Here is a 72,089-nt window from a genome sequence, read left to right as displayed (position 1 = left end):
AGCAAAAAAACAAAATCAAGATGTTGAAGAGAAGGGGTGGAACCTTTTTTAGCCTGTAGAAGGTTCCGACCGATCGAAACCTTCGATTCAAAGACATCTCCTGCAAAACAAAAAAAGTAGAGTTAAAGACAGGTGTAGAGAAGGAGAGGGAAATTAGAGAATGTGGCGGCGATTGTGAATCTGAAGTACCTGAAATGGAAGTGGATGAAGAAGAAGTGAAAAGCAGTGAGAGGAAGAGGAGAAGAAGCATTGTGAAGTTGCAGAAGGATCGATCGGAAAGCATAATTCCGGCGAGAGAGAGAAGGTCGTTCTTCTTCTCCGGCGGCAAGGCGAGACAGGCTGTTGAATTGAATTTCTCCTTAGAAAATGTTTTTGTATTTTGTACCTTGTATATATATTTTTTAATTCCCACGTCCGAAGTGAATAAATAAATAATGAAAACGAAATTAGCATAATTATTTGTTTTTTTCAAAAAATGATAAATAAAAAAATAATGTATTTATTACAAACATATTTCGGCAAAGACATGCGTAGTGTGATGTGATGGATGGAGTACAGCTAAACGCGGAAACTGGGTTACCGAATCGAACCGGTTCGGTTCAGGTTGGTTACCCACCTTTTAAAAATAAAATAAAATAATAATTAAAAGAAACTGTTAAAGTTAATGATATTAGATATTGATCTATAATATTTGAAAGTTAAAACCAAGGTATTAAATTTCATTGTTTGTCAAAGGCATATATTCCGTCCAAAGTGATTACAAAGTAGCTCAAGTAGTTTTTTTTAATGCATCATCCTCCTCGAACCTTTAGATGAGTAAGATGTGGATGATTATGTGTTTTTGGCGATTCCTCCCAAAGTAAAAATTTTTATTTGGAAGGCATGGCTCAATACTCTTCCCACATGTGAGATTCTTGCAAGTCGTCATATTTTATCGATGGGACATGTCTTTTTTGCCATCAGATTCTGAATCTAATATCCATGCATTGTGGATGTGTAAGGAAAGTTGAAAAATTTAGTATTCTTAACCCACCCAGTTTGCTACTTTTTGATATTTATCACATTGGCTATGTTTCTCTTTTCTGTAGGGCAATCAAACTTCTCAACACTCATGATCTTATTGAAGAATCTCAAAATGAGAATTTATAGATCGCTCCTATGAAACCCAGATTTCCATTTTTCCTACTTAAGTAGGTAATTAAGGGATTAACTAGGAGAAAGTTAAATCCTATGTTGAAGAAAAAGGAAATTTCTAAGTGTTGAATAGATTTTCCTTGAGTAGCTTTGAGTTAAGCTTAAATTCCTGAAAATTGACTAAGTGTTGGACTAGGCATTGCTATGTGAGTAGCTTTGAGTTAAGCTTAAATCCCTAAAAATTGACTAAGTGTTGGACTAGGCATTGTTATGCATTGGCCACAAGATCTTGGAAAAAGTACTTAGGCAAAGGGAAAATTTGAAAATTTGGCTAAGTATAGAATGCTGTGTGTGATGCGTTGGAAGGAGGGAAAATTTGGAAATTTGGCTAAGTATAGAAAGTTGTGTTGATGCGTTGGGAGGGAACTACAATGTGTTGGAAGAAGTTGTGTTGATGTGTTGGAAGGGACCAATGCGTTGGAAGAAGTTGTGTTGATGCGTTGGAAGCGACCAATGCATTGGAAGAAGTTGTGTTGATGCATTGAAAGGGTTGTTGGTGATGGCATGCAGTTGAAGGAAGGAAAATGGAAGTGATGTGTTGAACATCCAAGAGTTTGTGGACGCATATGAAGGATGAACTCATGGAGGATGTCATACAAACATGTGGCTTGTTAGGAAGAATTCTTAAGTCTTAAGTAAAAGAGGTGGCAGCATAAGAAGACATACAAAGTTAAGGGCCATGCGTTGGTGAAAGAGAAAGAAGACACATTGGATTGTGTTTATGCAAGATTGCGTTGATGGTGTAAGGAAGAGACACTTGGTCATGCGGCCAAGTAGGAGGTGTCGGCCATGGAGCAATCTTGGACGCCTATAAATAGGACCAAAGACTTCATTCTTCAGATCACAACTCAAAATACATAAAGAAGAGTGAGAGAGTTGAGGAAACCTTGCGTTGAGAGCAAAATCCATGCGTTGGACATAGAAGCTCAAAGAGGACGAATTAGACAATGAAGTTTGGAAAGCAACATCAACTTGGAACGAGGAGTTCTCCCAGAATACTCATGCATTTAATGTGATTCTAAAGCCATCCGAAAGTTAAAGGAGTCTAGTTTTCATGGTGGGGCTTTCGAAGAAGAAGCTCCAAGGAATCGGGCTGGAGAATGAGGAAAAGACAGAAGGGTCGAGCTGTCGGGTAAGTTGGGCCAGTCTTGATGTTTTGATGATTACAGCCAAACCACGAGAAGTTCTGAGCTAAGATTTTAGGATAATATTTCTGAGACATTTTAGAGCATATTTGTAGAAGGAAATATCTCTAGATAAAGCCTATAACTATGAGTAATCTGAGCTTTAAGTTGAATCTGGATTTTAAGGTTCAAAAGGGAGTCTGAGGTGACAAAGGAACTTCTAGAAAGGAAGGTTCCTAAACGATCAAAGTGATTGACTAAAATGTTTTCAATGTTTTAAGAAACCATGTGCTAAACAAAGATCTTTCAGATAAAGACATGTTTTCTAAGTTTTATTAAAGAAAGTTATTTTATGATTAGTTTTACTTAAAACTCGATATCGAAGGACATTTGAGAAGGTATCCGAGTAGCTCGATACTGAAGGACATCGTTAAGAAGGTATCTGAGCAAAAGTACCCAAATGTGGGGTAGTTCTTCTGATAAAAATCAATTTTCTGGTCACTCACTAGGCTTTATAGCTCATGCTTTCCAAATGATTTTCCTTTTCCCAGGTAGCGAAAGGTGAGGAGTTCCAGGGTGCTGCTAAGGTCAATGTCTGCCACGTGCCACAGTTACATTTTCCGAGGATTTTACAGTTGTTGTTGTAAACTTGTAATTAAATCTTGGATTTGTATAAACGTTACATTATTGTAAAATAAAATGGGCCTATTTAATCAGTTGATTGTTCAATTTGTACATTGGTATCAGAGTTATTTCCGCAAGAGTTATTAGACAGTGAGTGTCAACAAGGCGAGAAGGGGTGTCCTATACAAAGAGTTTGTATAAGACCAGACCATAAGACGATTAGTCTCTTTATATAACGTTGTTGATAATTGAGACTTACATCTTATTAAAACGACCATAGGTTACATGACCTTAATTCTGAGTGTTTGGGGAACTCCTGCCTATGAGGGCGGTCCTTTGATTAGTATGGGTGAGAGTGGCCAGATTTCGAACTCAACAAGCCTACCTTTTGAGGATTTGTCTGATTAGGGAGCTGGAAACTCAGTTACACAAGATGAAATTCACTCCTTCTCCGAAGCAGGAGCAAGTAGATAAATTTCTCCCTTCAGGGCTGATTCAGGCTCTTGAACATAGTGGTCACACCCTCTTTTTGGAAGAGAAGACTCAGTCATAGTAGAACTATGACTTATTGTTCATTAGAGGAATCAATGGTACTTAAGCAGTTAGAGTAACTATAGGAGTAAAATGGTAAATTGGCCCAGTTGTACTTACGAACAATTTGTGAAGGGTTATCGCGTTGTTGATTGGTTAATATGGACACAGAAATATATCTGTAGTGAGAAGAGTGCAGCTGTCGATCTTTAGTAGTGTGTCCGGCAGTTAACAGATGGTGGATCTCGTGACTAAAGAGTTTAGTTAGTTATTCACGTACCGTTGGAGTTTCAAGCTACAGGTCCATAAGGTCTCCTTAGTAGCTCAATGGATTCAAGTTGAGAATAAGATTTTGGGGTTAGTTTGAAGTGTTTAAATTAACAAGAGAAAATTCAATTATATGTGATATAATTGGTGTGATGTATGAAATATATTATTTTGAAGAATTAATGTAAATATGATTTACATTAAGATCGAATGAGAATGGATAAGAGGCTCGTGGGATTGACGTGAGGGGGTGGGGATGGCTATATTTCTGGGAGCGAACTCCAGGCGAATATGAAGCGCATGGATACAAGTTATGCCTTGGAATGAAAGACAATTCTGAATTAGCTTTGTCTACGAACTATAAAATAGAAAAAGAACTATGGTTTATATGTTTTATGTGATGAATTATTAAAACTATAGGTTATAAATATAATATGATAAGTTGGTTATCATATTTATTTATAATATATTAATTATATCATAATTAATTTTTTTCTCTAATAACCGATTGATTGGAAGGTTATTAGAAGTTTTATGGTAATCGTAAGATAAAAGGAAAATTGTTTTCCTAAATTTAGAAGTTGCTTCATTCAAAAAGAACTCACGGAGACAAGCTATCAAGTAAAAGTGTTTTACTAAACGATAGCATTAAGAGACTACATGATCATCGTAAAATGACTCTGCACAACAAAATATATCAAAGTTTACCGTTACTCCAATTGACAAGATGGTGAACTTCTGCATGCACATGTCAAGTCGGTTATAAAAATTTTCTTTCATAAAATGAAATAAAGTATTTACGGTCTGCACAAAAAATTACTATATCAGTCAAAATACAAACTTGGTTTAATCAATTCCTTAAAAAATTGCTTCGATAGTTGCTTAAAGGAATTCTCTCGAACCTCGTTATCTGTATTCTCATTGGTGATCCAACCCATCATTTCTGTAAAGATAGTAAATGGAACATCATGTGCTATGTTGTACCTGATAATCGCTCTGAATAGTGATTTAGGCACACTCGGGAGAGGATACTTAACCTTTTGACTTTCATATGGAAGTTGTACCCTAGTTTCATCATCTTTTGTTATTTTCTTCTTTAGTTGAGCTGGAGGAGTATATTTATCAACACATTTCCTCTTAGGACTAGTTCTTCGAGACCTACATAAACAGATAACAAAAAATTACTCATCAAGAAATATAAAAAATATATATAATTTTAAATAAAGAATATAAACAAAGATTACCGATCAATAAATTACTCACTAATATAACTTCTTATGTGGTCGTAACAATATTAGAAGTGTTGGCTTCTAGGATGTCAGACGTGTCGGCCTCTGTATGTGGCATGGTGAGTAAGTCAAATGTGTCAGCCTCTGGATGTGGGATGTCAGTGGGTGAGGTAGACACGTCAGGCTGTGTATGTGGAACGTTAGCCTCTATAGGTTGGATGTCAGTGGGTGATTCTATGATATCAGGCTCTAGAGGGGCAATGGGAGTAGGTGTAATAGTGGTATTTGAAGGCTCTAGAGGGGGCACGGGAGTATAAGAGGTAGTCGCATCAGTAGTATTGGGATCAATAGGTGGGATGAGCGACATCGTGGCATCGTCACCTGTATATGGGATGGGTGACCTTGTCGTTTCCTTAATCACCATGGAACTCTTCAATTAGTAAACATAAAATGATGAGTTCACGAACACGTAAAAACTAAATATAAAGATACGATAGTAAATGTAAACCTTGCACATAAACTACAATAGTGACTGGATGGTTGAAAAATGTGCTTTCATGTCTGTCATGTTTTTCTCGATCTTGGATACACGACTATCTAAAATAGATATATGATCATCCAACCTCGATAGTGAGCTGTCAATGCTCTGCAAGTACAAATAAATAGAATCGTTGGGATGGGCTCCCTCCCTGCGGCCAACACACTTATGACACTCCTCATCCATAGATCGCTCTCTATGGGAATCCGTAAGATGGACATCATATAGGTTTAACTCATCCTCATCGTACGTCCCCCACCACATCATGGAACATATCATCACTAGGTGTGTATGTCCCTCCATCCACCCTTCCACATTCAGCATCCTCATGTTCATCATTGTTACCTCCACGATGATCATCATCGTTGATTTCAGAACTACCTCCACTACTCGACCTACTACTGCTTTCAACACTATCATCATTGGCACCTAGATCGAATATAGGTCATCTATCCACTAGGGTATCCCGAAACTCCCTCTCAACATCGGTCATGACAAGACCCTCTTTGACCTTTATCTGCATTAACATCTCAATAAAATGGTTAGTGTCAATTTAACAACCAAATAAACATATTATGCATAGAGTACACTTACATTGTTAGACTCGAATATGTTTCTCTCGAGTACTTTGAAGGACACTAAATGGAAGCATGACCATCGTAATATACGAGGCAAAGCCACCTTGCTCCTTTGCTTAACAATGTTCCCAGCTATCGATGCAACTAGGATCTCGTACGTCCATACCCAAATAAGATTTAACATATATTAAGAACAATAGTAATGTTAAATCAAACAACACGATTATTATGTTAAGAAAATTTACCTGGAACCTTCTGGAAATCCACGCAAAAAGTACTTCACGACATAATTTTTATTTCCTTTCACCTTCGTCATATATAAACTAATCTTATCATTCAATGCAATCTTTAGGGCATCGAATGTCCTCTCCCAAATAATGGTACCCCAGTCTAGACTATTGTAATACTCTATGTTTTGAACGTCCTTAAATCATCTTTCTGCTTGTTCTTTCCCATCATTGCAACCTCCATGTAGTACACTAAGGTGATCTTCACAGCATCCTCATCATCTTCGAACCAACTACTTGTATCTTTCCTCTAATAGACTGATATGTAATGTATCCTTTGTCACTCAATTACCAAAATACTTGATTGCAAGTTCATATGAGGACTTCTCATTCTGATCAACTCGCGTGGGGGATCACCACAAACCAATCATCCTTAAAAAACGTGACGACCTTTCCGCCAACAGAGAATCTCATTGAGTCAGCTCTAGTGCTCTTCACTTCTCTCAACAACATATGGTGGATAATTTGGTTGTTGAACACCATGTCAATGTCTACAAATCGCCCAAAAATTGTTCTCTTGAACATCTCTAACTATCATGGGGTAAGCTTCTCCTTCACGATTTTGTTCGCATTAGCAATGTGGGCCAAGCTTGTTACTTGACCGGAAAATCGGTCGACTACAGGTATTCTAAAACGTGTTGACATCTTAAATCACTCCTGCATGAAATAAAGATTCAAACAATAATTTCTTCAAAAAAATTGTAAACACTACATTCTGTTTCAATCTCGCTAGAACCACGCTCGCCAGACATTGTCTCGTTAGTGTCGCTCTCTTTGGTCTCTTTTTACTTGTCTTCAACCTTAGAACACATTGAGAACAAAAAAAAAACAAACAAAAAAACTATAGGTTCACAGTATTTCTCAACCCTACAACGACCCACCCTTTCTGGTGTCGCTCTCTTTAGTATCGTTTTCGCCAATTTCACTCACTTATCTCGCTCACATTCTCTCTTTTTACTCATCGTCAACCTCAGAACATATCGAAAACCAAAAAAATCATAGGTTCACAGTATTTCTAAATCCCAGAATAACCCATCCTTTTCCTATTATCGATTAGTTTCAGACATAATCGGCACGGATTGAAATCACTTACCGATCAGATTCGATTTTTTCGTGGCATTGGAAGATTTTGTAAGCCCAAATGATCGATTTCAGACATAGCAAGACCGTCTGGAGCTTATGAGCGATACGAAGCCATTACCTTTGAAGCGTTTTTAGTTTTGGTTGGTTTTCAGTAAAAGGGTAAGAAGACAAAGAAGGGAAGGCATTTTCATAATCTAGTATGGCAATGATGTGAACAGATGGTTGATTGACATTATTTTAAAAAATTAGGTCATTTGATATTTTGGGCCCAAAAAATGGGTCATCCATACAAATTTTCCCAAAGGCTGGAGTAGACATTGACTGAAGAGCCATTTCCAACTATACCGAAGACCCACTGAGAGCTCCCTTATCTGAAAAAAGGATAATGGTCGTTTTCAGCTAATAAGATATCACCATCCATAAAGTAGATGCTTTTAGGAACCAGGGCCACAAAAAATTGAGAATTAGAAAACAACTTCCGAACTTGTTTTGCTACAAAGGCTTGGTTCAATCCCTTTAAATCTCTAAAATTTTAGGACTCCACAACATTGCTGATTTTGAGAAGTTGATACTCTCCCCTGAAGCTTTCTCAAACAGCTTAAACAAATTTTTTAGGTTGATACATTCCATTTTGTTTGTCTTATAAAAGACAAGGCAATCATCTGCAAAAAGAAGATGAGAAATTAATGGACAAGATGAAGACATAAAAAGATCTGAAAGAAGACCTTTGTTGTTTGCTTGCTGTAGCATAAAAGAAAGGCCCTCTGCTACTAGTAGAAAAAAGGTAGGGAGAAAGAGGGTCTCCTTTTTTATGGAGCCCTCTGCTTGAAATGATAGATTCCTCATTGATCAACACAGAAAACTAAATAGAGGAAATGCAATCAAGAACCAACTCAATCAACTTTGGCTCAAATCCCAGTTGTGAGCGTTCAGATTATCACTTAAACATGATCCACCTGTATGTCTCCATATATATGTTTAAGTTATATCTAATAAGCTTGGATCTTAATTTATTGGTTTTTGGGACAATGCAACTAAATATCAAATAAAGTACAACTCATTTTATTAGATAAATAATGAGTTTGTACAAATAAAATTATAAACTACAATACCACGAGATTTAGGGCATCAACCCTAACAGGAAAAATAGAGCATACGCCACATTTAGAATATGTTGATGCTTTCTCTCAACTACCAAATTATGTTCTGGTCTTTCTACACAACTAAATTGATGTACTACTCCTTTGTTACGAAAAAATTCATCAAACAATAATTCTAGTGCATTGTCAGATCTGAAAACCTATAAGACAACATTATATTGAGTCTCAACTAGTTTTAAAAAATTGAAAAACAATAGTAAATACAGCAGATTTTCTTTTCAACATGAACACATAAGTGTATCTACTACAATCTAAAGGGATCAAATCCCACGACGGAAGTGAGTGATCGTTTTGCTTTCAATTTTTTTTAGAAATTTAGAACACAGAACAGAAGAAATTTACATTCATAATACAATTACAGGTTAAGCATCAAATTAAATTGTAGAGAAAAAGAAAGAACTCACCTTTAAAGACCGTCTTCAAGAATTCCAGCAACTTCTTCTTCCTTAACGAATCATCTTCCACAAACAGTATTATGATGCCATCACAAGGTCTTCCCTGTTATTCTTTGGCAAGAGACGGGTTAAAGAGAACCTTCTTCCAAAAGAGATTAGGGAATTCAATTTTGGGAGATTTTTTCACACAAAACTCATTTCTTTGTGAAATTCATTAAGAGAGAATAGGAGAAAGAGATGGGAAAAAGTTTTTCTCTACTAGAAGTTATTAATCCACTCTCATTATTTAAAAAAAAAAAGAAAGAAAGAAAGAAAAAAAAAAAACCTTATCTTTTTGTGTTATCTCATCTAATGGGATAAGTCCCACTTATTTATTTAATTTAATCAAATTAAACTAACTAATTAAATTTGATGACTACCCACTTCCTTATTCACTTGATAATTTAATTTAACTAATTAAATTAAATTTATTGATTAGATATATAATATTTACTTTAAAGATTTGAATCATATTCAGATGTGCATTTCTCTCATAACCTATAATTTTAATATAAATATTATCCATATTAGCTCTTAACCTATCGTTTTAATATGAATCTCATTCATATTATCTATTATTCGAATCTTATTCAAATACAATAATTCTCTTTTTATTATAAAGTTTAATTTTGAATCTTATCCAAATTTAACTTTATATTATAATGTATCTATATGCATTATATTAATTATATCATATACAATTAATGAATATCTCCTTAATAAATTTGAACACTTCAATTCATTTGAAACTAATGGTCCTTATTTACCCATTATGAGCTAGCAGGGGTAAAGAAATTAAATTCCTCAATGGAAACGAATGGTTGCCTTGTGTCAATGAATTTCATTTTGGAAAAAAACTCAAAAATAGAGAAATAAAACAGAACTATAATAAATATCAAATTTACACAACATGCTTAGAAGGAGATTTTTAAAAGGAGAAATCAATAAACCTTTGAAGACCGTGTTCTATAGGTTTTTCTCCTCGGTATCAACTATCACGAACTTCATGAACACTTGAAAACTTCCTCAAACTCAATATACAGTGAACACCACCAATTGATCTTCCTTGCTAATCTCCGAATAAGAAATGAAGGAGGTGTGGGCTTTTTTATTTTTGTAAGAAAAGGAAAAACCCAATTTGAGAGAGAGCTTGATAATATTTCTGTAGAGAATTTTTAAAGATCCAGAAACTGTATTGTACGCATGAGATTTCAAGAGAAATTTATTTTGTGGAACTTGAACTTTATATTTGTATTAATTTTGCGGAAAGTGAGTACAATCTCTAATACATAATATTTTGATGCTTTCAAAATAAACTATAATCTTTAAGCTGGTTGATCTTCTTGAATGATCGGCCTTTGGACTTGTTGATCTTCTTAGATGATCAGTCTTTGGGCTTGATGATCTTCTTAGAGCTTGTTGATTTTCTTGGATGATTGGCCTTTGGGCTTGATGATCTTCTTGGATGATCGGCATTTGGGCTTGTTGGTCTTCTTGGATGATCGACTTTTGGGCTTGATGATCTTCTTCCATTAGCCTTTGGGCTTGTTGAACTTCTTGTGATCGGCATTTGGGCTTGTTGGTCTTCTTGGATGATCGGTCTTTGGGCTTGATGATCTTCTTCCATTAGCCTTTGGGCTTGTTGATCTTCTTGGATGATCGGCTTTTAGGCTTGATGATCTTCTTGGACCATCGACCTTTGGGCTTGTTGATCTTCTTGGATGATCAAACTTTGGGCTTGATGATCTTTTACAATCGACCTTTGGACTTGATGATCTTCTTGGACAATCGACCTTTGGGCTTGTTGATCTTCTTGGATGATTAATGCTCACATGAGACTTCCGAAGAAACTTGTTTCGTAGAATTGAACTTGAGTTGGTGTTGATATTAATTTTTATTTGATGCGATGTGGTTCGATCTCTGGTACTTGATCCTCTGATTCTCTCTCAGTCGAATGCGTACGCTTTATTTAAGAAAGCAAAGTGTATGCTGATCTTGGAGTTGAAGTCTTGGAAGAATGCTTGTATCTTCGAAGGACTTCAGTCTTCAGGTGTGATCAGGTTCAGGAGTCAGAGAGTCCTCTGGTTGTTGGAAGAATTCTCTCTAGGCTCTCTAGAATGTAGAATTTCTTACCCGTTTGGAGTAGTCTTTGAACTTGTCGATCATTTTGGACCGGCTTGTGAGCTTTTCCTTGACTTTGAGGAGATTGAATCTTCAGCTTGTAGGTTGTGAAAAGACAGTCAATTTGTTGAAGTCTTCTAATCTTCAAACCTTCAGATAATAATTTAGATCTTCGGTTTTTTAGAATTTGAGTGTTTTAGTCTTTGAAACTTTGACAAACTTCAGTCTTCAACACTTGAGAGCTTAAGAGTGTTGGGTTTCAAGAATTAGGAGCATCAGTACTTGGATCTTTGGAGCTTAAATCTTCAAAGCTTTAATATGCCTTCTGATCTTCAGAGCTTTAGTATGTCTTCTGATCTTCACAGCTTTGATATGTCTTCTAATCTTCAGAGCTTTAGTATGTCTTCTGATCTTTAGAGCTATGAAGGAGTTGTGTTCTTCAAATCCTCAGAGCTTCAAAACTTCAAAACTTCAGATCTTCAGAGAGCTTTGGCTTTTAATTATTCCAACCTCCCCTTAAATGAAGAGGTAAGGCCTCTATTTATAGAGGTTTCTCATGGCTTTACATGGGCTTGGGCTCAATTGCTTTATTGGGCCCAAATTGGGCTTGGGCTTAAACTTTAATTTGGCGCAAAATTTCACTATGGACTTGAATTGGGTTGGGCCCGATGAACTTTAATTACTCGACTCAATCCAACTTATAATCTTCCCAATAGGCTCAGGCTTTCGTTAATGATGTGGCAACTTGTGATTCATTGAAATTTCTCATTCAACATGTATATTCTTCCTCTGCCAAAAACAATTACGTTATATGTGAGAAAGAGGGGGAAGTTGTTTCTTAATAGCTCCCCACTCTTATGTATAAAATAATATTCTTAATTAAATATTAATAAATCTAATTTAATATAATTAAATTTATAATATTATTTTAATTAATATATATATATATATATATATATATATATCATTTTTAATATATACTTAATTAAATAATTGAAAATTAATTAACTAATAAGTTAAATATCATATATTTAATTTGAATTTGAATCATAGTCAAATAATATTCTCTCACATAATCCATAGTTTAATATGAATCTTATTCATATTAATTTTAACCTATAGTTTTATATGAATCTTATTTAAATATTCATTTGTCTAATATAATAAAGTATAATTTTGAATCTCATTCAAAATTAACTTTATATTATAATGTATCTATATACATTATATTAATTATACCTTATAAAATTAATTCCCTTATTTCATTTAAACAATTCAAATTAATCCCAAATTAATTTATTCCTATTTAACCCTTAATGAGCTAGCAAGGGGACCTAATAAACCTACAAATTAGAAGCTCCAATGATATGAGATTAATTAATTAAATTAATCAATAATCATTAATAGCAGGTCACTCCATTAAAGGCCGTAGCTGCACTCTTCGCACTGTTGGATATGACTAAAACAGTAAGTCTATTCTTCACAATTGCTCGTAACTACGATTAGGTCAAATTACCATTTTACCCCTATAGTTACATCTAACTCCTTAACTACCACTGATCCCTTTAATGGTTAAACAATTTATAGTCCAACAATAAACTAACCTTTCTCCGACCAGTGAGAGTGTGAGACCTCATTGTTCAAGACTTGGAATCAGCTTTCAAGAGAGTAATTTATCTACTTACCCTAAAGATAAGAGAGAGTGAATTTTATCTTGTGAAGATATGTTCCTAACTCTCTACTTAGAAAAATCCCCAAAATGGTAAGCTTATTAAGTTGGCAATCTGGCCACTCTCACCCATACAGATCAAAAGATTGTCCTTATAGACATGAGCTCATAACTCACTCAGGATTAAGATCAAGTTACCTATGCTTATCCTATAAAATATTAATTTCTTCAATTAACGGCGTTATAAAGAGAAATTAAACATTTCACGGTCCGATTTTATATAAACTTTTTGCATAGGGTACCTCCACTCACATGTCTCCATATGAATGATTAAGATCATATCATTTGTAACACTTTATAACTCTCGTAACAATTACAAGGTGGGTCGTATCCATAGTGTCACCATGATAAGACACTCAACCTTATCTCTATACTACAAACCTTTTTAGTTATTACTTAAACATGATCCAACTTTGTATGTCAACCACATACATGTTTAAGTTTATATAAAATAACCACGGATATTAGTTTATTGAATTGAGTTAATGCAAACAAAAGGTCAAATAAAATAATTCATTATTTTATTGAATAAATAATTTGTATTTACAACTTTACAAACTACGAGAACTCAAGAGATTTAGGACACCAGTCCTAACAAAGGGGACCTAATGGACCTACAGATTATAAGGTCCAATGATCCAAGATTAACTAATTAAACTCTTTAATTAAGTTAATCAACATTCATTAACTATGAGTCACTGCAGTAAAAACCCATAACTGCACTTTTCGCATTGTAGAATATTTTGCATCGCTAGATTTAACCATTATAAATAAGTCGATCCTTCACGAGTTGTTTGTTATTACAACTGGATCAAATTATCCTTTTACCCCTAATTACCTTTTACTCCTTAAATACCACTAATCCCTCTAATGAGCAATCTGTTAATGGTTGTACCATAAACAAAGTCCTTCTCGGACCAATGAGAGGGTGGATACACTTTGTTTAAGACCTAGAACTAGTACTTGAGGGAACTACTCATCTACTTACTTTAAAGACGCGAAGGAGTGAATTCCATCTTGTGTAGTTATGTTTCCAACTCCCTACTTGGAAAAGTCTCCAAAATGGTACGCTTATTAAGTCGACAACTCTGACTACTTTCACCCATACAAATCAAAGGACAGCCCTCATAGACAGGAGTTTATAACTCACTCAGGATTTAGATATTAATATTTTTAGCTAACAGTGTTACAAAAAGAGATTAAGTATTTCGCGGTCTAGTCTTATCAAACTCTCTGTATAAGATACTCTCACTTTATATCTATACATGAACAAATTGGATCAAATCATTTATAACATTTACAAAGTGGGTCATATCTAACCTTATCCATATACTATAAATTTTTAGGTTATTACTTGAACATGATCCATCTGTATGTCAACCGCACACTGTTTAAGTCTCATGAAATTCCTTGGATTTTTCTCATAATGGATATCTCATCATTGCTTATGTAAAATAATCATTATATCAAATAACTAATTGACTACGAGGTTTTAGGGCATAAATTCCAATACAATCAGCATCCAAAGTAAGAAAATAACAATAACCATCATGAGCAGAAGTAGCAATAGGTCCCCACAAGTCAGCACGTAAGGTCAAACATATGTGCACAACAATTATTATGTGAAGTCAAAGACAAACGTTGTTTTGCTAAAGGGCAAAATTCACAAGGCATAGATTATGTGCAATTAAAGTCTATTGACAATTAAAGATCGATAGTTGCACTCTTCGCACTATAGATATATTTTTGTGTCCATTGGTATAACCAGTCAACAGAACGATGACCCTTCAAAAATTGCTCATAAGTACAGCTAGACCAAAATTACCGTTTTGCTCATGTAGTTACATTTAACTCCTTACATACTATTTATCCCTTTAATGAACAATAAATCATAGTCTAACTATGATCAAACCCATCTCGGGCCAGGAGAAGGTGTGGCGCCACTTTGTTCAAGCCCTAGAATCTTGGGGTATACATAGTCCGGGTTGGGCCGAGTTGGAAGATTTTTGTAGACCAACCCAAAAATTCGGGTTGGCTAATAATGAACCATATTAGTTCTTTTTTGGAGGGTCAACCCAACCTAACCCAACCCAAAATTATCGGGTTGGGCCGGGTTGGGTCACCGGTTCTTTTTTTAAAATTTAACTTTTTTTTTTTACTTTTATTTATATATATTTGGGTCGGGTTGGGTCGGCTCGACACGACCCTGAAATGGGGTAACCTGAGACCCAACCTAAATTTAATATTTTTTTTAACATTTTTAACCCAACCCAACCCTTGCGATTTGGGTTGAGTAGTCCGGGTTGGTGGGGTTATCGGGTTTTTTGAACACCCCTACCAGAATCATCCTTTAAGGAAACAATTTATCTACTTACCTCGATGTTAGGAAATGAGTGAATTCCTTCTTGTAGCTATGTTCCTAATTCCTCAATCAGATGAATCCCCAAAACGTCAGGCCTATTACATCGGCGATCTAGCCACGCTCACCCATACAAATCAACGGACCACCTTCATAGACAGTTCACAACTCACTCAAGATTCATGTCATGTTACCTATGGTCATCCTAGTGAAATGTAAGTCTCTATTATGAACGGTGTTATATAATGAGAATAAACATTTCATGGTCTAGTCTTATACAAACTTCTTTATATAGAATATCCCCACTCACATGTCTCCACATGAATGATTGGGATCCGATCATTTTTAGTATTTTATAACAATTATAACATCTAAAAAGCGAGTCATACTCGTAGTGTCACCAGGATAAGATATCCACCTTTATCCATCTATTACAGACTATTTAGGTTATCATTTAAACATGATCTCTCGTATGTCTCTACATATATGTTTAAGCTGCAAGATAATCTTGGATCTTAGTTTATTGGTTTGTGGTTAATGCAACTAAAAATGAAATAAAATATCATATATTTTATTAAATAAATAAGATGTTTGTATATTACAATTACAAAATATAGGACCCTACAAGATTTGTGGCATCAACTCCAACACTATATACTATTGACATCTAAGGAAAAATGCTATAAATATTTAAATTATATATGGATGTTCATAGATTGCATATTCCCAAATATTTTTGGGTCATTTTCAATTTTTTTTTTTTAAAAAAAAGAACTAATTTATTTTAAAATACATCAAAATATCACTGTCTATCGTGATAGACCGCAATAGATAACGATAGACATCTATCGGTGTCTAATAGATGTCTATCACCAATAGATGGGTATCGTGGTCTATCTCAATCTATCATTTAAAACAATTACCCAATATTTTTTCCATTATCTTCTATATATTTTTTATCTTTTCGTATCTTATAAACTTTATAAATATAATACAATATAGTTATTGTTTCCCTTGTTTTGTAACAAGGGTAACTTGATAGAGATTAATTTTTAGAAAACAGGCTGGTATCTCTAATTACAAAAATCTCCTATTATTAACAACAACAAAAAAAATGAATAGAACAAGTAGTAGAAATTAGAGAGAAATTTTTTAGTTTAACAATTGTAGGTGTAGAGGGTCGTAAAAAACTAAAATAGCAAGCACCAAAGCTCGAGAACTTTGGTAGGATGGGAATTAGGGTTGCAAAAATCGAATATTTTTAGTTTACGATCGTAGGGGTGATGGATTGAACCATTGACCTAATTAATTTTTTACCTTTAAACTATGTTCAAACCCACCATTAGAGAGAAGGTGCACAAGCACTTCAATTTTGGTATATGCATCGAAATTAATGAGAAACATTACCTGTATTTATAAGAAATAAATAACTAACCCCACTAACTCACTAATTAAGCCACTTACCTTAATAGCATTCCTAATCAACTCCACCCAGCCCCTAAATTCCTCCTAATTACAAGCAACTATCCTAAATAAGTGGCACTAACATCTATTTTTTAAAAAATTAAGGTATGTAAAGTAACTATTTTGTTTTTGAAAATTAAACTTATAAACACTACTTCCATTTTTAAATTTCTTACTTCGTTATCTACTTTTTATCATTGGTTTAAAAAATCAAGCTAATTTTGAGAATTAAAAAAAATAACTTTCAAAAAGTTGATTTTGTTTTTTGAATTTGACTAAAAATTCAACAATTATATTTAAAAAGATGCAAATCATTATAAGAAATGTGGATAAAATAGGCTTAATTTTCAAAAACAAAAACCAAATGGTTACCAAATGGAATGTAGATATTTCAAATTACTTCCCCTACAAGGTTTGCACTAATTTTTAACACCTATTTCAACTTCCTATTGCATCTTTATGTTATGGTGTAAAAAGTAGAGATGTCCAAAAAATCCATGGAGTCGAGGCCTCATAGAGACCCATCCCGAATGGGACGGGGAATGGGGGAGGAAATGAAATTTTTTTTCCCCGTTTGCAATTCGGGGCCGGGGACGGAGAATATATTTCCTAACCTCGACCCCGATCCTGACCCTGACCTTGCCCCGTGTCCCCATCTGCCCTGATGGATAATTCTCATATATATATATATATATATATTATACACTTTATTAGGATAATTATGGAGGTTTTAATTATTTAAGTTTAAAATTTATTACTTTAATTCCTTAGTTATAAAAATGAGAGAATTTAGCATTTTTGTTATATCTTTTTAAATTGAATGTGTATTATTGTTTCCATTATCAAAATTGATAATATTTTATTTAAATGAAAATTGTATTGGATATGTTAAAGGAATTGTTAAAATTATATATTTAATTGAAATAAGAAATATTATTAGAAAAAAATGATGGGAAAATTTTTTCCGGAACCCGATCCCACAAAATTCCTGTGGAAAATCTTCACAATATTCCCTGTGAAGAAATTCGTGGAAACGAAAAATAAAATAGGGGGCGGAGACAGGGACCGTGGACATCTCTAGTGAAAAGTTATATTTTCCATTCTAAATTATCATTTTTTTCCTAACTTTTCTACTCGATGATCTCTACTTCTAACTTTATTTCCTCTTTAATCTTTTTCACCTCTTTCACACTTTCTCTTTCCAATATTTTTTTTAATATGTTTTAATTTTTTTCTCTCAACAACTTCTCATCTCTCTGACCTTTTTCTCTTAACTTCTCTATCTAGATACCAAATTGAGTACAGACATAAAATTTATATTAACTCTGGAGTCATAAATTTGATTCTTATCTCATATATTGTTAAAAAATATATATACTAATTAAATTTTGGGAGTTATATCAATTTAAACCCTAATCTAATAAACTATATCAATTTGAATCTTAAACTTTCATAAGTTTATCAATTTACTCCTTTTAAATTTTGTTCGAAAAACATTTTATGAGACTTATAATTATATCCATTTAACTCCTAAAATGGGAGATTAAAATATATGTATGACTGATTTTCAAAGGAAATTCTAATTGAAAGTCTAAATTGATTTGTTTATGAAAGTGTAAAGGTTTAATTGGTAAAATTTTAAGTCTTGTTAAACATTTATCTAAACAAAACATAATGGAGGGTATAAATTGACACTAGTGCAAAAGTTCAAGATTTAAATCGAACCATTGTTAATTTAATGTTTAAATTGATATAACCTCAAAGTTCAAGAATATAAATTTGTATTATTTAGAGGGGGAAAACTTCTCTCTAATTTTTTTCCTAATTTTTTTTTTCTAGCTTTAAAATTTTGCCCTAAAATTTTCTCTCTCTCTTACATTTGTATTTCCTCACAAAAAGTTGGTTTACCCTCTCTCTCAAATGTAGTACCACTCTAAAATCCTTTTTAAAACATTCATCGTTAGAAAATATTTTTAATTAAAAAAATTCTTATAAATAGAAAAATCCTTAAAATATTTGCACTTTATAACCAAAAAAAAAATTCTAAAAGTATATAATTTTGAAACTTTTTGCTATAAAATGTAAATATTTTTTATATTTAAAAAGATCCCTTTAATTAAATTAAAATTTCTTTTACAAATATCCAATCAGAAATTAAAATAACTAACAGTTAAACATGTTACAAAAATAATTACAATTAAACCATTTTCACTTAAAATAGTTCTTCTAAAGTCACGTCCACACATGTCATAAAGAAATCAATCTTTCTTTTAGTACAACAATGGAGATGATGGGAAAATAAAATCTCCAATCTCAATGAGAGTTTACATCTATTACCTATGAGCTAGCTCACCTTTGCATCTTAAAATCACTCTGATGGTATGAAACATCAATAATATTAAAATTGTAGAACCAAAAATTAAAATGATTATATGAAAATTAATTTTAATAAACGTAACATTTCCACTAAACTTAATATTTCTAAAATCAAATCCAAGCATAATGTAGGAGTAGTAATAATAATAATAATAATAATAAAAGCTTTTATCACATGTTTGGAAAAATCTTTACAATCAAGATCCACTTGCCTTTTACGATGCATTAACCTATTCAGTTCTTCCAATGATACCTCCATTATTCCCCTTTTTCTTTTCTTTTTTTTTTCTCCACTAAATATTTTGAAAGAATGATGCACACGTCTTTGCAACATCTTTTTGAAAGATCGGTGCAGGTCATGGTGTAGACTGATAAAAGCTTCGTAACGACTATAATAAAATCTTTCCATCTTTCTTATGTCGGTGGAGAATCAAATTTTTGACCTCAGTATAAATATATATTTTCACTCTATTGTCTTTAGTTAAAATATCATTTATGCTTTATTTTATCGTCCCTGTATTTTCTCGGTTTTTTTTTTCTTTTTTCTTTTTTTTTTGCTGCATACACAACATTATCCCAAAATATCCACTAATATGAAAATAATTATTATTTTATTTAACTAATTTCGATAAAAATTAACTTCACGAACTAATTATAAGATGTGATTAAAGTAAAGAAAACAAATTTAGACATTCCAAATTAATAGAATAAAACTTAAAGTACAATGAACAAGGTGTGTTCAACAATATATCTTTTCTCGCACAAAGATAGAGCTTGTACCTATAGTTCAATAATTTCAATAAGAATTAACTTCAAAATAACTATAATAACTAATTTTAAGATTTCTTTGGAGTATGAAGGATAAATTTAGAGATTTAAAAGTATAAAAACTACAATGACCAAAATGTTCAACGATATATATTTTCCTTTCAAATAATTTTCTCCCATTCTCTCCCAAAACCCCTCTAGAATCCTTCTAATAACAAGGAAGAGTCATAATGGTATTAACAAATATCTTAAAAATGAAAAGGAATGAAACAAAAGGGATAGAATTAGATTAATGATATACAAAGAAAGTGCTTTTTTTTTTGTTTTGACATTTTCATTGATTGTAAAGAACTTGGATTCTTAGAATTTGATATAGGGAATCGTCTAATCTACTCTAATAGTACATCATGATTCATCTTTAAAGAACTACACAGAAAGCTCAAAAAAAGAAGGGAAAAAAAAGCATTTAAAAATTACTTGGAACTCGGAAGAAGCATGTGGAGGAGGAGGTGAAGAAGAAGTTGGTGTAATATTTGCAAACGCAAAGCCACGTTATTCGCCCTTTTCTTTCTTTTTTTCTGTACTGGAACCTCCAAACCCTGTACTCTCTACGGGAAACATTAGCCAGCCTTTTGTATACATTTTGTCAGCCTTGTCTATAAACCCTCAAAATATATATTTATATATATATATATATATTGAAAAAGAAAAGAAGAAAAAAGGGAAGAGATGATTCCAACCAAAAAAAGGGAGTAGAGTTTGTATACTTTGCCTCCTTTCTCTTTCTCTCTCTCTCTCTGTCTGTCTTCTCTTTGTTTATATTGGCACCACCAATTACCCATTGGATTTTGTTATACCGCGTGCTTTGTTTCAAGGCTATTATAGAGTTTGTAGCCATTTCTCATTTGACCATTGTAATCCTAGCACAAAAATCTTCTCTGCTGCATATATCAGAAATACAGTTGGGTTTAGTAATGAAGCAAGATGTAGCAATCTACACTTGGTTTGGTTTGCTTTGGTTTGATGACGATAATGATCTCGTTTATTTCGTTTCACAAACTTCTTTAACAATGCATTTGAATTTTAGTCAAATAGAAGGAGAAGAACAAGGGTTTCGAAGATTTTAAGTTAATGGTACGAACAAAAAGATACATCAATAAAAGTCAGGTTTAAAAGGTTTGTTCTCAAAAACTCAAAACTAAAGTCAATGGTCTCCATTTTTAGTTTTTCTCTTAAATTTCTTTTAACATAGTTTTTATCTTGGGGGATTTTCAAAAATAGAAAAGTAAGAGACTATTTATATAAAATAGCAAATTTAATTTCTTTGGAGACTGATAGAAGTTCATAGAAGCCTATAAGTGTCTAGAGAAACTATTTATACAAAATAGCAAAATTTTATTTCTTTGATAAAGATTGATAGAGGTTGATAGAAATCTATAAGTGTCTATCAGTGATAGAACAGATACAAGTCTATCAATAATAGATACTTATAGAAGTGTATCAATGTCTATTTCTATAAATAATTTGACATTTTTTTTATGTGTGAAAAATTCACTTTTATCTTTTATAAGGAACCCTTAGTTCTTAAATCAAGCTTTTTTTAAAAAAAATAAAAAAATAAAAAAAATAAAAATAAATAAAAAAGAAGAAGAAGAAGAAGTGGTAGACATATTTTTAAGCTTAGTTTTCAGGAGAAAAAAAAAGGACAAAACAAGGGCTAAGTTATGTTTAGTTTAGTTCTTTTTTCTTTTTTCCCTAATGAATGGGGATTTGACTACTACTATAAGTTGGACCCCCACCCCCATTTGAATTGAGGCCTCTATCATATCCTTTTCTCTCTATGTTTGAAATTTCCAAGTTGGTATTATTGTGGTTGAAGATTTCTGGATATGAAATGGGTACAAAGAAGATAATGATTTTATTTTGTTTTTATTTAGTTTTTCAGAATCCTGGGGTAAAAAGGAATTTTGAAAACTGCCTTTCAAAAGTCAGACTTATTTTTCAAAAGTAAAAGGAAAAAAATTAAAAAAATAACAAAAAAGATGTGCCCTATGTTTTAAAAAGCTGCTTACTTGACATCGGGACTCCCGTAATTTCTCCAGCAGCTCGCCTGCCTCAAGTTGCTTTAAAACAGTAGCGTGGAGTGCCTGAACCAATGAAATGAACGTAAATCCTAAGCTACAATAATCAATCAGAACAATGCTCTTATGACTAACTAATTAAATTAAACACACAAACAAAAGCTTACTCTTTTCGTTTTCTCCAGGTCAAATTCAACAGACTTGATTCTGTCCAAAGATTCAGTAAGCAAATGCTCTTTTTCCAAAGGAATTTTAGCAGGCTTGTTGCTCAGCTCTACAAATATTTTTTCTAGCCTCTCGAGACGCTGTAAACATGGACTGACATAATCTTCTTCGTTTACCCCTTGGATTGCAGTAGCATTGTTATTTGTAATGTGTTCTGTGTTGGAAGGATATATGTTGTTCTGTCTTTTCCAAAACTGAAACTGTAAACTACGAACAACAGCTACCAATTTAACCCAGAATGATATAAGAACTCTCCCTATAGACTGAAGGTTCCTTTTCTCAAGTTTTTGCTTGAGAATTTCATGCTCATTAGCTACGGTGTCTGGAAAGAATGAATTCAAGAAAAAAAAACTGAGAAAGGGGAAAAAAAAATCTAACCAACAAACAACATAACTTGCATAACTTAGAAATGCAAACACTTTCTAAGAGTAATTAGAAAATTATGCACATAATCCTACTTTCCTAGTGCCAAGTGAGCCCAAAGATTTTGATTTACCACAAATTAGAGTGAAAAATATGATTATATTAAGTACCTTCTGTGTTTGATGTCTCTTTGTTCGAGAGATTCGCATTCTCTATTATTTCAAGAGATGGACCCTGAGAACCTCCAACTCTTTGGTCACTGTCGGTTACCATCCTAGCAGGTAGGAAATCATCATCACAACTGTAGTAAGCATTAGGGTCTGCTGCCCTATGCTGCAAAAAATACAAATTCTTATTTAATTTTGCTGACATTCTTGCATACACATTTTTCACAATTCATGTGCTACATGCTTTAGTTTAAGACTTACTTCTTCGTGAACTGGGGCCAAACAAGGAACCAAAGAGCCAGCACGCTCCAGTGGGGAGTATGGGTCATCAATATCTGATCCTGAATCCGCTAACGATATATCACTACTTCTTCCCTAATGGAAGAGAAAAATATGCATATCAATACACTATACACTTTTTTTTAGTATAGTACACACATCATAATTACAGCATGCAATAATATGCAATATTCAAACTGGATCTGATCAAACTAGTTACCTTCAATGAAGGTATTTGAGCACGGGAGTGAAATTTTGCTTCATTCTTGGCCACTCTTGAGCCTTGCCTTACAAAGGTAGCTCCTGCATTATGCACAACCTAGAAACACAAGATAGCTTAGTTTGTGCCGAAGAATTGAAACTACTTAGCATAGAGCCGGACTACATTTGGAACATGATGAAAACCACCTTCATAATATCGGGATCGTTCCAGGGACCTTTATTAGATCGAAGGCATCCTCCTTCAACACCACTACATGTACATGAGCCACCTAGGAAATCTGGCAACTGACTGAAAGAAAAACAATCTTAGAGAAGTAAAAAAATTAAAGATAAGAACCCTTCAAATACAGAGAGAGTTAGTGGTCATACTCTGAATCAATGAATTCAAGTAGCTTTCCAATTGACTTAGATTCAAGAACCTACAATTGGAAATAGTTAATTAATCCATCTTTTGGAAAAAGGACTGCATGTAACTTGTATATACCACATCTATACCTGAATCTTGGAAACAGTCTTCACATCAAGAAATTTCTGAGCAGCAGGCCAGAGCATCTTCTTAAAACCAGAACCAGCATTGATGATATACATTCGATGTAATGTCTGCAGATATAAGTGGAAAAAGGGAATGAGAGAAGCACGAGAGAAAACGATCAGATATGTTCATGTTTGGAAGGAAGTGGATACCTCAGGATAATAAGAACCGTCTATCTTTGTCATTGCAGCTAAGAGATTTGCAGCAGTGCGGGAGAAATTTTTCATGCCCTGGAATCAAAATATTAGTGTCATAAAATTCAATTTTTAATAAATTGAAAAGTAATTGATTTAAGTTCTCCACCCTTCGGTAAAAAGAATTGTGTATTTAAGATACAAATGTTGTGAAAAATGAATGGTTTTCATATCGAAAACAATAATACTATTGAAATTATCCACACATTTGTAAATCTTGAAGATTAATATATTGGTATTTTCTGAACTTGAAATACGTGTGTGTGTGTATGCATATGTATGTTGGTATTTTCTTCAATAGGCCAGACATATAGAAGGCAAACTCCGTTTGACTTTGCCTCTGAATCTAAGAACTTCCGTTTAGTAATTTACCCATAAATCAGGTAGGATCCAGGATTTTCAAGTTTTCATACCCAGATGGCAAATGTTAAGTCCAGGCAATGTTTCCATAACCATTCAATCAAGCAGTGAATATAATTATTGGCGGTTCTATAAATGTGAGCTCTCAATATGGAACTAGCCTTTTTCTCATCATTATCAGAGACAAAAGCGTGATGGTGTTTAAGATTATATTTCAGGCAAACTGAATAGACAAAACCTTTCAAGACTGTTTTCATCGTACCAAGCCCTGCACATCCAATATTGTTGTCGTTGAACAGATTCTTCTCTTAGACGCAATTGTACAAGCTGGGAATTTTTCTTGTAGTGCCCTTTCAAATTCTTGCACATGGTACTTTAAGTATCTATCTATCGTAGTGATATGCATGAGCCTACTTGGATGGGCTTTCCCCAGTCTCTCTATGTAAACTGGTCTGCCTTCTTTATCAACTCCATGATATCCCTGAGGATAATACTGCAACACCTCTTCAAGCTCTTCAAATTCGAAATCCTACAAATGAAACACTTCACTGATATATTAAAGCTCAAAAACTAGCAAAGTTATCCGACTACATTATGCACTTCTTTGCAAATGATATATTGAATTGGAAATTAACTCTTATCAAGATAGGACTGAAGCACATTTTACAGGACCGCTTAAATGTATATGTAAATTACCTCTAGAATAGTATCAGTTCCATAATCCTTTCTCCAATTAAGCATTTCTTCCCACATCCGGATTGTCTTTTCCATGTTAAACTCTCTAGCTTTCAAAAATCTACAGAAATATAACAAATAGAATGAGAATACTTGAATTGACTCACTAAAAAATGCATGAACTTAGCTGAATATTTACTTTGGTGAAGCAGAATGCTTCCAAAAATTGCACAGACCTCAGTAAAGTATGATAATCATCAAGCCTAAAAGGTAATAAATTCCTCTCGAGAAGTTTTTGACGCAATTCATGGACAGCACTCTCCTCTTTTGCGTCTCGTATGTCCTCTATGGATACTGAAGGAACCCTGTAGTCAATTTTCCTCTTTCCTCTCTTCTTAAGAGAGTGAGTAAATTTATTGGAAGCATTTATTGCTTTTTTCTTGAGGTTCCCAATTTTGGACAGCGGTCTTTCATCTTCAGAATTTTCAAAGCTCTCTCTAATTTCATCACTAGTTCCAGGACCTTCGAAGCCTTGGAGTGAGGAATAAGGAAGAAGTGTTAGAAGAATTTCTAATTTAATACAACAAATAAAATAAAAATAAAATATTTTTACCATTAAGAAAATAAATTGAGTCCATCCATCAAGAATTGTCTCAACATTTTAGCACCTTAAAACTAATGCTCAATGACTTATGCATCAAATGCAGAGCATCACACGTTATGCCTTTTTTACTTTACGCCCATGAACTACAAAACATACCTAACATTTCAATTCAGAAACAATGAGTGTGAAAGGTAAATGCTTTAGCTTCAGAGGACAACGCCAAACCCACTGGCAACGATCCGCACAGGCACGTCAACCTGTTGTTGCAGGGGAAAAAACGAGAAATCATTAAAAAACTGCTATGTCAATTATATGAAGACGCGTAAATGAAGCATAGAAAGTGAAGTTGCATTTCGTAGGCGTGAAGCATTTAGATTCCTTTTTGGCTGAATAATCGGAAATAGCGAACAAATACAGCACGCAAAACCACCATTCCAAATCCCTCCTACCCTGTCAAAAGTGAAGAAGCGATTGTATTCAATGGCGTTAGAGACCAGATTCAAGATTCGGGAAACTCTTTCGGCAGCATTTCCAAAAGATCGGGGAGCAAGAAAGAGGATTAGTAAATAGCAATTTCCATTTGATGAAACGTCCGAAGCCAACATGCCACCGATTTCCCAGTCTTCCTCGAGCTAATACAAAAGTTCGATCGAAGGAGAGAGTACCGATCACGTCAAGCGAGGGAAGAATTTGGTGGGCTCAGAAACTAGCATTAAAGACAGATCCAAACAGAAAAACGACTCTGAAACCTGATTTCTCATATAGCTTCGCGGATGTCAAATCGTAAAAAGATTTTCGACCTTCCAGCAGCTCACTTTTCTTATTATCGGGAATGAAAAAAGAAAAAACGAGAGAGAAGAAGAAGAAGAAGAAGAAGAAGAAGAGGAAGAAGAGGAAGAGGAAAAGGAAGAAGAACCGCCATCTTCTTCTACATAGAGAAAACGGATTATCAACAGAAAAACCAAAATCCAAAGCCAAATAAAAAAAAAAACGTCCATTAAACTCTCCAGCTTCAACCGAAAATTCCGGAACAGTTTAAAAACAGTGACAGTCGTCAGTCAAGAGGAACCTCATCACAACAACCATCAATTCGCTTCCGCAAACCAAAAACTCGCAAGGAGAACCACAAGCACAATGAATCTCGACAATGCCGGTGCACACCACTCGGATCTCGAATCAAATCCACAACAAACAGTGGGAAAAAAAACAGCAAAAAGGATTGAAAAAACAAAAGGAAAAAAAAAACAGAAGATACAGAGCTGAATTAGAGAAGAACAAATCATAAGAACAGTAAGAAAACACACCTTGTGTGAAAACCCTAAGCAGAGAAGGCGATAGTAGGCTCAGAAGAGGAGGAACGAAAGACATCGATCGAGACAAGAGGAATCTTACAAAATCAACGGCGATGAAAACAGCAGAAGATGAAGCGGAAAATGGAAAAATTGAAGAACAGAGATGAAGTTGTTGTGGTGGTTGATGTTGGTGTGAGGAATTTTCTCGAGAAAAAAACAGAGATGAAATTTTCTCGAGAAAATTAGAGGGAAGGTGAAAATGAAGAAGTAATAGAAGAAGAAGGATCTGGGTTTTTGTTGGTTAAAAATGGCACGACTTGTGTGAGTTTGGAAGTGCGCGGCTCAACTCTATTTTTCTTTTTTTATTAATTGTTATTGTTTTTTTTTTATTTTTCTCTTTCCTCTAGTGCTTATTACCTTTTCTTTTTCTATTTACAAAAATGGTCATTTCTTTTCTTTTGGTTCAATTATTTAATCATATTTTGACACGTATAAGATATTTTAAATTATTTTAAATATTTTTATCTTTTATTAGATGATTAAAATGAATATATAAAGATAAAAAGATCGTAAGATGTACTCAAATATTTTTCTACCTTTATATATATTTTCACTTGTTATCTCTCAATTTTATGAAAATATTCATCTCTTAGAAAAAAGTTAATAGAAATATTTTTCTGAAACGTTAGGTTAAATAAATACAATTTTAGTTGTATTTTAATAGTTTTACTCAATTTTAGTGCTTGTGATTTTTTTAATAAAATTAGTCTCTCCACGTTTTTCTTTTATAAATATTGAAAATATAGTATCTTTTACTTGCATGAATATTATTATTTTTTAATAGGATTGTTTTCAAATCTAAAAAAATGAGTCAATTTATTTATAAATATAGCAAAATGTCGTTGTCTATTAAGAATAGACAGTGGTAAAAATATTTTTAAAATATTTTAACAATTTTTTCATTTAAAATAATTATTCTATGTAATATTGATTAAAAAACTAGTTTTAAAAGAATAGATTTAATATTTATAAAAAAAAAGTGTATAAAAACTAAATTCAGACAATTAAAAACTTTTTCATGATCTAAAAATATTTACACGAATGGATGGAGTAAATTAGAGATAACCTAAAATATATTAAAAAAAAATTTGGCATAATACTACCAAAAAAAGTTCCATCTCCTCCCAAAGTCAAATCGTGTATCTTCTCCTAGCACATTTTTTTCTAAAATTAAATATATAGTATTTTAACCAAAAATTGATTTTAGAGTCACGCTAGTGATATTTGGCCAACATAAACATACTTGAACAATAATTGACATATTTTTTTACACTAAAAATACGTAATGGTATTTGTTTAGATATTTTAAATATATTTCAAGAACTTTCTCCAATAAATTATAGCTATTGATTCATGTTATGTTGATGTCAAACTTATAGTCCGTGATTAAAAATTATACTTTTGAGTTTTAATAAAACTACTTCCTTTCTAAAAGGAAATAAAATAAAATCTTACTTTTATATATATATATATATATATATATATATGACAAATGACAAATGAAAATAAATAAATAAAATCATGGGAAATTAGATTATATATATATTATTCCTTTGCTTAGGTGGGACCCTTTTGCGGGTCTTAGGCCACGTAGACTCTATGAAACTTACTTACATTGGAACTTCTGAAGGTTCCGTCTTTAAGGCTGCTTTTCCTTCTTTAAGGCTGTTGTTTCCATGGAATTAATAGCCTGTTCGTTGAGTATGTAATCATAAAATAATTATATTTCTTAATTATTATTATTATTATTATTATTATTATTATTAAATAATAAGAAGAGGGAAAATTACACAAAGTATGAGGTTTGTTACAATTACATTCCTAAATTTTTAATTTGATCAATCACCACCCCTAGACTTTGTAAAGTGTTACAATCAAACCCTTAAATTAAAATTGGGTGACTCACATACGTAGGAGAAGGGTAAATTTATCGTAAAAAAAACATGTTCATTTGTCTGGATGAATGTTACAAGAAATCAAAGAGGAAGAGGAAAAGGTGACGTATTTAGTAAAAAGAGAGAGAAGTGAAGATATTTTCTCTTGTAAGAATCGAACCATTTTGTTTTGATGTATCCATTTATTCTCCATGGAGGCACATGCTTAATCTTGTCTTGCATGGACTCTTTCATGGTAGAGCACATTAGTTTCGCCACCAACTTCATCTCTTACAATTTTTTTATGAAATCTGAAAATATGTTGAGTGATGATATGTATTTACTGGTTGGATGACCAATTAAATTCTCTCTAAGATTTATACATTGTACTGATTTCCACCAAAATCGACGTTGATATACTCATGGTCACCTACTAAAGATGACTGGAGTTTCTCAATCTTCGATTTATATAGACCTGCTTGCATTCAACGAATAAGGAATTAAATTGCTGATTGATTTTCTTTTCAATATTCCTCTCATTCTTCCTAAAATTCAAAATCTCACTAGATTTCAACTTCAACGAAGTTGAATTTCCATCTTTCAAGTGGCCATTATTTTACCCAAATTCAAATAAATTTGACCGATTTAATTCCTCATTGGTGAAGAAGATCTGATATATTCTAAAATTTATCGGTGTCTATCATCGATATATTCTAAAATTTTACTATATTTTATAATTATTATAGTTATTTTTTATATGTGAACACAGTAAAAAAAAATATATATATATTATTATTATTATAATAAAAAAATGGAACAATAATTGAAAGTGCTACCAAACTAGACAATATACATTCAACTTACTGACATATTAGACATTTGGTTAAATTTACACGCATATACTTGATAATTATTTGGGTTTTTTTGTTCTCATCATTTTTTAAAGTAAATATTTCAATTCAAGGTCAAACTTTATAAATAAACAAATAAATTAATAATAATAAAACTATTTTTTCGTCTCATTTAATGACCATTTGATCTTTTGTTTTGATTTTTGAAAAATGAACCTATATACACTAACTTTCACATACTGAAGTTTATGTTATGTTATTGAAAGAGTGTTTTAAAAAATCAAGTCAAATTTCAAAACTAAAAAAAAAAATTAATTTTTTTTTTTAAATTTGGCTAAGAATTCAAACGTTTAATTACAAAATATGAAAACCATGATAAAGAAGTCATACTAATAGTAATCATAATTTTCAAAAACATATTGTTATCAAATAAAATCTTAATTTTCAAAAATTAGTTTGAATGTTAAAATCTTTTTTAAAATATAAGAAAACAAACCAAAATATTTACAAATAATAGCAAGATATCACAATTTACTTATGATAGACCGTGATAGACAATGATAGACTACTATATGTGTCTATCACGATACAAATAGATACATATAGTAATCTATCACGGTTTATAACAGATAGAGATGGTGATATTTTACTATTATTTATAAATATTTTTAGCAGTTTTAACATAAATTATTTTCCTTTTTAAAAAGTATATAACAAAACAACAAAACTTATAAGTTGAACTATTGAAATAATGTTTATAAGCTTACAAAATCAAATAGTTTTTAAATGGAGCTTATATTTCTTTTTAAGAGTTAGATTTTGTTTAATTCAACATTTTTTAAACAAAGTTATGAAACTTCCAATTAAGTTTGCATTTAGTGTTAATTAGTCTCAATAATTGAAATAATTTTAATAAGTCTTTGATTTTTTTTTTTTTATTAATAGGTTATTCTCACTTAAGATAGATTCATTTATTTGTAATTTGAGATTAATTTGAATGTAGCCACTACGAGTTAAAAAAATTTTAAAGTTGGCCTTTACGGTTTATTCTCACAAAATATATAAAAGAAAACTTATCACATGAAAAAAAGGTAACCATGAACTTTTAAAGATGCTCAAACATGTTTGGGAATAAAATCACACAAAAAAAAAAAAAAAAAAAAACCATGTTGGGAATTTTAATTTAACAACACCATAAAGGGTCATTTGGTTTAAGATTTTATAAATACCTATAAATAAACGATGTTTGAGAATAACATGTTTAAGAATTAAAAATGATTGTGTTTGGTTATGTACGAGAATGAGAATAAGAATAGGATATCTAGGAAAATGTTATGCTTTTTTATGCAATTATAAAGGGTAAAATTAATAAAAATTAATTTCAATATTTTATTTTTTATTTTTAAATTTATTTTTATTACATTAATGAATTTTAAGCTATTGAAATTTAATTATATTTATCCACTCGCCCTTTAGTTTAATATATTTATTATCAATTATTTTTTTATATTGCACATTTATATTAAAAAAATATTGGTAATTAATTTAAATATATATTTTCTTTCTTTTTTATGTAATTTTACTAATTGGAGAGTTAATTAGTTAATTGTTTAATGTCAATTATAAGCCTTATTTATATACAAAAGAAGTTGATATAAACTAATTGATTTTAAATTATCAAACAGTGTTTTTAATTTTTTTTAAAAAATAACTATAATTATTGACTAAAACTAGAAGTACAAGTGTATAAAATTGTTTAATTGAAAAAAATTAACATATTTTAAGCAAATATATTATGGTGATTTATATTTAAAAAAATATATGGTTTCTCATATTAATTCATAATAATAGAATAAATTATTATATTAGTATTATTATTAATAAAACTAATTATATATGTCAATTATAAATTTAATTTAAACATATTTATAAAAATTAAATAAATTAATCAATACCAATAAAAAAGAAAAACAAATAAAATAAGAGATAAAAAGTAAGAGAAAGAGAAAAATCATTGGAAATGGAGAAAACCCACCTATGTCGGTGGTTACGAAAAAACTCCATGGATTAAAATATGAAATGTCTTGGAATAAGATAGTCATATTCTCAAAGTTAAAAACTTGTACCAAACATGCTGATAAATATCATTTCTCATTCTTCTCCTTTATTCCCATGAACCAAACGAGCCATAAAGATCAAAAGATAGAATATTTAGCGTGTATTTAATTGACTTCCCAAGCGATTTTAGAAGGCCATAGAAGTGTTTTTTTTTCTTTAAAAAAAATCTTAGAGTATTTAGTAACAATTAAAATAATTTAATAAAAAAATTAAGATTATGTTTGGAATACATTTTCAAGTATTTAATTTAAAAAATAAGTCTCTGACAACCACTCAAAATAACTTTTTAAGTTTACTTTAAACAATTTTTTAATAAAAAATGTTTAAATAAAAATGATTTTTTTAAAAAAAATACTTCAGTTTTTTTCTGAAATCGATCCAAACAGATTTTAAATTGATTTATAATCACTTAAAAATCGATTATCCAAAAAAGTGATTCTAAAGAGATGAATAGAAAATCACTTTGAAAATTTATGGTAATTGAGCATTTGTAAAATCACTTTTGAATTTTTTATTTTATTTTATTTTTCCCTCTGGCAACACGAGTTTTAAAGATGTCTATGTAGAGAATATCTTGGGATGACATCTTTGTCCTCCACACTTTTTATTTTATATGTTTATCTTTTATCATTTTTCTTTATTTCACATTTTGTACTTTGTACTTTAAAATATAATAAATTATGCGTTCATGCACTACCAACAATTCAATTTAACTACATTTATATTTTACATTTCTATATAAATTCAATTTTAGTTAAATGGAATAATATTAGATATTTAAAATTTTAAAGTTGCAATTCTTCTTCTATTATACATTTCCAATACCTGTACAATACTTCTATATTTAGCAAGTTGTCTCTCTTGTACAAATATTCTATACATTTTTTTTAGTTATTTTTATAAAGCTAAACTTATTTTAAATATAATATTAAAATGATAAATAAAGAAATGTTACAAAAGTTTAAATTATATTAACATAATATGTAAATCATTAAAAAAATAAATGGGAAGTCATTGTATCGTTGGTACAATAAATAATCTTAAGGCATTTCTGTACAAAAATCCTATACAACAAATAAATACCATTTGAAATATTTTAAAATATATTCATACAAATTATTTTTTAAAAACACAAATATGGTAATATAATATATCTAAAATATCGAACATCTGTATTTTCCAACATCTATAATTTTGGACATTTGAAGATTTAACTATCAAGATTTAAAATAAAAATAAATAATAAAGGAAAATGAAAAGAAAAACACCCCTAACAAAAGGTTAGACAATTACTTTTAAATGTTCAAACCTTCCAAATTTCTATTAATCATGGCACTAAAATCAAATATTATTTTAATTAATAAAGTTTGAAATTTTAGTCTCTAGGACGTTAACTAAAATAAATATTTTAAAATAAAAATAATAAGAAATTTTGAAAAAATAACAAAACTTGGTAGTTCATTTTGGATTTATGGCAAACTCCACAAATAATAAGTTTTTTGGCAATATGTATGTCACTCACCTGAGATCTATTTTTATAATACCGAATTTATCCTTAATATGGTTGGTCAACAACAATATTGAATATAGTGTAATTGCTATAGCGTGTATTGATTCCAAATAGAAATATAGTGTAAATGGGTAAATGTCAGTTATTAGTTTCCAATTGAACGTATGTAATACATTTTTCGTCAAGTTTGAATTTCAAATTGACAGTTTTTTTTATTAAATTTGATTTGTACAACCACTTGTCGACTTCATTCAAAATGAATCAACCTCTACTTTATACATCTATTTAAATTTAAATTTATAGTAGATCTTCAAAATTTACATTATCTTATTAATTTTTTATTATTTTAAATTCTTATTAACATATTTAATTATGATTGAGTTTTTGTTAATTATTTTATAAATATTCTCATCAAACAAAGTGTATATTTCATTCAATTTTTTTAATCACATCTATCACTAATTATCATCTTATTATATTATTATATCATTTTAAAATTTTTTATATACACTTTGTTTTGTCAGTATCTTAACGAAAATTTGTTTTTTTGACAAACAGGTAAGTATTCACGTTATTTTATATGACCTAATTACTAACTATCGAATTTTGACCTAACTAACTTTCGATTTGTTTAAATGTTTTTACAAATTCAATTGTATCTAAATATTTTTTTTATTAATTTATACATATTATTTTCAAATTAATTTGATCTTTTTATAATTATATTATTATTATTCAACGATCTAAACAAAATAAAATAAAAAAAACCCCTAAATCTCATATGCTTCATCTTTTTCACTTACCCACCCTCAAAATCTCTCTCTCTCATTCTCAATCTCATATTTGCGATTGTTGGTTCAATAACCCTTTCTTGAATTTCATCGTCTTGGCTATCTTTTGACAACCACCCTCGCCAGGTTGCCGACCTTGGTTGCTCGCACACGTATTTCCTGCTTTTGTTTCTACTTTGAATATCATTTTCAACAATGATGTTATGAGATTGATGATGTTTAAAGTTGGTTTTCAAGATCCTATGGACAAACTAATCACGTGGAAGGAAGATGATGAAACTTCCTAGAACTGGGTTGATGTTAAACGCAATCCCATTTCCAATAGTCATATGGTCTTGAGGTTGTAATTCCTTCAAATACTCGATTGTCAACAATAACTTCACTGGTACAATCAACTATGTTTTTTCTCACCTTGGAGGAAATCCATCGTTGTGGACATCCATAAGTTTCTAACGACCCCTGGTGCCTGGTTGTTGGTGCCCTCGCATCACTTGTTCTATAGGCAGTCAGGAGCATTGAGGACCATATTGGGTGATTTTCAATTTTTGCTTCTGGAATGTTTAAATAGAGTATATTTGTAGTTATAGAATTTTTAGATAGAGTGTATCTGTGGTGTTCAAATTGTTTTTGAAATAGTGTATATTTGCATTCTCGTTTGTACTTAATTTGATTGTTTTTAAGGTAGTTTTGTCATTTATTAATTAGTATTATCTATCATAAAAATTCGTTTTGCTATTTTTATAATTTTACAACCTTTTTGCCATTTATCCAAATGAAAATTAAAAAAATTTCTAATATTCTTATCAGCCCTAAACTTTAAAATCCAATAAATATACCATATATACCAAATTGTATCAAATTGCCAATCGAAATAAAATAACTAAATTATTAAAAATACTCTTCAATTTTGTTGTTTGTTTCATAAATACCCTACATTTTCAAAATGTTCAATGTTACCCCTAAACATCCACAAATGTTTCAAAATTACCTTCAAAACTGAAATCTTGTAGAATTCAGACTGAAATAGAGACTTAAAATGATGTGGCAGCGACCTAAAATGTGTGGTGATCTAAATTTTCAGTCTAGATCATCACCTCACAATTAAAATTTTCTTTAAAATGCTAAACAAATTATACTCAAGAGTAATTTTAAAATATTTATAAAAATTAGTAATATTTCAAATTTTTAAAGGATTAGGTCTATCTTTCAAATAAAGAAAAAAGTTCATGAGTATCTTTTATAATTTAACTAAATGAAATATACCCTTAAAAAATTGAAAAATAAAATATTTTGAAATATAAACTTAACTCAATTGCTTTAGGCACATATTTTCAACTCGAAACTTAAATATGTGTTTTTTTCTCCCTCTTTCTTTTACACTAAACTCTAGTCTCCAGGTGTCGTTAAACTCAAAATAATAATAATAATAATAATAATAATAATATATAAATAAAATATCGAAATTCAACTAATTAAGACGTCGAAGGATTCAGTTACCATGTGGTATATCTCGTAATTCGTGAGAACAATATTTTGACTTTTGGTGACAAAAGAGTTGTTTTTTATTTTTATTTTTTTTTTAATTTAATGTGTGCATTAATTAGTTTCTAAGAAAAAAACAATTAATTAAAAATGTTTAAAATTTTAATTAGGTGAAAAAATGGAATGGAATGTAACGCCAAGTGGATGACGAGATTGGCTTGTGCCTCCACTTATTACCAAAATAAATGCCATAGCTTTGATTAATACCCCGTGATGTTATTAATCCTATGTTCTATACCCACCGCTTCATATTTTAATGCTCATTTATAAGGTCGACATCAATAAAACTCCATATATAATTAACTTCTTTTTTTTTAAAATAAAATTTAAATACTATTTTCATCTCTATACTTTTTTATGATTCATTTTGGTCTATGTACTATTTTAAAAAGTTCATATTAATCTCTATACTAAGTGTTCAGTTTAATCCTTGGTGTTAATATACTGTTTAAAAACTATCAAATTTATGAGGTGCCATTCTAACAAATTTGTTAGTTTTTTTAACGGTAGACTAACACCAATGAACTTTTTAAAAGAGTACATAAACTAAAATTAACCATATAAAAAATAGAGACCAAAGTAGTATTTAAACATTTAATAATAATAAGATTAAATAATATATAATATCCTTAAATTTTATACTTTGTGCCAAATATACTCGGGAACTTTTAAAGTTTCAAAAATATTCTTAAACTTTTAAAATGAGTTAAGAATAAAACTTTGTACGCGTTAGTTTCGGTTGAAAACTGTTAGTGTTTTGTGTCAAACTTTCAAAAGTTTCAAAAAGAAAAAGTTTAAAGATACTCTTACTATTATATGAACAAAAATTATTAATATCGTCTTGCTTTTCTATTTTCCCTCTTTTTTCTCCCCTCTCTTATTCAATATATCCTCTTACTCCTCTTTTTGTTAACTGCTTGACTTTTTTTTATCTTAAAAAAGAAATAATAAATAAATAAATAAAATTGCACACTTCAATTAAAGTATATAGACTATAATAAGAAGAAAGAAAATAATAGCACCAACGGAGTTTAGGATTTAAACATTTAAACAATGTTGTATGTTAGCTAAATATATAATTTGATTATTTATTATTTTGGTACGTTAAGGGGGAGATTTTAACTTTGGAATTTTATGAGATTTGGTGAGATTTTAGGTTTTAACTTAAGATTTTGGTTGTTAAGAAAATTGAGGTAAGAATTGAAAAAATAGGAGAAAAATGAGAGTATCTTTACGGAAAAAAAGAAGATATTTATGTAATTTGTTCTAAAATTAGTTATTTTCAAACTGAAGAAAATATTAAACAAATCAATCACCATACTAATGGTAAGAGCCTTTTTCTGAATTTTTAGATTTATTTTTGGAACCAGGTGTTATCAATTTTTGTTCATATACTAATGGTGAGAGTATTTTTTTTGAATATTTTTTAAAAATTTAATAATATTCTTGAAATTTTTGGAAGTTTAAGGATATTTTTTAAACAAATCTTTAAAGGTAAGGGTATTTTTTTAAAACTCTTTTTGAACGTTTAAGAGTACTTTTAAAACATTTGAAAGTTCAAAAAACATTTTTGACATAAAGTACAAGGTTCAATAACATTTTTTTTTTTATAATTTAGTCTAACGATAACAGTAATAGTAGTAATAATGATATTTACTCATTTTTTTTTGGAGTTAAATTAGTATTTTGGTATATCTAAATTGAAGTTTGGATATACCAAGTGTCCATGCCTTGGTCTTGCAACGAAAGTAAACACATTTGTTCTTGTTGACCTCCTAGTCTTCATCTTTTTTTTTATATGCACTATTTTGATGTTGCTTCTCTTTTTGTAGGATTTTCTCGCTTATTACTTCAACAATTTGGCACAGACACTATTTTACATCTCCCCCAATTATGATCCTATCAGGTGTGTGATGAATTTAGTGAAACTCTGTCGTTCATGACGTAGCTTACCACGCTTGAAGATTTTATTTTTTAGTGATATGGTCGAAAACCACTCTCCATGGGCAGATTATGCTTTGTTGGTTTCTTAAGTTTTTTTTTTTATTGTCTATTTGTTTCCAACGTTGTACTAAAAAATGAAGATGGATATAATTGTTAATCAAAGTATAACTCAACTAATTTAGACATATGTCACCAACAAAGAATCATGGTTGTCTAAGAAAAAGAGTTGATTTATTTGATTTCTAAAATGGTGCTACCTAAAATGATGGGATGGTGTTTGAGTCTTAATGCCTATGTTGGTTCGTTGATCACACTCAAACTCAAACTCCCTTAATGACTCCCAACTAATATTGAAATAAAATTTAGGAGAACAGAAATTTATGAAATAAACAACATACATTTACCAGTCATCAAAATAATTATAATAAATATAATGGATTGTAACTGTTGGATTGGATAATTTATAACCTTAATTTTCAAAAACAAAATTCTAAAAGTCAAATAGTTATCTGAAGAGACCTAAATTATAATTGTAAGCATAATTCAACTATTAATATCTAAGATATATCTATTCATTTTTTTTTATTTACAATATGTAGGATGAGAACCTCTAACTTCGACATTTGCATGCACAAAAAAAAGTCTTAGTTATTAATACGTATTTGATACCAATTGAATTATATCTGTTTAAATCCTTGTTGAGTTATACTAAAAAGGGAAAAAAAAAAAAACTTAATTTTTGTTAAATGCCACTCCAAGAAAAAGGTAAAAAGGATTAGGAGACTTACAATTGTTTAGATACAAATACAAAATGTCAAAATTATATATCAACATATATTTGATATGATAATTGGATATCATCTAATAAGTTATACTTGGATTGACTATTCATTTCTAATATTTAGATTCACCCAAATTTAGCAATAGAAAAATAGGGATGAACCCACCTATGTGGTATCTACGAGTAAATTCAAATATACAACCCTTAAGTTATAGGGATAATAATTACACTTTCCTTATTTTTTAATACAATAGGGTGGAGAGATTCAAATTACATACTTTTTGGTCGAGAGCATATATATGTAATTTGAGTTATGCTCGCTTTGACTTCAAAATTCTTTTCCTAAAAAGGTATATGAAGTCAAATTCAACTATTCATAAACTAGTTATCTTTTCCCCTGTGTTGATGCCAAAATTTGGATAATGAAAATACATTTGACCTTCACGTGATACCAACAGTGATTTTGTTTGAAAGGAAGAAGAAAAGGAATTGAATCTCGTGTGGAAGTGTTCGATCTTTTTTGCCCCAATTTTGTTACAAGAAGAAAATACAAAACATATAAACAAAGATTAAGCATGCTTTCTGAGAGAAAAAGGAAGACGATTAGTTACCTTTGTAGCAACCAAACTTCAATTCATCTCCAGGTCTTAAAAAAAACACTCACAGCATGAACGAGTAATACGTACTGGATACCACCAAAAGGTCTTCTCTATTATCCTCTTGGAACAAGGAAGGATAATGGGATCCTTTGTAGAAAGAGAAGGGAATTGATGAATGCATAGTTTTTGTTTTTGTTTTTTTTTTTAATTACTTTTCTTGAGAGAGAACTCCAATAAGATAGCAGAATAAAAACACATATGTATAATTATTTATAGACTATCTGTAAATATCCTTCAACTCACATTGAAGGAAGTTATCAAAATAACTTACCACTCCTATGTAAATGCAGAGAAGTTTACATGAATTATTGATTTTAATTCAGTTTTATTTAATTATTATTGGGGTTGATGCCCTAAAGTCTCATATCATGCAGTTTGTAAACAGTGTATACGAATGCTTGTGATGTACAATATATAATATTCTACTTCACATCTTGATTTTGCTCAGTTGTTTGTTTTATTTGCTTTACCACAAACCAATAAACATAAAATCTCTGGTTATCAATATGTAACTTAAGCATGTATGTGATGACATACAAGTGGATCATGTCTTAAGTGACCAAAATGGTTTGTAATATATGGATATAGGAGGGAAACCTTATCTTGGTAATGCTACAGATGTGGCTCGCTTTGTGGAATGGTCACAAGTGTTGTGACTTGTCACAGATGGTCTGATCCTGATCATTCGTGTAGGGGACATGCGAGCGGGGACGTCCTATACAAAGAGTTTGTTTAAGATCTGACCACGAAGTGTTAACGTCTCGTTATATAACACCGTACATGACAGAGACTTCACTTCACTAGAATGACCATAGGTAATATGACCTCAATCTTGAATGAGTTGGGAACTTCTTCTACTGAGGGCAGTCATTTGATTTGTATTGGTGTGAATCGCTAGGTCGCCAACTCAAACCTATCATTTTGGGGATTCATCTAATTTGGGAGCTGGGAACTCAACTACACAAGATGGAATTCACTCATTCCCCGAAGCAGGGGCAAGTAGATAGATAGCTCCCTTAAGGGCTGATTCTAGGGCTTGAACGATGTGGTGCCACACACCTTCTCTTGACCCGAGAGGTGTTCACACATAGTTGGACTATGTTGTATCGTTCATTAGATGAATTAGTGGTACTTAAGGAGTGAGATGTAACTACAGGGGCAAAACGGTAAATTGACACAGCTGTACTTACGAACATTTGTGAAGGGTCATCGTACTCATGATTGGTTATATCCGATGGACATAGAAATATATCTGTGGTAAGAAGAGTTTAGCTGTTGGTCTTTAGTGGAATGCTTGGTAGTTAACGGATGGTGGATCTCGTGGCTAAAGAGTTTAGTCAGCTATTCTCGTACCGTTGGAGCTTCGAGCCATAGGTCCATAAGGTCCCCTAGGTAGCTTGGATAAAGTCGAGAATTAGTTTTTGGGTCAGTTTAAAATGTTCAAATTGACAAGAGGGAGTTCGATTATATATGATATAATTGACTAAATGTATGAGATACATTATTTTGGAGGAAATTAGATATAAATATGATTTATATCAATCGAAGGAGAAATTACTATAGTAGATATATGATATCAAACTATAGGTTAAGAATATAATATGATTATATTCATTTATTAATTAATTGGTTGGTTATGTGATAATTGACTGAAAATTTCTCCTCAATCGTGCGTTAGTGGGAAAATCTCATTCGGTTATTGTAACTGAAGAATAAAATGAAAATTGGTTTCATTTTGCAAAGAGTTTGAAAAAATCGCTCAAGGTGTGAAAACGTCACGATCGCTTAGCTGAGAGCCTATACGATAGTGCCTTATCTCTTAAATGATCGCACACCTCGCGTACTAAACGATCACTCAGCGCGCCGAGTTTTCTAGACGATCGCTTAGTAAAACCTACACGATCGTGTAGCTTTCTCTAAACGATAAGCACCCGCTATAAGATAGCCTTCTCCCACTTGCTTGTCGTTCTACACTTCCTTCCTTTACCATTCCATCAAAGTCCACTATTTGGATTCTCACTCTGAGAATACCAAGGGCTCCAAGTTGTGGTGTCGTCCCCGCTTATGCTTTTTCGTGCACTGCCGTTCGTGTAGACGATCGTGCTACTGGTAGCCGACTGTTTGCTGAGCGATAAAGACCATAGAGGGTTGCTTCCGCTGGGTTGAGTTTGAAGTGAAGACAATCTTCAATTGGTACGTGAACTCAATATCTTGTATTTTATTTGTGAAAGCATGCCTATAATTAGTGTGAAATTACATACTTGTATGTTAGAATGTGTTTGTGGTAATTCAGTCATAATGAAATAGGAAAGATTCGAGCGCGCTCATGGATACTCTTCTTTAAGAGTTCCTTCAAAAATAACATATAAATGATTCACTTAATTAAATATCATATATTCAATTAAATATAAACATTTCAATCATATTCAAAAGCACATTTCTCACCTATTTTATAGTTTCAATATTAATCCAATTCACATTAATTTTAACCTATAGTTTCAACATGGATCCATTCATATTAATTTAATTTTTGAATCTTATTCAAATATTAATCCTCTGCTATTTTAAAGTTTAAATTTAAATCTAATTTAAAATTAACTTTGTATTATTATATATCTACATACATTATATCATTTGTATCATATACAATTAACATGAATTCTCTTTAAATAATTTGAACACTTCAAATTCTTTCAACATTAGGTTTCCTTGTTTAACCCATTATGAGCTAGCAGAGGGACCTAATGGACCTACACCTTACAAGCTTCAATAATATGAGATTAATTAATTAAACTCTTTAATTAAATTAACTAACATTCATTAACTATGGGGTGCTCCACTAAAGACTTACAGTTGCACTCTTATGAACTGTAGAATATTTATATATCCATTGATTTAACTATTACACGTAAGTTAATCATTCACAAGTTGTTCACAATTATAGCTGAGTCAAAATATTGATTTACCTCTGTAATTACCTTTTGCTTCTTAGGTATTACTGATCCTCTAATGAACAATCTGTTTATGGTATTACTATAACCAAAGTCCCTTTCGGGTCAGTGAGAGGGTGAGACCTCATTGTTTAAGTCTTAGAGACAGCATTTAAGGGAAAAATTTATCTACTTACCCTAAAGACATGAATGAGTGAATTTCATCTTGTGAAGCTATGTTCCCAACTCTTCACTCGGTATAGTCCCCAAAATGGTAGGCTTATTGAGTCGGAAACTCAAGCCACTCTCACTCATACAAATCAAAGGACGACTTGTTGAGGTTGATGCCCTAAATCTCATGGGTTATGTAGTTTGTAATTGTAATGTATAAACAATTTATTTATTTAATAAAATATGAGGAATTTTATTCGAAATTTGGTAGCATTAACCCACAACACCAATAAACTAACATCCAAGGTTATCTTTTGTAACTTAAACATGTATGTAAAGACATACAAGTGGATCATGTTTAAGTGATAACCTTAATGGTCTGTAGTAGATGGATAAGGTTGGGTACCTTATCCATGGTGACACTATGAATATAACTCGCTTTGTAGATGTTACAATTGTTGTAAAGTGCTACAAATGATCTGATCCCGATCATTCATGTAGGGACATGTCGGAGGTATTCTATGCAAAAGGGCTTGTATAAGACCGGACCACAAAATGATTAGTCTCATAATATAACGTCGTTAATAGTAGAGACTTACATTTCACCAGGACGACCATAGGTGACATGATCTGAATTCTGAGTGAGTTGTGATCTTGCCTATAAAGGAGATCCTTTGATTTGTATGGTTGAGAGTGGATAGATCGCCGACTCATAACCATTTTGGGGATTCGTCTGATTGAGGAGCTGGGAACACAGCTATACAAGACGAATTTCACTCATTCCCTAATGTCGAGGTAAGTAGATGGATTGCTCCCTTAAGGGTTGATTCTAGGGCTTGAACAATATGACGTCACATCCTCTCTTGGCCCAAGAGGGGTTTGGTCATAGTTAGACTTTGACTTATTGTTCATTAGAGGGATCAATAGTACTCAAGGAGTCAGAGGTAACTATAGGGGTAAAACGATAATTTTAACCTAGTTGTGCTTACGAGTAATTTGAAAAGGACCACCGCATTGTTGACTGGTTATATCCAATGGACATAAAAAGATATCTGTAATGCGAAAAGTGCAGTTGTTGGTCTTTAGTGAAGTGACTGCCAGTTAGTGGATGTTTGTCCGTAGTTCAGAATTAATAGAAATGTTGTCGCACACGCTCACTAACTCAAACAAAGAAATAAAATCATGGATCATATACTTATACCCACAAACGTAGTAAAGTAGTAAGAACGAGGTCGAATCCACAGGAAAACTAATAACTAGTTAGGTTAATTAGAGAATTCCATGTGACGGGGGTTTGATTGGATTTGAGGAAACAATTACTAAAAAATAACACGCAACATAAAGAAACAAAATTGATAAAAAAAAAAAGGGTTGGATTAAATCAATGAAAACATGTGTTGGGATTAGTATGTATGTTTTATATTTCTATTATTAGGCACTAATTAATTTTACTAAATCTGTGAGCTACTCAACCTATTATAGAATCTAATAACCCAATTAGCCAAATTCGATATTAAACCAAATTAGCCCTAATTCAATTTACAACTCTTCTTTCTTAGCGAAATACAAGTTAAAACCGAATTGCATTACGAAAGGGTTCAATTGTTGAGACATACAACAAGCTGAAAAAGCCATGTTTTATAGCATGATTAATTGGAAAAGATTAAATCAGGGCATACATGAGTTTAGTCAGAAAAAGTCTAGACCTTACACATGTGATCCTAATTTGCACAATTAAATCGATCAATATTGCACAAGCTATGACGATTTTACAACAAGAATTTCAATGAACCAATTTGTTAGATCAATTCAGAAAAATTCTATTAAAAGTCAATCAAATCATCCCAAAGAATTCACAATGATTAAGTAAATTAACTAGAAATCCTTCAAGAATTTAGACATACAACTAATTCTAAGAAAAAGTTACCTAGCCGTGTATAGGCATATCGAAAAATCAATAAAAAATGTAGAAAGAAGGTTGAATATGTTGAAATTTGCACAATAATTCGACTAAATCGACTCCCAAAAAAATCCTCAAACTCTAAATTTCTTCACACCCCTTGGCTGAACCCAAAAACAACAATTTATAGGTTTGGTGCAGCATTGCAACGCTAGGGAGAGCGTTGCAACGCTGTGGCGGCATAGATCACAGTGTTGAGGAAGCATTGCAACATGGCTCTGACACTCGGGTGCACGTGTGCGGAGGAGGATTGTCTGATGTCTGTTGAAGTCCATAGCGTTGCAACGCTTAAGGTGAGCGTTACAATGTTGACCATTCTGTCTTTCAGCATTGGGCAGGCGCATTGGGGTGGTGTTGCAACGGTCGCGTTGTCTATCTTCAGAGTAGTGCAACACTCAGGGTAACGTTACAATGCTACCTTGCACACTAGCATACTGCCTTCAAGCATCAAGCAAGTGTTGGACTTGGGCAATTTAGGAGCGTTGCAACGCTGAAACAAGGTACTTTGGTCTTTTTGACATCTCTGCTCAGTTTGGTTCATCCAACTCCAAATTTTCCATTCTTTTGGCTCGATTTTCATCTCTATAGTGTATTAGCTCCATTGGATCAATTCTCCTACAAAATAAAACAAATAGAACACAAAAACCATCCAAAGTAAAAGAATTGAGGACATAAAATTAGCTCCTTTTGAGAGCTAACAATGTTGGATAATTAATTAAACTCCTTTGGAGCTTCAGTCTATAAGTCTACAGGTCCATAAGATCCCCTCAACACTGTGATCCCCTCCGTAATTAATTATCTAAATGCCATTGAAGCTTCAGTCTACAGGTCCATAAGATTCCCTCCGTAACTCAAGTGGGATTATTGGGAATTAATTTTGGATTAATTTGAATTGTTTAAATTAATCGAGGAAATTAATTATATGTGATTAACTAATATAATGTATTTGATACATTATAATATAAAGTTTAATTTGAGAGAATATAAATGTTTGAATATGATTTAAATATTAATAATATGAATTGGATTCATATATTTAATATAAATTAGATTTATATTAAATTTCATATATTGTTGAGAGAATTCAAACTATAACTTATATTGTATTTGATATAATATAAAAACTATAGATTATGTGTTATATTCGATATAAAATATAGTTTAATATGTGATAAGTTGATTATCATATATATATATATATATATATATAAAGTAATTTATTAGATTTTGAATTTAATTTAGGAGGGAGTTATAACTCTCTCCCCTTAATTCTCTCATAAAAAAAGTAAGTGGGAGGTTGTGTTGATGCAGAAGATTCTTCTTCCCAATTGTTATAGAGGTTCAGTGAATTTTGTAGATCTCTCCTAGAAAGCTTCTCCTTTCAGCCAAATTATTCTCTCCCTCATTCTAAAATCATTAGAGCTCACAACTCCTATTAATTCTCAACCCCCACGGAGAATACATAAGGCTCTCTGTGGTGGTGTTCAAAGTTGGGTTGCTAGTTTTTGTTCGTATTTCTGTACGAAGAGTTCTTGACAAATTGGGAGGAAATCCATGAAGACTTTTTTTCCCCCTTCAAGGGTAAGTTAATTCTTGATCCCTAAATTCTTCTTCCTAATTATTTCAAGCTGTAAATTTTATTGAAAATGCATAATTCTTGTTCTCTGTAATTTTAATTACTGTGAAATTTAAAATTGTGATAGATTTATGCTTCCGCATCGGACCTCACAGCCCTTCATGATCCTCATATGCAAGAATTCATAACTCACTCAGGATTGAGATTGAGTTACGTGATTATTATTTGAAATATTAATCTCTTCAGTTAATAGTGTTATAAAGAGAAATTATATATTTTTTTGTTCGATCTTATAAAATCTCATTGTATATTGGATATTCCCACTTACATGTCTGCACATGAATGATTTGGATCAAATTGTTTGTAACACTTACAAAGTAGGCCATATCCAGTGTTATAAGGATAAGACACCCAATCTTATCCGTATACTATAGACTTTTTAGATTATTACTTAAACATAATTCACTTGTATGTCAACCACATACTGTTCAAGTTACATTAGATAATTTTGGATTTTAAGTTTATTGGATTTGAGTTATTCAAATAATAAATAGCACTTTATTTATTTGAAAATAAGTAATACTTTATTTATTCAATAATTTGTTTACAATTTACAAACTACAAGATTTGGGACATAAATTCTAACAAGAAAAATGTGACTTGCAAAAGAGAAAACATACATACTGGTGTGGTGCTTGCCACACACACTCTAATGCTTAAGTTAGCGAGTAAAAGATAGTGGAAACTAGAGAATTTGAGAGTAGGATTCAAGTTACCTCATATGAAAGGGATATAATGATATATTTATAGAGGCGATTGACCTACTTTGTTCCATTAGGGTTTGAGAATAACTTTAAGATAATCATATAACCTACTAGGTTGAGGGGCACGTCCAGTTTCGTGTTTGGCTGAGGTTGGCCTTGACCTTAGCTGAGGCCGAGTATCTTTCCCTAGGTCCATTTTGGATGCCGAGCTCATTAATTTGGACTCTGACATGGACTAATCTTCTCCCCTAAGCTCAAGGTGCTATTTTGGACATAGAGTGAAAAATATGTGTGCTTGGCTCTTGAGTAATTAAAACATACATGTTTAGTTTATGAGTTTTTGAGAATCGGTGTACTTGGTCCCTAAATTTCCAAAACATATTATTTTTACCTATTGATTTATTTGTTTAATTGTTTTTTAAGAATTTTTCAATGAAAACTAATAAAAAATAATTTTTAAATACTTGTTTTTATTTTTAGAATATGATTTTCAAATTAAATTATAATCTACAAATGTGAATTATTTGCAACATTATTTCAAAACCATCATCTCTTTTTAATTACTCTCTCTAGATAATTAGGATCGACATGTTTGAAATTTCCATCGATATACTTACAAATATATATGATCTTGATATCGAGAGGAGAGGACTAAATTGATCATTTATCGACATTTCTATAAATATAGATATCGACATACATTTTTCAAAAACACATCAACATTTTAACCCTACACGAGAAAGAATTATTGTTTAATGGGGTGTTTTTTTTAAATTTTTAGTTCATTCTTATGGTTTTGCAGTGATTCAACAAAAAGATGAAATGATCAGAACTGGAATTGAGAGAATGATAAGTCACTTTCATTTTGGCAGACCCTATCTCTCTCTCTCTGTTACACAATTTTAACTAACATTCTTCGAGGAGAGAGAGAGAGAGAGAAACTGGCCCGTGATCAGTGTGTTTGACAAATGGATAATTTTAGGGTTTCTGTGGTGGGCAAAAACAGCGTCAGAGAGAATTAGGGTGAAAGAGACGAAGAAGAATGTTTGTTGTCCAATCCCCCTCTCCCCCTCCTCAACCCCCCCGGGCCCTACGCCTCTATTTCTATTTTTTTTTTCTCCATTCAAAGTGAGTTGAGGCTACTATTTCTTTTTAAGTAATTATTTCCGCCCATTTGTAACCATTTTTTTATTTATTATTTTTTTTACAACGATTTGATTTTTTTAAGTATAATGTTGAATTTGTTGCCAAATTCTAAATTAAAAACTTTTTTTTTTTAAAAAAATAAACTATTTTTTTAGTTTTCAAAATTTAGATTCGTTTTTTAAACCATCGATATATTGTAGATAACAAATGAAGAAATTTGAAGGTCAAAACAGTGTTGGTAGGCTTAATTTTGAAAAACAAAAAATAAAAAACAAAATGGTTACCAAACAGACTTTCATTTTTTTATTCTTGGTTTTTGAAAATGAAGTTTGTTTCTTCTTAATTTGTATTATCATGATTTATATGTTTCTTAAATACAAGAGATGAATTTTTAGTCAAATTCTAAAAATAAAAATTGCATTTTTTTTTTAATTTTCAAAATCTGATTTGATTTATATAACGGAGGAAAAAAATCTAAAGATGAAAAACGTGGTTTATGGACTTAATTTTCAAAAAAAAAAAAAAAACAAATGATTAATGAAAATAAGGTTATATACCACACAATATAATGATGTCACACACAGTGTGTCAGCAATTGCAATAATAGATAAATAAACAAAGAGATAAACTTTGAAAGACATGACACAAAGTTTGGTAATCTAGTTCGGCGATATACCACCTACATCTGGGGGGTAATATGTCCAGGAAAGATACTTTTACTAACATGAAGTCAAACAATTACAACGTTGTACTTATCTGTAAATAGACAGCAAATATAGTGACACACAAATAGCTTAACTCAATGAATGATCACTTAGGCTCCCCTAAGTGTGAGACCTCCTCTCAAGGAAACTTAGGCTCCACTTAAGTATGAGACTCCCTTTCAACCATAATCTTTTCTCCATCTAGTGAAGATCACTTCACTTGATGAACTTAGGCTCCCCCTAAGTTTGAGAATCCCTTCTCAAGAAATTCTACCTTAGGCTTCCCCTTAAGACCAAGCTAACATTTGTTGGCCTTTTGGCCTTTAATCTCAAATTAATTAATTTTAATTAATTAAAAAAATATTTTGATGATAACAAACATGCTTTTATTTACTAACAATTTTGTGTTTTGAAGTGTCCATTGCGTAGAACTCGAAACAATGAATTCAATACATTTTGAATTATTTAAATGGAGCTCAAACAAAGAAGATACAACCGAAACAAGCTTAGCAGAAAAATATCCAGGGTGATAACGTGGCAACCAAATCAATAAGATGAATTAAATTGAAAGGTACTACTTGAAGTAATAGAGGAGTGGCACACATTGTAGACATTTTGAGTTGTTATATATATATATATATTTAACGCAATAAATTTTTTCTTAAAATAAAAACTAACAAAATGAAATCAATTGCACCTAAATAACTAGACTCTTAATATGTTGAAAAATCTACCCATTTAATATGTATCATAGGTAAATGAATAGGATATCAGTTACAATCTCAAAGGTGGATAATTCAGTTTCTAACTCAAATCTACGACGGTTGAACTAAAAAAGAATAAGAAGAAAGTTAAATTTCAAGTTTAGTCATTAAATTTTTATGATTATTTGTTATTGGTCATTAAACTTTAAAAAATATCTAATAGGTCATTAAACTTTAAACCATGTATCTCATATGTTCTTGAACTTTTAAAATGTAAAATAAGTCCTTTAATTTTCAAATTTGTGCATAATAGGTCTGTAGCATATGATTCTTTTTTAATATAAAAATAATGAAACTACTAGACATAAATTTAAATGTTATATCTAGTTGAATATCAAACTTTAGCTTTTTTGTCCAATAGATTCGTAATTTTTTTTAAAAAAATGTTGCATAGATCAAACATATTAAACACAAAATTTAAAACTTTAATTACTTATTAGACACAAACTCAATTAACATTTAGAGATTTTTTAGTACACGTTTAGAGATTTATTAGAAGCTTCGTTTATGGACTTAAATCTACACAAAAAATTGAAAGTCCAAATACATTCCATCTATTGAAGCCGAAATGAGCGTTCCTTAACTCACATAAAACTTATATTATATCGATATCGAGATTAGAGGTTAGATTCTCTACTCCTACAAATATGGTAAAAAAAAAAAAGTGGATCCAATCCATGTTCATCTTGGACCTCAATCTCTCTTCTTGATCTCCATTCCTCAATATACATATATAAAGAAAATTAAAAGTTGAAAAACTCTAAATTATTGCTTTACTTACTTCATTGCTTTAATACTTGATTTTGTTTTTCCTTTACTAGTAAAACTACAAATATATATTCTAACATTCGCTCATTTTTATAAAAAAGGAATCATAAATAGGAACAAAATTTCTACTAGAGGAATTCGATTCTCACATTTTTTTCCTCCAAAAATCTCTACCCCAAACCTGTAAAATTCAGCAAGGAATCATTGACCCCTATGTGAGACCTATATAAAGTAGATAATTATACAAGTGGCGCAAGGCTAGCGATGGCTTCTCTATTATCGCCTCCTATTTCATTCTTCATCATTGCAAAATTTCACGTGTAATTTCGAGGGGTCCAAGGAAGAGATTCCTACGAAAATTTGTGGGTATCAGGTTCCCCTTAGAGAATTATTCTTGATAACATTATTTAAATTGAATAAATTCTATTGAAAAGTATTTATTATATAGTTAATTTTCACTAAAGAATTATTAATTCCACAAGAAAATTTTGAATTTAAAAATAGATGGTTTAAATACTCTAAATGTTCAACTATATGATTCAAACATATTCATTATCTTAGTCCTTAAATGATAATGCTTTAAATTTAAATATTATATATATAATTACAATAATAATAATAACATGACAACAAAAATAATAATATATTAAAAAAACAAATAAGGGGAAATATAGAATTAGTCATTATGATATGGACAAACGTCCCTGTCCCTGTTTAATTTATGGATTTTTTTTCATCATTCTCTCTTTCGTTTTTCTATCTAACCAAGGAGTGATATTCATCCCTCGTTAGGAGACTCCACAAGAAAAATGAACGTTCTTACACAAAATGAAATGAACCATAATAATAAAAAGGTAAGTGTTGAGCCAAGGAGAATCTCCAAGTCTAGAATAGATATTCTAAACTAGTAGGGAAGAAAACAAGGTTGATTGGAAAAATGTCAAAATAGGATGGTGTTTTGAAAAAAGTGACCAAAACTATTTTAGTTTGAGAAAATGACTAACGGACTAAATCTACTAATTTTTCTATAAATGGACAAATTTACCCCTACGATCAAATTCTAATAATTATGGTATATTTTAAAAAGGAACCTAATAAACTAAGAACAATATCTTAGGAAATCTAAACTACCCGACCAAATAAAAACACAACTAAATCCCTCACAAACTAGTTTAAGAAACTAAATAAAATAATCTTTTTTAGAAAAAAATACATGGAAGATTCATAACAACCTCTAAAAAAAACATAAAAGCAACAAGGCTTAAGTAGCCATTAGTTCCCCGCCGATCTTTTAAATGACATAATACATTATCTCTCATTTTAAAAGAAAGAAATGCCTTGTACTGAAAATCAATATTGCTAAAATATTTGTCTGAATCATGTAAATACAATGTATTAAAAAAATCATACAAATACCTTGAAATTAACCGCTAAAATCCTTGTATGAGTTATAGAAATATACTATACTAAAAAAAGAGGATATTGAGGGTAAACACATTGAAAAACTTTAAAAACTTGAGACTTTAGATCTTTCTGCCAATAACTTTTCTTATCGTACCAAGTTCAATAGATAATCTTCAATTACGAATATCCATTATTCGGAATTAGATTTCACACTTGGACTCTAAGTAAGTGGTGAAACTTGGAATTGGCAAAAAGGGAGAGGGTTCTTGATACCAAAAATGACAAGTGAACCATCATTGTAAGACGATGCTACTAATCTGTACTTGAAAAAAAAGATTTTACAAAATTAAGGTTCCGTTTGGTAGTCATTTTGTTTTTGAAAATTAAGCCTATGGACACTACTTCCACCTCCAAATTTCTTCCTTTATCATCTACTTTTCACTAATGGTTTAAAAAAGCAAGCCAAAATTTGAGAACTAAAAAAAAGCAATTTTCAAAAAGTTGTTTTTATTTTTGGAATTGGCTAAGAATTCAACCATTGTACTTAAGAAAAATGCAAATAAGAATATTGATGATATAGACTTAATTTTCAAAAATAAAAACAAAAAACTAAATGGTTATCAAACGAAATCTAATGTGTTGTGTGAATTTAGACAACTAGTTGAATATCCCAGAGATCCAAGTTGGAAAGCAAATTTGTCAAGGTGTCACTTGATGCTCAAATCAATGAATTTCACCCCATAATTTTCAAGCCTCACAAGGAATCTAATCACCAATCTTTGATCAAATTGCAAAAAATATGTTACACCAAGTGTTGCTACTCTAATTGCACTACCAAAGCCTAGGTTAAGGAGCTCGAAATGAGCTCTCACCCATTCTTCTTCTTTTTCTTGTCCTCCTTTTAGGTCTTATATGTTGTTTTAGACTTTAGCTATCCTTCTTGGATTGATTTAATGTCCGTTTGGTATTTTGCTACGATCGGCCCCAATAAGCCAAATCGAGCAGTTTATCTTTACCATATTCTGGTACGAAGATGATCCCTTGGATCGAGGCATGCACAAGGCAAGCCTCATTAGGTATTTTGTAAGGAATAGCCTAGGCCTCGACCTTGGCCTAAGCCCACCCCATCTTCTAGGCCCGTTTTGATCCTAAATTGGCACTTCTAAGTTGAAGCTTGCTATCTTCTTCACTATATTGTTTCTGTTTTTTTGGCACAATGTTAATTATGCCTTTGGTAAAAGATCACACATAACACTCACTTCTTTTTAAGAAGTAAAAATAACAATAAAAAATGTTCAGGAGTTATTTGGGACACTGAGTTGAGATTTGATGACTGGAGTTCATATATTTGTGGAGTTTATATATTTATGGAGTTCATATGCCTGTATTTGGAGTATAGAGTTATTTGATTTGAGTTCATATATCTATGATCGGAGTGTAGAATTGAGTTCATATGTCTAGGGTATTTGGTGCAGTTTTTTGAACTCTAAATATTTTTCTTTTATGATGATTATTTTTGTTTTGAAACTTTTTTATTCAATAATTCTACTCATCTTTATATTGAATAAAAAATGAATTGCATTTTTTTTTTCAATTAATTTTTAAAGTTTTTTTTTTTTTTGGTAATGAGTAACAATTAACACACTGCGCTTCTGGTAGGAATATAATTAAATAAAATAGGAAATCAAAGAGAAATCAACTTTTGATTCCTAATTTTTCTCCATAAATTTCATCATTATCATCATCTTCTTCTTCTTCTTTTTTTTTTTTTTTTTGTTGTTGCTTTGAATTTTTACTATGTCATGGTTTTTTAATTGAATCTTTTCCATCATCTTAGCAACCAATGAAATGCCACCACATTTCTTCAAAAATTTCACTCTCAATTCTTCTAAATTTGGAGGATTATTAGAGAACAAAAATCCATTATTAGTTATTTCTTGCGAAAAATGTTCCAAGAAAATCTCCATTTTATGGTTTTTTTTTATGTGTTACATACTATAAAACTACATATATACTTCTCCAAATATTATTAATACTCATTTGATATGTGAAATCAATTAGATAAAAATATATTTTACAAATTCCTACATATAAAATATTGCACTTAATGTAGAAAAAATACTATTATTTATATAATCAACAACCTTACAACACACTTTAACAGTCACTGGTCTTATAATAGTCAAAAGTGGTCATCGAAGTTGATTACTGAAGATAATTTTTACTGGAGTTTGTAGTTGGAGGTGCTTGTCGGAGCCTAAAGTTGGTCTCATGAAGGTGGTATTGAAGTTGGTCCCCGGAGTATATCATCGAAGGTGGTTTTCGGAGTCTGAAGTTAGTCATGGGAGTTGACGCCTGAAGGTGGTCATCAAGTTTATCATTGAAGATGATTTTTGTTGGAGGTGGTTATCAGAACTTGATGTTGGTCGCATGAAGGAGGTATTGGAATTGGTTGTTGGAGTTTTGCCATCGGAGGTGATTGTTGATACCTGGAGTTGGTCATTGAAGTTGCTCGATCGAAGGTGATTTTCATCGGAGTTTGTAGTCGGAGGTGGTAGTTGGAGCCTACGAAGGTGGTTGTCGGAGTTAGTCATCAGAGTTTGGTGTTGATAGTGGTTGCCGGAGCTTAAGATTGGTCATTGAAATTGTTTACGCGAAGGTGGTCGTTGGAGTTGGGTCACTGGATTTTTCATCGGAGGTAGTTGTTGGAGCCTGGAGTTGTTTCCCAGAATGTGGTAGTAATAGTCGCCAACAGTGGTCGATGTGTGGAGCCATTAAAAACATTTGAAGAAGGGAGAGTTGTGGTGGTGGGGTGAGTTGATAAAATATACGAACTCAATTTCACCGACATTTAAAGTTGGTGGACCAAATATTGAATTAGTATATTATATCAACTGAACTCAACTGAACTCATGTTTGTGAAATATCAACTATAAATCACCAAATAAAATTATTCTCCTCTAAAATTCTACTAAAATAGCAATATATTTATTATAATTATCTTTAAATAGAAATTATATGCCTTAACGGTTCTAAAAGGGAATGGTAAGGGAAGGTTTAGATAAACTCACTTATGAGAGTTCAAGGTTTTAACTGAATACAAACTATTAGTTTCAAGTCTTAATTAACAGTTGAAATTTTACAAGTGAATCTAACATAGAATACAGATATGTCAAGCAAGATGTTGCAATAATATAATTGATAAACAGAAAATTGTAATATCACATAGCGAATGTAGAGATAAAGAAGCACACGAATTGGTAACCCAGTTTGGTGTAGTGTCACTTACTCTGGGGCAGTATGTGTCCAATGGGAAAAAAAACTTCAAATAAAGAGTTTTATAATTACAACGAAATACTTATTTGAAGACTCGGTATTTAGTGACTCATGTACAACTTACTCATCAATTTCAACTTAGGCTCCCCTTACCTTCAAAATAAAGTTTTTCCTAAGCTTTGGTATATGAGGTCCTATCAAGCATACTTACCACTTAGGTTTCCCTAGGTGTGAACTCCCCTCACTTTTATGAATAAGCTTCTCCCTCACTTGGTATGAGATTCCCTCAATACAATGTACTTAGACTCCTCTAAGTATGACCCCTCATATTTGAGAATAAGTTTCTCCCAAAACTTAGTATGAGATCCCCTTAATACCCTGTAGTTAAACTCTCCCAAAGTGCGAGCTCCCTTTACTTTCACTCAAAGTAATTTACAATAATCATAAACAAACAACCTAGTCTAAACGGCTACAAGAAGAACGAGAAGTACAAAGATTACAAACATTGCATTCGAATATTTGACCTGAACAATCTTTAAAAACCCTTAACACCACTCTTTGAATAAGGGGGATAATCCTAATAAATAAACAACCACAATATATATAGTTCAACCTTGAGAAGATCTTCAAGGAACTATAACAATAAGAAAGCAAACCAGCAAATCAATAAATAAGGAAAAAATCTCCAAGTAGATTCTACACGACATGAATCATGTTGCTTGACATAGTACAGGATAGTTACAAAATATGTTGCTCAAATTTTTCCTATAATAACAACAATTTAGTCTATAATTAAATTTACGATTAGTTTCTATAATTCTGATTTTATAACAATTTTGTCAATAAACTTTAATTTGTGACAATATAATCGGAGAGCTTCAAAAATTATAATAATTTAATCATTCATTTGTTGAGATTTAATAAAAAGTCTTACCTATGCAATCAATAAGCTGCAATGGAACATTTATATGTTTTTTAACTATAAAAAACGAAATTATTATACTGCATCGATACTTAATTTTGATATAATTTTTACCATAAAGTTTAAATTATTACCAATCTGAAAGAAAGAAATTATTACAAACAAAAAAATATTAAATTCTTTCAAATTTCACTGTACATAAATTATTTGATATATTAGATCAAAGTTGAAAGACTAAATTGTTATTATATATCAAAATTCTGGAATATCCATATACGGGTAAGGTCAACATCAACTTCTACTAATTTTATTTTTAATCCATCAATTAAAATTCTTTAACATTACATGGACACAATTTTTTTTTCTGAAAATTCCAAATTGACCTAGTTATTTTGGCATATTTAAAGAAAAACCTGTTTTTCATGTCACATGGTTGCTGATTTGAATAATCAAAGAGTTCCTTCATCTTTGTTGCCAAGAAAAGGAGACACTGCCTTTTTGCCCCAAAACGCAATGTGCCACCATAATTGAAAACAGAGATAAATTTTGATTTTTTCTTTCTTTTCATTATTTTGGAATTTTAAATTTCTGTGGGGGCTAAAATTAATTATTTGTTTATTCTTTTTCCCATAAATATTTTTTTTTGCCAATTTGGCCACATGTGCAAGTTGTGTTTATTTTTGTGACATTGCTTCTTAAGTGTCTAAAAGCTTCCTTTAGGTTCAATTTGTTATATATATTTACAAATGTCATACACATTCTCACACATCATTATAAAGTAAAGTAGGGATATCAAAATAATAACATGAGTATTGATAAGACCAAATGCATGCCCATCGTTGTGATATAGAAGAATTTACTGCCTTGAAAACAAAAACGACACAACTTCGATGCTAACTCGCAAGACGTCGGTTGTCTCCTAAGGTTAATACAACACTCAATTTTTGTCGTGCACTTTTCGAAGAAGAAATTGGAATTAAATGAAAAACAGCTCAAAAATGATGGTAGAGAGGATGAAGAAGATGAAAAATTAGACTTTTTGTATTCTCTGTGTTTCAAAATGACTACATGAATAAAGGTTTTTAGATCTGAAAATTAATTTCAAGAACTAATTTTTGGATCCACTAAATCATAAAAATAAAGAAAATTCTTTCGATAAAAAGAATAAAGAGAAAAGTAATAAAAAGTTATTTCTTTTTATGGCCGACTACAGTTACCAATCATCAACATACGAACAAATGATCACATAATCAACTCCAAATAATTTTGAGTAAACATATATCAGAGGAATTAACCTTGAAATCGTTATTTATAAAGTATTATCAAATGTTTCATAGCATTGTTTGGTGAACATGTTACTAAAACCATTGACTATGTGGCTACTATGACGTATACAACGATGCGCGCATAGGCGTTGCTAATATTTTTAGGGGCACTTTTTTGGCTTTCAACAATGCATTTATGCATTACTAAGAAAAGTATACTTTTCTTGTAGTGCTTCTTAAGACCATAAAGAGATTTTTTAAGTTTCCATACTTTATCCTCTGGCTGGCAATTGTAAAGCCTTCAAGTTGTATTATATATATTTCCTCTTCTAGATCACCATTAAGAAAGGTTATTTTTACATCCATTTCGTGTATTTGAAGACCATGAATGACAACTAGAGCAATTAAGGCTCTTATTGTAGCTATTTTATTCACAGGAGGATGTGTATTAAAATAGTCAATGCCCTGTTTTGTTGTATAACTCACTACTACTATCTAGCCTTTATCTTTCAATTGAACTATCAGGTCTAATTTTCTTTTAAAGATCCATTTGCATATAATTAGTTTACTTCCTTTAGGTAAATCTACCAAATCTCAAGTTTGATTCATAGTTAGAGATGTTAGATTGTATGTCCTAAAAAATATTCTATTTGACAATAATGTTGTTATTGAGGTTAATCAGTAAAAATGTTATTGAATATGTGAATTGCACCTTTTAACCCCAAATCCAATAAACTAAGAACGCTTGACTATAACATGAATACTTGAACTTTATGTAGAGACATAAAGTAGACCAAGTTCGAGTAATAGCCAAAACGGTCTATAATATAGGGATAAGGCTAGATACCTTAATCTAGAAACACTATGGATGCGACCCACTTTGTATTTGATACAAACGACGTGATCCTAAATCATTCATGTAGAGACATGCGAATGAAGGCGTCCTATGTAATGAGTTTGCATAAGACAAGACCACAAAATAGTCACTTTTACTTTATAACACCGTTTATTGATAAGACTAGCTTTTTCAATTCGATGACCTATGTAACTCGATCTTAATCTCGAGCTAACTATGAACTCCTGCTTGTTTGAGATTATCCTTTAATCTACATGGGTGAGAGTAGCTCAACATCGCCGACTCAATAAGCCTCCCATTTTAGGGGTAAGACCGGGTAAATAGCTGAGGACATAGTCCTACAAGATGAAATTCACTCCTACTCGATTCTAGGGATAGTAGATAGGTTGTTCTCTTAAGTGTTGACTCCGAGTCTTGAATAAGGAGCTCCACCCTCTCATTATTGTGTGTGTCTAGCTCACTTGTTGCGCAGGCAAGATTTTATTTTAAACTTGTGTTTTATGAGTCCAATTGAGACTAATTTTTTGGGTTGGCACATCTTAAAAGCCTTAAATATTTTTTATGTGATATGAGGATGAGCTAAGGGAGAAAAAGAAGCAAAAAATCGGAGAGAAAAGTATTAGTTCGATTTTTCAGCGACAACTTCCACAAAGTTGTCAATTTTCAGAATTTGAACCGCTGGATCGTACTAAAATTTGGTCAACTTGTTTGGGACACATAATGTCTCTTTTTGAATGGTTGAATTGTTGTTTGAAGCTCTGGTTTGCCCGTAATCACTACCGAACGGAACTTGTAAAACTGAGCGATTTTCATTTTTTTTATTTCTCAAGTGTTGATCTTTTATGTATGATATTATTAGTGGGTAGTGAATCTTTGTATGACCGATTTGACTTTTTTTCCCTCAATTTTATTATAATAAGAGAAGTTGACAAGGGTGGACTCCTCACAAGTCTTGTGATTTTTACCCTTCACAGGGGTTTTCCATGTATAATTCGAGTGTGCTTTTTGTTTTTAGTTTTCCAGAATTCTGTGGTTTATTGTTGTCCCTTGTTTGGTTGATTGCTTGGTGATTTATTTATGGTATTTTGAAGAACAATTATCTTGCTGGTTGTTTTGGAGGAAATCCTAGTGGATTATTGTTATATTGATTTGGGTTCTATTAGTTGGTATCAAAGTGGATTTTAATTTAATCATTGTTATGGAGTTTACTAGTAATAGTGGAGGTAGTTCAATGATAAAATTGACATCGACCAATTATTTCATTTGGAGACCAATGATGGAGAATTGCAAAGATTTCTTTGATCCAATTGAAACAACCACAAAAGCATATGACAGAATTTCTAAACTTGCAAAACCAGAGAAAATGTAAGAAAAAGATTGAGGAAAGTTAAAGAGAAAAAATTTGGTGATATAGGTAGTAGGTTGGTATTAATATTTTCTACCATGTATCTAAGGAATCCGACCTATATAAGCTGTGGAAGAAATTAGAAGGCCTTTATGAAAGGAAGACTGCACATAACAAAACTTCTTTAATCAAGCAAATTGTTAATTTGTAATTAAAGGGGGGGGGGGGAGTATGTTTTTTAGGCTTTGAGTGACTTTCAGGTTATTATTAATAAGTTGACTACTATGAAGATTGATTTTGAAGATGAATTATAGGCTTTGTTCTTGTTGAATTCTTTGCCAGACAGTTGGGAGACCTTGGTTGTGACTATTAGTAGTTCTGCTCTAGAAGGTGTTTTGTCCTTGGATGTTATCAAACAAAACAGATTCAATGAAGAGATCAGAAGAAAGGAGATGGGAGCTGATTTTACTTGCTCTTGTTGTTGAGACTCGTGGAATAAATAAGAGTAAGGGACCTAAAGACTGTGATAACTTAAAAGAGAGGTCCAAGTCTAGAAACAAAGAGACTAGGACATGTCATTATTGTAACAAACTTGACCATATAAAAAAGTTTTGCTGTCGTTGGAAGAAAGAACAAAGTAAAAGCGAGACTCACAAAAAAGGAAGATGATAAAAAAACTGCAGCAATTATTTCTCAGAGTAATAATGTTGTCAATCTTGTGATTTTGGTAGTGTGAAGATGGGAAACGAGAGCTCAACTAGCATAGTTGGGTTAGGTGATATTTGTGTGAAGACAAGTGTTGAGTGCACGCTTACATTAAAGAATGTGCGTCATATTCCTGATTTACGCCTTAACTTGTTGTATGCAAATGTCCTTGATTAAGAAGGATTTCAACATACCTTTTATGATGCTAAGTAGAAATTATCTAAGGGAATTGCTCGAGGTGAGTTGTGTGCTCTTTGTATAAAAAATCTTGAGCATATGTTCTTCTGAGTTGAATTTAGTAGAAGAAAAGAATTCTCCAAATTTGTGGCATCGAAGGCTAGGGCATATGAGCGATAAGGGGATTAAATTGTTGGCAGGTAAATCTCTTATCCCTGTTGATAAAACAGTTTCACTTGATCCTTGTGATCATTTTTTTGTAGGTAAGCAACATAGAATTTCCTTTTCTGGGAAGTCCACCAGAAGGCAAGGAAAATTTGAGTCAATACATTATGATATTTGTGGGCTTATTGAGGTGGAATCACTTGGTCGCAATAAATACTTTGTCACTTTTATTGATGATGCTACTCGAAAAACTTGGGTGTATATGTTGAAGACAAAAAGCCAAGTGTTCGAGATTTTTAGGAAGTTTCATATCATGGTAGAAAGGGAGACCAAAAGAAAATTGAAATATCTTCAATCTGACAATGCTAGTGAGTATACTTCGAATGAGTTCAAGTATTATTGTTCACAACATGGCATTAGACATGGGAAGATGGAGCTTAGCTCACCACAACACAATGGAGTTGCTAAGAGGATGAAAAGAACCATTATGGAGAAGGTAAGGAGTATGCTTAGAAAGTTTGATCTTCCTAAGATATTTTAGGGTGAAGCAGTGTAATATACCGTGTATTTGATTAATTGATCTCCATTAATTCCTCTTGGTTTAGATATTCCAGAGAGAGCATAGAAGGGACATGATCCCACTTATTTGCATCTCAGAGTCTTTGGCAACAAAGCATACATGCATGTGCCTAAGGAACAAAGATCAAAGCTCGATTCGAAGACCAATCCACAATCCATGTGTTTTTGTTGGGTATGAGGATGAAGAGTATGATTATAGGCTCTACGACCCTGAAAAGAAAAAGGTAGTGAGAAGTAGAGATGTAGTATTCTTTGAGCACGAAAAAGATGCAGATCTTCTCAGTACAAGGTACACTTATACTTCAGAGTTGTGTTTTGATACTACTAATGATTCTACTTCTACTCCTTCTATTGTTCAGCCAACAAATGAGAATGCTGATGATGTACATGATGGTGTTGATGAAATAAAACCTGATGGTAATGTACCAAATCATGTTGATAATGATGATCTTGATAAGTTTTCATCTGATAAAGAAATTATTAAGGAAGATACATATGAGAAAGTGATACATGGAGAAGTTCATAAGCAGAGAGAGCAATCTATTCCCCAAGTGGAAGACACTCAGGCTTGAAAGTCCATCAGAGTGTGTAAACCTTCAACAAGGTATTCAAACTCAGAGTTCATTCTAGTTAGTGAGGATGGAGAGCCAGAGAACTATCAAGAGGTTTTATCTCATGATGAAAAAGACCAGTGGCTCGATGCAATGAAGGAGGAGATAATTTCCCTAGAAAAGAATGGAACCTTTGAGCTAGTGAAGCCTCCAAAGGGCAAGAAAGTATTGAAACACATATGGGTTTTCCAGTACAAGAAAGATTGTGAGAAGATGGTGAGGTAAATAGCCAGATTAGTGGTTAAGGGGTCCAACCAGGAAAAAGGTATTGACTTTGATGAGATCTTCTCTCCCGTGTTCAAAATGATATTTATCAGAACAGTGTTGGGATTAGTAGTAAGTTTTGATCTTGAGATAGAGCAACTTGGTATAAGAACCACCTTTTTACATGGTGACTTGCATGAAGAGATCTACATGGAGCAACCTGAAGGATTTGAAGAAAAAGGGAATGATAAACTTGTTTGCAAGTTGAAGAAGAGTCTTTATCGGCTTAGACAGGCACCAAGGCAGTGGTACAAGAAATTTGATTCGTTTACGATAAGCAATGTTTATAAACGATTACAACTGATTCTTGTGTGTATTTTAGGAAGTTCCATGTAGGAAACTTCATCATTCTTCTTTTATATGAGGATGATATATTGATAGTTGGACAAGATATAGATATGATTCAAAATTTGAAGAAAGACTTGTCCAAGTCAATTGACATGCAAAACAAATCTTAGGTATGGAGATTGTTCATGATAGGAAAGTTGGGAAATTGTGGTTATCCAAGGAGAAGTATATTGAAATGTGCTGGAAAGGTTCAATATAAAGCATTCTAAGCTTGTTAGTACACCGTTAGAAACTCACTTTAAGCTAAGTAAGAGAGCACGGCCTACAACAAAGAAAGAGAAAGAAGTTATGTCATCCATTCCTTACTCTTCTGTTGTTGGTTCTTTGATGTAAGCTATGGTGTGTACTAGACCTGATATTACACATGTAGTCAGTCTAGTGAGTCATTTTCTATCCAACCAAGATAAGGTTGACTGGGTAGCAGTGAAATGGATCTTTAAATACTTGCGGGACACCTTCAAATTGAGTTTATGTTATGGAGTTGGAAAATCTATGCTTGAAGGCTATACAGATGCACACATGGCAAGTGATCTTGATAACAGAAAGTCTACCACTGGTTATGTTTTTACATTTTTAGGGGGAACCATCTCATGGAAATCTAAGCTACAAAAATACGTAGCATTACCCACAATTGAGGCAGGGTATATTGCAGCAGTGGAAGCAAGCAAGAAGATGTTATGATTTAAAAGGTTCCTTCAAGAGTTGGGTTTAAAGCAATGTGAGTATGTTATATTTTGATAGTCAGATTGCTATGGATTTGAGCAAGAATCCAATGTATCATGCTCGTTTTAAACACATTGACATTAGATATCATTGGCTACGAGATGTAATTGAAGAGAAGAGATTGAAACTGAAGAAAATCCACACTAACAAGAATGGTGCATGTATGTTTACTAAGGTACTTTCTGAAAGCAAGATTGAGCTTTATAGTAAGCTTACCGGGATGAGGTTCTAGTGATCATAGATGTGATTGAGTCTTCCCCGTGTTGGGCTAGAAGGGGAGATAGTTGTGGCTATCCAGTCCACTTGTTGCACAAGTTAGACTTTATTTCAAACTTATAGTTAACAAATGTTGGTTAATTAGTTTAAAGACTTTAACCGATTAATCTTAGATTGTTGGAGCTCATGATCTGTAGGTCCATTAAGTCCCTTGCTAGCTCATATCAGACTAAACCTTAAAATAGTGTGATGAGAATTTGAAACGTTTAAATTCGAAATAGTAAATTATAGTTAATTATATGCGATATAATTAACGTAAATATATAGTTTAATTGTTGAATTAAACGAAATTAGAGAGTTCTAAATATTTAAAATTTGATTTAAATATTATACACGTGAATGGGGATTCACGTTCGGGATTGGTGTTTTAACTAATTTAATATTTGATATTAAATTATTTTAATTAATTAAATTGTTTGGTTGATTATTTAAAATTATTTATTAGAATTAATTTTATTTAAAATTGATTTTAAGAAATTTTCTTTAAAATTAATCATTTGAATTAATTTTATTTAAAATTAAAATTATTTTTAATTTTATTTTTGGAAAATCAAAATTTAAATGGAATTTTTGGTTAGTGAATTTATCCCACAATTTCCACTAATTAAACACCTAATTCACTTAAATTGCATGTTGTTTTGATGTCATTTGGAGGTTGATCTTCTTGTGTATGATTTCTTCTAGAAATGAAAGAAATTTAATTTGAAAAAAGGTTTATGCAATCTTGAAATTTGAAGGAGAATCGTTCTCCCAAATTTCTTCACTCAAGAGATTTTTCAACTCTCTAAATTTCTTTAAATCTCACCACAAATTGGATCTCACAATCCGTTCTAAGGCCGACCTTTCCAGGTTATTTAAACACTACCCAGAGAATAGCGAGGAAGAATTTAGCGTAGGTCCATGACGTGTTCGTGATCAGAATTAACCAAGGAATTGTATCAATTTTGATTTTCTACAAAGGTTGTGATCTCAAACTCTATTTTCCTATTATGAACATGCATGCTTAATCCTAAACAATAAAGTAGTTAGAGTACTTAAGATCCTGATTACTTCTGCATGTGTATTGTTAACTTTAACAATTGGTATCAGAGCATGATTTAAGCACTCAGTTTATATTAAATTTAACTTGTTGGGTGTTAATTCATGTGATGAATGTACTGGTTATTGAAGTGGATATATTAAATTTAGCTTGTCGGGTGTTAATTCATGTGATGAATGTAATGGTTGTTGAAGTGTATATATTATAGTTTTGGCATCTTGTTTTACCTTCAATTCTATTGTAATTGTTGTAATTGGCCCCTTGTTTATGGGCTTTAATGTGTGAAGAAGGGTATGTAAATTTGCTAGAGTAATTAGAGTTGAAATTAGATTATAATTGAAATTTTCTAAAGCAAGGCACAGTAAGAAATGCAGCTGGAAGCTGCTTTTGTCAAGCGGCGCTGCGACACTGTTCTTCAGCGATCCCAGAATTGCGACAGCATCGAGACACTCAGCATTTCCAAAAATGAGCTTAGAATCGCAGCAGTCCAGTTGGATCGGTTTGGCCCGGTTTAGCCCATTCCGTTCTGGTTCAACCTGGTTTGGTGCATTGGAGGTTTGGTTTAAGGATTTTTCAGCTGGTTCAGGCCGGTTTGAAGTGTTCAGGAGCAGTTCGAAGTTGATTATGACTTATTATTGTAATAATTTAGCTATTTGCTTGCTTAGGATGCCAAAATTGGTTCATTTCAGTGTATGTTTAATTAATTATGCATTATGAATATATGTTTTAATTAAATTAAATTTTGTTTGTGCGTAAAGTATGTCATGTACATTTAAAATTCCACCATAGGAAAGCATGTTGCATGCATGAAAGTATGTTCTAAGTGTTATAATATATAGTATGCATGTTGCTTTTCGTAAGTTTTAATATAAGTTATTATATTAAATTATGACATGTATGATGTATGTTATGGAAAATGTTTAAGTTATAAGTGTTATAAAATGAATTGGACATTTAAAATCTATAACAAAGATAAATGCATGCTCACCTAGGGTTAACAAATGAAAACTTGTTTTAATAGTTAAAATAAGTCGTTATCTTGTAAACTATGGTTACAAACTCACCCAGCAAGATCCTGTCTAAGGCTGGAGATTCTTAATTTGACGGTTTACAAAACACCTGCTATCTGGGGATTGAGTCGGTTCTTGAGTTTTGTTAACTTGGTTTTATGAGCATGCGTGATTAATGTGAGGTAATAAATAGTTTATCACTTGGATATCGTAGGTTTAATTTGGTATAAAAGTTATACTCGAATAAACACCTAAACTTAGGTTTTTTTAATTAGCTGGAATATACCTAAGTAAAAGTTTACCCAAACCAACTAGAACACTTCAGTGGAGACACTGATGTTGGGATTGGTGTCTTAAATCTCTCTTGTATTCTCATAGTTTGTAAACTTGTATAAAAAAATTCTTACTAGTAAAATAATTGTTATTTTATAAGCATACACTTAATCCAATAAACTAAGATCCTAGATTATTTTATATAATTTAAACATGCATATGGAGATGTATAGGTGGATCATGTTTAAATGATAATCTAAACGGTCTGTAGTAGATGGATAAGGTTGGGTACCTTATCTTGTTGACACTATGGATACGGTCCGCTTTGTAGATGTTACAAGTGTTGTAAAGTGCTATAAATGATATGATCCTGATTATTCATGTGGGGACGATGTGAGTAGTGGTATCCTATACAAAGAGTTTGTATAAGACCGAACCACAAAATGATTAATCTCATTATATAACGCCGTTAATAATAGAGACTTACATTTCACTAGGATGACCACAGGTGACATGATCTGAATCTTGAGTGAGTTGTGAACTCCTGCCTATGAAGGTTGTCCTTTGATTTGCATGGATGAGAGTGGTCAGATTGTTGACTTAATATGCTTACTATTTTGGGGATTCGTCTGATTGGGGAGCTGGGAACATAACTACACAAGAAAAAATTTACTCCTTCTCTAATGTCGGGGTAAGTAGATAAATTGCTCCCTTAAGGGTTGATTCCAAGGCTTGAACAATGTGGCTATACCCTCTCTTGGCCCATGAGGGATTTGGTCATAGTTGGACTATGATTTATTGTTCATTAGAGGCATCGGTGGTACTTAAGAAGTTAGATGTAACTATAGGGGCAAAATGGTAAGTTTGACCTAACTCTACTTACGAGCAATTTCTGAAGGGTCATCACGCTATTGATTGGTTATATCCAATAGACACATAAATATATTTATAGTGCGAAGAGTGCAGCTGTCAGTCTTTAGTGGAGTGACCGACAGTTAATGAAGGTTTAGTAATTTAATTAAAGAGTTTAATTAATTATTCAAGTACCATTGGAGCTTCAATCTATAGGTCCATAAGGTCATTTCTGTTGCACAACATGGATTTTTGAGAATTAATTTTGGATTAATTTTAATTGTTCAAATTAATTGAGGAAATCAATTATATGTGATATAATTAATTAAATTAATTAGATGTGATATAATTAATATAATGTATTCGATACATTATAGCATAAAGTTTATTTTGAGAGGAATTAAACATTTGAATATGATTCAAATACTAATTATATAGATGAGAGTCATATAATTAAATTTAGTATAAATGTGATTTATACTAATTACCATGTATCATTGAGAGTAATAAAACTATAGGTCATATTGTATTTGATACAATAATAATTATAAGTTATTTGTTATATTTGATATAACATATAGTATCATATAACTATCGTATATATTATTAAATTAAATTTATTTAAATTTATTAACAATTAAAGGGAGGGAGTTACAACTCCCCCCCTCCCCCTAATTTACTCTCAGAAAAATGTGGAGTGGGAGTTCAGTTTTGTATGCCTTCTTCATCTTCTTCATAGAGTTGGTCTGTGAGATATTGTTCTTGTAATTCCCAAGAACACATAGAGAAGAAAAAAAGGTTTCTTCTTCATCTAAAAAATCCCCCCTCTCCAAAAATTCAGAGCCCATAACTCCTGAAAACTCACCCTTAAAGAGAATACAAAGGTTTCTCAAGTGGTGATGGCCATTTTGTATTGTTGGTTCTTGGTACGAAGCGTTTGTGACCAAAGAATGAATTACGTGAAGACATTTTGGCTTCAAGGGTAAGTGTTTGCTTCTTCTCTAATTATTCTTCTTAGCATAATGTAATTATTATTATAATGCATAAATGTTTTTGTTATGTAAATTTGGGATTCTGTGAAAAACAAAATTAAGAATGATCCTACTTCCGCTGCGGAACTTCACAGTTCCTTCAAATGATATATATGATATATAATTTTTACCTCTCATATCCCTAATAGTTCACATCGTGAGATTTATGCTCGACTTCGTTCCATTTTTAGATGACTGCTCCATTTGAGAAGTGTTTGCATGGGTTAATAGCAAGGTGACCGAGGGAATTTTTTCATAGTAAGTAAGAGAAGAAAGTGTGTCAGTAGTGGAATTGGTGTCCTAATTCTCCCGGAGTCTCGTTGTTTTGTAAAGACACACATTGTTTAATGAATAAAATAAGTGTTATTTAATTCTGGCATTTACTCATATCCAATAAACAAAGCTCCTTAGTTATCTTATGTGAACTTAAACATGTATATGTGATATACAAGTGGATCATGCCTTAAGTGATAACCTAAATCAATCTGTAGCATAAGGATTATGGTGGGATACTTGATCCTGGTAACACTACGGATACGGCCCGCTTTGTAGAGGTTTGCAAGTGTTGTAAACTTCTACAGATGGTAGATCCTGACCATTCGTGTGGAGACGTGGAGCGGGGATGTCTTATACAAAGAGTTTGTATAATACCTGGACCACGAGATGACTAGACTCTGTATATAACGCCTTTGATACTAGAGACTTGCATCTCACCTAAACTACCATAGGTGACACGACCTCAATTCTGAGTGTTTTAGGAACTCCTACCTTTGAGGGCGGTCCTTTGATTAGTATGGGTGAAAGTGGCCAGATTGCCAACTCAACATGCCTACCTTTTTGGGGACTTGTCTAATCTAGGAGTTGGAAACTCAATCAACAAGATGGAATTCACTCATTTCTCGAAGCAGGGATAAGTAGAGAGATTGCTCCCTTAAGGACTGATTCTGGGGCTTGAACATAGTGGCCACAGCTTCTCTTTGGAAGAGAAGACTCAATCATAGTAGGACTATGACTTATGTTCATTAGAAGGATCAGTGGTACTTAAAAAGACAGATGTAACTACAGGGGCATAACGGTTATTGGCCCAGCTATACTTACGAGCGATCTGTGAAGGGTTGTCACATTGCTGATTAGTTATGATGGACACATAATATATCTATAGTAAGGAGAGTTCAACTGTCGGTCTTTAGTGGAGTGCCTGACATTTAACAAATGGTGGATCCCGTGACTAAAGAGTTTAGTCAGTTATTCACGTATCGTTGGAGCTTCGGAGCTACAGGTTCATGAGGTCCCCTTGGTAGCTTGGATTTTGTTGAGGATCATTTCTTGGTTTTGATTTGAAATGTTCAAATTGACAAAAGGTATTTTGATTAAATATGATATAATCGGTATGATGTATAAGATACATCTAGTGGAGGATTGATTTAAATGATATTTACATTAAGTACCATGGCATAGAAAAAGAACTATGGTTTATACATTTCGTGAGATGAAATATTAAAACTATAGGTTATAAATATAGTATGATAAGTTTATTATCATTTATATTTATAATAATATTAATTATTGGATAATTAATACTTTTTCTTTTAAATAACCAAAGTAATGGGTGGTTATTGGATCATAGTAATCGTGAGTTTAAAAGGAAAATGGTTTTCTTATTTTAAAAAGAAGTTTTTTTTTTTTTTTTTTTTTCAAACATTTGAAAAAGTGTTTTTGAGTTTTCTCTCGTGAAAAAGAAACTCACGATGTCGTCAAGTAAATTCGGATTTACTAAACGATGGCTGGGCGAGCTAAACGATCGTACAGGTGCGAGCTAAACGATTGTGCAACATTTACTAAACGATCGCTGGTCCAAGGTAAACGATCGTGTAATGTCTATAGACGACAGACCGAGCTAAACGATAGACTAAACGATTGAATAGCTTTTGCTAGACGATCGCATAGCTTTATCTATACGATTGGGCATCAACCTATATGATAAGTCTCGGCCATCTCCTACTTGTCTAGTCGTGTACGCGATCGTTGTTTCCTTTGTTCGTCTGCCTCATACCAAGTCCGAACAGAGTTCACCCTCTGGATTATCACACCGAGAATACCAAGATTGCCTTGTTAGTGGTGTTAGACTCAACTCGACACCATCGATGTTTTCTGGAGGCCATTTGTGGTGCTGTTGAGGCCGTTCACTGTTGCGGAGGAGTTGTGATCGAGGAGATCGTTGAAGACGAGAGCGAAGTGTTTGTGTTGTGTTCGTTGCGGTGTTACAGTTATGTAGATCAAGCATTCGTGGTTGTTGATTGTTCGAGTGGTCATGCAACGGAACGTGGAGACGCATTCTCATATGTGCGTAGAGTTTGATCTCTGTTTAGTGAGATTATTCATGCTGTAATTTTTGTATGAATCACATAATCGCTTGTTTAAAGTCAACTGTAAATGATTCGTTAATTGATGATTGTAATTTGGAATAGTCTTGTTCCGCTGCTCATGAAAATCATCGCTTCTGATTTCCTTCAGTCAGCACATCCTACAGTCTCCTCTATTAGGTTGCACCATGAGATTCACATGTTCTGCCTGCATGTCGTTTTTAGGCGACCACCCATTCGGGGGGGTTGTGATTTGGTGATCAGAACAACGCAAACTCTAGAAATGGATAAGGTCTCTTAGGTTGGTCTTTAACATTGTCTGCTCCTTGGTAGCTTGTTGATACCAATCTTTGGGATCTAAAAATTGCGGGTTACACTTACAAGAATTACTAAGTGTTAGTAAGTTTAGTTTCGAAGTTCAAAGACTGTCTTCAACTGGTATGAAACTCTCTCCCTTGTTATTTATCTTGTTTTTAGTATGCCGATAATTAGTGTTTGTTTGCATAACAATTCGTATGAATGTATTATGTTGTATTTCGGTCACTGTGAGATCGGAGCGATCTGAACATGCTCATGGAATTCTTCAGTAAGAGTTCCTTCTCCCATTTGCTTGGTCATGGTATACGATCACTTCCTCCTTCCCTCTGCCAAATCCAACAGAGCCCACACCTCATGGATTCTCACACTGAGCATAATGAGGGTTCTAAATGGTGGTGTCCTCTCCGTTGATGTGTTCGTGTGGAGACTGTTTGTGGGTAGACGATCGGTGATTTGGTGAATGATTGCTTGGACGTTCCAGCGAGGGCAAGAGGAGAAATCCCTTGGACGAGAGCGAGATTTTGGTGAAGAAGTGTTCTTGAACTTATACGTATCTCCTCTCTTTGTTATTTAATTGGTAAAAGCATGCTGTTAATTAGTCGTATATTGCATATCTATTCTGTTAGATTGTAAATGCGGTAATTCTATCACAATGAGTTTGGAACGATCCGCTTCCGCTCAGAGGTACTCTTATATGAAAGCTCCTTCAAAGAGATCATCAACCTCACAGTAAACTAGTATTAAATGAAATTTCCAAAGAAGCTACAAATAAACCAACAAGAGTTATTGATCAGGTCTGCCTTTCAACAAGAGTTGTTGATGGAGCAGGTACTTCTAATCAGTCACATCCTTCTCAAGAGTTAAAAGTGCCTTGACATAATGGGAGGATTGTTCAACGGCCCAACTAATATATGAGTTTAATAGAAACTCATGTCATCATACTTGATGATGGCATAGAAGATTCATTGACCTTTAAATAGACAATGAATGATGTAGATCGAGACTAGTGGTTCAAAGCTAGGACCTCGAAATGGAGTCTATGTATTTCTTCGGTTTGGGAACTTGTAGATCAACCGGATGGAGTAAAATCTATTGACTATAAACGGATCTAAAAGAGAAAACGAGACCAAACCGATAAGGTACAAACCTTTAAGGTCCAATTGGTGGCAAATAGTTATACCCAAAGAGAGAGGGTGGACTATGAAGAAACCTGTTATACCCAAAGAGAGAGGGTGGACTATGAAGAAACCTTCTCTCCTGTTGCCATGATAAAATCGATTAGAATACTCTTATCCATAGCCACCTTTTATGATTATAAAAATTGGCAAATGAATGTTAAGATAACCTTTCCGAATGGCATTCTTGAAGAGAGTATCTATACAACTCAACCAGAGGGGTTCATTGAACAGGGTCAAGAGTAAAAGGTTTGCAAGCTAAAACAATCCATTTATGGGTTGAAACAAGCATCTAGATCCTAGAATATAAGATTTGACAATGCAATCAAATCTTATGGCTTTGAACAGAATATTGACGAACCTTGTGTCTGCAAGAAGATTGTTAACAAAACTATAGCATTCCTAGTATTATATGTTGATGACATCCTATTTATTGGGAATGCTGTAGGATACATGATTGACATTAAGTAGTGGCTAGCAACACAATTCTAAAGGATAGATTTGGGAGAAGCAAAGTTTGTTCTTGAAATCCAAATTGTTCAGAATCACAAGAACAAAACGTTAGCCCTGTCTCAAACATCATATATAGTAGGATGTTGTCTAGACATAAGATGCAAAATTCCAAGAGAGGTTTGCTACCTTTCAGACATGGAATTCATTTGTTAAAGGAACAGTTTCCTAAGACACTTTAAGAAGTTGAAGACATGAAATATGTTCCCTATGCATCAGCAGTTGGTAGTCTGATGTATGCCATATTGTGTACACGACCTGACATATGCTATGTAGCAGGAATCTTCAGCAGGTTTTAGTCCAATCCAGGATATAATCATTGGATTGCTATTAAAATATACTCAAGTATCTTCAGAGAACGAGAGACTCTATGCTCATGTACAGAAGTAAGGATCAAATCCCTATAGGATACATTGACTTTGATTTTTAAACCGATATAGATTCGAGAAAATCAACTTTGGGATCAGTGTTCACTCTAAATGGAGAAGCTATAGTTTAGGGGAATATAAAGCAAAGTTGTATTGCTGACTCCCCCACGGATCGGAGTACGTGGCTGCATGCGAAGCAACAAATGAAGTAGTATGGCTTAGAAAATTCTTAACCGATTCTGAATGGTTCCAAATATGCATCTCTATTGTGATAACAGTGGAGCAGTTGTCAATTCTAAAGAACCTAGAAGCCATAAGCGCGAAAAGCACATTAAGCGCAAATACCATCTCATCAGGGTGATTGTACATCGAATAGATGTGATCATCATGCAGATAGCCTTAAAAGACAACATTGTTGATCTATTTACTAAGACCCTTCTGGCTAAAGTATTTGAGGGTCA

General features: G+C 32.0%; 2 protein-coding genes and 1 long non-coding RNA gene across 5 annotated transcripts in view; all 3 read right to left on the bottom strand.

Moving 5' to 3' along the window:
• Positions 1 to 420, bottom strand: part of LOC120085147 (GPI-anchored protein LLG1-like) — a 2,621-nt gene extending 2,201 nt beyond the window's left edge. The window contains exons 1-2 of the mRNA XM_039041023.2: positions 190 to 420; positions 44 to 100 (exon numbers count right to left, since the gene is read on the bottom strand). Coding sequence (XP_038896951.1) covers positions 44 to 100; positions 190 to 283 — 151 coding nt within the window. The 5' untranslated portion in view covers positions 284 to 420. The remainder of the gene's footprint in view (positions 1 to 43; positions 101 to 189) is intronic.
• A 4,082-nt stretch (positions 421 to 4,502) lies between these two features.
• Positions 4,503 to 9,349, bottom strand: LOC120086998 (uncharacterized). Its single transcript, XR_016532340.1, has 3 exons — positions 6,102 to 9,349; positions 5,004 to 6,024; positions 4,503 to 4,898 (listed from the first exon to the last, which is right to left on the bottom strand). It is a non-coding gene; the product is annotated as an uncharacterized LOC120086998 (long non-coding RNA).
• A 10,782-nt stretch (positions 9,350 to 20,131) lies between these two features.
• LOC120086142 (Sec14p-like phosphatidylinositol transfer family protein) lies at positions 20,132 to 27,302 on the bottom strand. 3 transcript variants are annotated; one of them, XM_039042608.2, is made up of 15 exons: positions 26,873 to 27,302; positions 25,725 to 25,825; positions 25,201 to 25,495; positions 24,986 to 25,085; positions 24,552 to 24,818; positions 23,888 to 23,965; positions 23,699 to 23,803; positions 23,573 to 23,622; positions 23,390 to 23,492; positions 23,202 to 23,300; positions 22,964 to 23,077; positions 22,706 to 22,868; positions 22,115 to 22,494; positions 21,939 to 22,013; positions 20,132 to 20,807 (listed from the first exon to the last, which is right to left on the bottom strand). In XM_039042608.2, the coding sequence occupies exons 2-15, from the start codon at positions 25,729 to 25,731 to the stop codon at positions 20,787 to 20,789; spliced, it is 1,857 nt and encodes a 618-aa protein (XP_038898536.1). In that variant the 5' UTR covers positions 25,732 to 25,825; positions 26,873 to 27,302; the 3' UTR covers positions 20,132 to 20,786. The 3 variants fall into 3 exon arrangements, with proteins under 3 accessions (XP_038898536.1, XP_038898537.1, XP_038898538.1); XM_039042609.2 differs by having other exon boundaries at positions 20,132 to 20,804; positions 26,873 to 27,204; XM_039042610.2 differs by having other exon boundaries at positions 25,164 to 25,495; positions 26,873 to 27,163.
• Positions 27,303 to 72,089: the final 44,787 nt, after the last annotated feature.

The sequence above is a fragment of the Benincasa hispida genome, chromosome 9, assembly GCF_027475165.1.
Source record: "Benincasa hispida cultivar pf3 chromosome 9, pf3_genome.v1.1, whole genome shotgun sequence".
NCBI lineage: Eukaryota > Viridiplantae > Streptophyta > Magnoliopsida > Cucurbitales > Cucurbitaceae > Benincasa > Benincasa hispida.
Note: the sequence above shows the minus strand (reverse complement) of the source record. Positions and strands in the feature narration are given on the sequence as shown.

Bases quoted from the DNA above. Each gene is read 5' to 3' on its own strand.
- LOC120086142 (XM_039042608.2), bottom strand. The intron at 24,819-24,985 runs GTAATTTACATA...TTTCATTTGTAG, and splicing joins GAACTGATACTATTCTAGAG to GATTTCGAATTTGAAGAGCT. The intron at 22,869-22,963 runs GTAAGTCTTAAA...TATTTTTTGCAG, and splicing joins TGGCCCCAGTTCACGAAGAA to CATAGGGCAGCAGACCCTAA.